General features: G+C 33.4%; 1 protein-coding gene across 1 annotated transcript; it reads right to left on the bottom strand.

Annotated features, from left to right (window-relative positions):
* Positions 1-7,427: 7,427 nt before the first annotated feature.
* Positions 7,428-32,435, bottom strand: LOC132740576 (chromobox protein homolog 8-like). The gene is made up of 5 exons (XM_060728501.1): positions 32,278-32,435; positions 30,582-30,625; positions 20,379-20,444; positions 14,329-14,389; positions 7,428-11,370 (listed from the first exon to the last, which is right to left on the bottom strand). Exons 1-5 carry the CDS (start codon positions 32,329-32,331, stop codon positions 10,468-10,470), a joined length of 1,128 nt encoding a protein of 375 aa, XP_060584484.1. The 5' UTR covers positions 32,332-32,435; the 3' UTR covers positions 7,428-10,467.
* Positions 32,436-52,355: the final 19,920 nt, after the last annotated feature.

Genomic DNA, 52,355 nt, shown 5'->3' with positions numbered 1-52,355 from the left:
TCTGTTCTTGGTTGTGACTTGTGTTCTTCTGTTATCGGTCCTAGTCGCAGTTCTCATTTTGACAGTTCTTCTGTAATCGGTCCTGGTAACAGTTCTTTTGTTGGCAGATGTTCTGTTATCGGTCCTCGTTTTTCTGTTATCGGTCGTCGTCTTCGTTGTTCTGTTATCGTCTTCGTTCGTGTCCGTTCTTCTGTTATCAGTCTTCGTCTCCGTTGCTTTGTTGTCAGATCTTCTGTTATAGTTCTTCTGTTATCGGTCCTTGTCTCTGTTCGTTTATTGTCAGTTTTTCTTTTATCGGTGCCTGTTGGCTTGTCTTCTCATTTTGACAGTTCTTCTGTAAGAGGTCCAGACTAGGACCGATAACAGAAGAACACAAGTCACGACCAAGAACAGAAGAACTGACAGCAGAGAAACTGTCTTTCTGTTATCGGTCGTCGTCTTCGTTGTTCTGTTATCGTCTCCGTTCGTGTCCGTTTTTCTGTTATCAGTCTTCGTCTCCGTTGCTTTGTTGTCAGATCTACTGTTATAGTTCTTCTGTTATCGGTCCTTGTCTCTGTTCGTTTATTGTCAGTTTTTTTATCGGTGCCTGTCTCTGTTGGCTTGTCTTCTGTTATCAGTCCTCGTCTTTGTTCTCTTGTTTCAGTTCTTGTCTTCGTTCACTCTTCTGTTATCGGTGCCTGTCTCTGTTCGTTTGTTGTCAGTTCTTCTGTTATCGGTACTCGTCTCTGTCCGATTGTTGTTAGTTCGTCTGTTATCGGTCCCTGTCTGTGTTGTTCTGTTATCGGTCTGTTGTTCTGTTATCGGTCCCTGTCTCTGTTCTTCTGTTATCGGTCCCCGTCTCTGTACGCTTGTTGTCAGTTCTTGTCTCCGTTCTCTCTTCTGTTATCGGTCGTCGTCTTCGGCCTTGTACTTTCGGTACTTGTTTCCTGTTCTGTTAAGGTCTTCTCTTGTATCTATGTTGCCGTCCTGCTGTGCCGATGTCCTGGTTTTGTTAGTCTTGTAGTCATTTTATTCGTTCAGTGGAGTAGCGGGGGATCGAACTCACGACCCCTTGATTTGTAGGCAGACAGTGTTACCACTGCACCATAGCGCCCGCTCTGAATAATAACCATTTTTGAAAGTCCTTTATACATTAAATACTATTTCAATGGCTAACAAAGGGCGTATTACAATTATATTTTAACACCTCTACTATGTAGCCAACCCACGTGACTTTTATTTATGGTCAAAGAAAATATTACTCGATTTAAGTAATATTTTTATAGATAACTTTGCTGTTACTTTAAGATATCCTTGAAATTTATTGGAGGGTACCCTGAATGATGTGATAATCTTCTTGTAGAATTTTCTCAAAACCGAGACTGAATTCCAAAATTTTGGAGAGCTGCCATGGTATAGCAAGCACATGTAGCAATCTCCTGGTTTCAGACATTTTATGACTTGATTAAAATATGGTGTTGTTATTGTTGTTGTTGTTGTTTTTAACTTTAACGTTAAATTTCAAATTAATCGTCACTTATTTTTAAACAAGATGGTAAACATTTGTTGTTTTCTGTATTTTTGTTAAGAATGTGATAAAGTATACACTTCAAAGTTTAAGATGACTTTTTAATATTATCGATTATCCATCGTTTACCTTAATGCCGTTATAATTGAATCTAAAAATAAATTATGCAGATATTATTTTCGGCAGAAAACAACAAATATAAACATAACAACACACAAAAAACTAACTTGCAGCATACATGTGTAATGTTCACAACGTGCTGAAAAACAGCTCTTTATTAATTTCAACATTTCAGCAAGTGACACATTTTATAAAAGAATGGGACAGAAATGTTGTTGTAACCATTTAAAAAGTAGGATTTGTAAATTTGTAAGTTGGATATTTTTACCTAGTTTGCTCAACACTCAATTAAGACATTATATATATATACCATAATAAGTGCAAAATATATGAAAACAAAATGAACAACTGAAGAAAAAATCATAGCTACAAATTATATTGAAAATTACGGAACACCTGAAGTGACATTTTCCAGAATTTCTCCCGGAATTGAATTCGTTTTTACGAGATAAAAATTCCCAATTAGAAATATTATTTCGTTTTATCGAAATATAAAATCTTGATTCGTTATAACGAAATATTATTTCGTAATTACGAGATATTAATTCGTTATTACGAAATATTATTTCGTAATTACGAAATATTAATTTGTTATTACGAAATATTTATTCTTTGGTAATATTTATAAAGAAGGATTTGAAACTAAGTTTATTGTTAAATATAAGTCAAGTAAACAAAACATAAAAAGAGTTTTTTTTTCAATCTTAGTCTTATACCTTAACGCGCTAGTAAAACAGTACTGTATTTAACTGTTAATTGAGCCATTAGGCTTATAATCGTTATATTTGGTGGCCAATCTCATTAAAATCTGATCATATTGAATTTGATCATTTGATTTTGACAAAAATAATTCATTGCATCATATTGTGTCATAGTTTTAATGACCTATTTTAGTATTTTTAAGCGGCCATTTTAAATTGACCTTTTGAAGGTCAAGGTCAATTTTATTTTCTTGGTATCCACCCTCATCGTCTTCAGCATACAGTATATTAGGTTAAAACACTCAAGATATTACTTGTGCTACAAAATGCCTCTAGCATTCATATTTTCTTAAAATCAGTCCTGTCTATAATTACATGTACACGTTTTATCTCACTGAATCCAATATAAATAAAAAAAAACATTAAATTTTAGATTTCCCCTTTACGAATGCTGCATAGATACTCATCCGCAAGAATTTTGCAATTTTAGCAGAGCTAACCAAGGGACAGCACTCCTACGGTATTAAGCATGTAATCATTAAATGTAGCATTCTACTAAAAAAAGGTTACGTCCCTTTACACGTGCAAATCTAGTTCAAATTTTAGTACATTTGTTCCATTTGTAAATGAATAACATGAAAGAATGAAAATGCGTAAAATATTGAGGGTGCCAAATATTTACGTAGGAATTTAAAGAACGCTTTGCGAATGGCCAATTATAATTGAATGAACAGAAATAATGGCTATAGGCCAAATGTAGTATTCGTAATTAGGTAATCTTCACAATTTCCGAAATTACAATACGCCTACAAATATTTACATATCTTTCGTGTTCATGAAACGGAAAAATACGTTTGAATATGAAACATTATTGCAATAAAAACACATTAATTCCTTTAGACAAAACAAGCTTTCCTTTGTAGAGTTGAAACTGAGCAGTTAAAGGTTCTGTTAATGCCTCAGAAATTTATATTTTCCCCTACTTTAAAAAGGACAAACATATGTTTTATATTGTTCTAAATAGTAGTTTTAGAGCGTGTTTTGATACTTAGCACGTGAAGGAAGTAGCCCTCGATTTAAAATATAATCTTGTAAGTAGTATAAAATAATACAGCACAATGACTGTACTTACTGAAAAAAATAGCAATAGATGATTCAAATAAAAGCCCATTTGGTTATGAAATTGTTGTTGTTGTTGTTATTGTTTTATCTATAAATCGGGACACCAAAATGAAAGATAAAAGGCTTAAGGGAAATGAAAAATAAATGCATATCTGGGGCTTAATAGGCCTTTAAATAACAGACGGACGGACGGCTTGGTGAAATTGGTTAGAAATTAAATACTGTCCGTTCTTTCAGAAGTGGACAATAACATTGTGATAGATTTGAGATTGATTTATTAAGTTAAATATTGACAGGGCATAAAATAATAACGGGTTTCTCTTTTAATTGAAATAGACAATACGAAGACAACACATCTCTGTTGACTTTCAGTGTATATACATGTATTTATGTATATATTTATGAAATGGACAAAAAAACAACAACAACACAAAAAACACACCAAAAAAGATAAAGAAATGAAAAGGAAATACAAAAAAAAAAGAAAAACAACAACCAAATACAGCTTCAACAACAGTAACCCAGTCATGCAGATCACTTTGTCGGTTTCCGTTTTGCGACTGTTTCAAGGTCTTCTTAAAACAGGAAGCAAAATAACTGAAAATAATACTGAAGCGAAATTCGAAAATACATATGGACAAAATATATTAATGATAACTCTGACACGTTATAATCCACGAAATTTCCATTTGTTCTAGTTAGATTAATTTTATTTGCATTTTTACACGAACACTAATGAACACGTGACTCGTGTTTACGTGTGAAACTGGTTTCAGCAACACGTCATTTACAGCAAAGCAAAATTTTCCGATAAAATTCGGTAACTTGAAGTTTGACTCATACTCGTTCGAAACTTAATCTAAATTTTGAATATGTATTCATTATTACATGCTTCATAAATGTATACGTTTGCACTTACTTTGTTAAGACATTAAAAAGATAGAGCAGGTTATAAATTTGTAACACTTTACATAGCTGCGACAGAAAAAAACTGTTTTGAGGCAATTTTTTACTGAAATCTCGTACATATACATCATCTTGCATAATTGGACTGTTATTAAGTTTTCAAACTTTGTGCAGTTGTTTGTTTACAGTCTATATATACAACATGTAATGACCGTTCTCTAAGAAACACCACAGACACTTGTGGGGTCAGACCATATGCCCCGGCTTGAATCGCCCCTGTAAACGGCCAATAAAACTTGGGGTATCTGTCTTAATCATTAAAATTATTTTGTAAACCGTTCCTTTAAAAAAAACATGTATCGTTTAGTCTCAAAAACTACATGGGATACTTTTTTATTCTTGTGGAAATTGTTAAATAAAAACAATATTAATAATTATGACAGGTGCCCCATTTGTGTAAAACGATAAAGGATTTTTATTGACTGTTTATAGGGGCGGTTAAAGCCGGAGATATGGCCTGACCTCCAAGTCACTGGCGTATCCACATGGTCAAGCCCATGCACATGTGCACAATACAGTGTAAGTCAAACAAAAATAATATAAAGTGGGCATATTACCCAGTGGATGTTTTGTGGAAATACAAGTTATGTGGCTATAAGTTCGAGCCATCCCCCACTCTACACTGACTAATTTTCTGTTGGGTTTCCTGCTTATTGTTGTTTTGTATGTTGGTGTTTTTCTTTTTTCCTCGGGAGAAAGGAGCGTTTGTCTCATATACAATGTACACTAGTCTTGCCAGTGCGTTACATCTTAAATACCAATGAACAAGTTGTTTCTCAAGTAATCATTATAATGTTCTAAAGGACTGAACAAAAAAATAATAAACATTTATAAGTTTAGTCTATATATCATGTTTTTAGATGATGGAGTAAGTGGTCACACTGATTATGAAAAGGCAAAAATATCTAGTAATTTTGTGCGAAGTTCTAAATATGCTAATGTGATGTAGTGTTAGTACTTAATATCTGTATTATAATGCAATTGAAAATGCACTGGATGATACGTATACTCTTTATGCACTTCGTTGTCAACTATAATTTGAGTCGTGTCACGACAAAACCAACATAATGGGTTTGCGACCAGCATGGATCCAGATCAGCCTGCGCATCCGCGCAGTCTGATCAGGATCCATGCTGTTTGCTTACCAACCCTATAACAAGTAGAGAAACTGATAGCGAACAGCATGGATCCTGATCAGATTGCGCGGATGCACAGGCTGGTCTGGATCCATGCTGGTCGCAAACGCACTATGTTGGTTTTGTCGTGACACGGCCCATTTCTAATTGCATTTTAATGCTGTACGCCTCCAGATTCATGCTAATTTTCACGATTTTTTAATGTATAAAGTAAAATATTGTGAAGTGAATAAAGAAAATAATTTTCACATTGCAAACAGCACATACAACTAATGTTATTTACCAAGACAAAAAGGGGGGGGGGGCAAAATATGCAAAAATAGCCAATACTGCGTTAATAACGCAGTGTAAATAAGGTGAAAATACAGTAAAATCAGACATAAAACGCAAATAACATGGACATTTTCTAAAGTCATTTTAAAAAACAGTGGATATTCTAAGACTGTTTTGATCTGGCACCTAAGTCTTGTTTTCTATCCACAGATCAGGGTCACACGTACCACTTCCGTGTTCCGTGTGTTCTCGCCGAGCAAAGTTCAATATTGCAAGAACCTTACAGAAGTCAAAGTATAAGGGGCAAGTTCCGTGGTAATTTTGTTTTAAACAGTTTCTCATATTTTAAGTATGTCATCAACCATAAAGTATTGTCATATCAGAGATGAAGTTCTATATCTCTGCACATATGATGATGTCGCTACTACATAACGAATATATATTACTAAATGTATACAGAAAGCATACTTTTTGCAAAATATGCACATGTACGCTGTAAAATACGAAAAACATGTACTTTGTTTGATCGCTATTGATCGTTCTCTGTTGCTATTATATTGTTGTTGTTTTATTTTGTTTTGTTTTTTGTTTAGCCGAACGCACATGTATATAGACAAATATGTATTCAAATACATAAAAGATGTACTGTCTGTTGTTGATCTTGTCTGCTGGCCGTTTTTTGTTATTCCAGTGTTGTTTTTTTTTCTTTATTTGAAGAATCTATATGTATATACACAGGTAAGTATTTAATGTAATAAAATTTATTAAAAAAAACAGATATTACATGTACATGTTTATTATTGTTTAGTTTTTGCCAGAATATATATAAACAAGAGTATGTAATAAATAAAATTGTACTGAATAATGACCGTTTAAATATATTCCGGTAAGTACACATCCATGTATGTAGTAACTAGCTACGTAAAAGATATATTATCGACCGGTTTTTGTTGTTGTTGTTTTTAGATACGCGGAAATAGATAAATCGGTTGTTGTTTTTTTTTTGTTTCCTAAACGAATAATAAAAACAAAACAAAACAATTTTTTATTCTTCAGTAATCGATATTATAAAAGTTATGACGTCGATTGCCATGCATATAAATATTTACAAATAACTAGCCAAGAGAGATGTTTTCGGATATATATACGCTTAACTGGGCTGAACACAAGTTATAGCCCCATAAAATATCAAATATCAGTGAAGACTTATTTCAACCGAGTGGTTTTATAACAGTTCATTACTTTAACTGTGTTCTAAAAAAGAGCAAAGCATCTATAAATAATTCAGGAATAGCTTTTTACAATACGTTTTAAACATTAAATTCTGCATGGAAGAAAATGGTGTGTTTTTTCTGTTTTTTTTTCTCAGTTTCGCTTCAGCGATATTCATAATTATTGACCTATCACGGTTGTTGACGTTTCCGCACCTAGACAGTCCTCCCAAAGCGTCGTACCCCATACCATTTCCCCCACTTTACCCCCCATACCATTTTCCCCACTTTCTCCCCTCCGTCCGTAATATCACATCGTGCTTGTACCGTTCCCCAAACGGCAGACGGACGCAAATTAAGAGAACGGAAAGATGAAAGACAAAATACAAAACTCTTTTATTCGATTTATTAACCACAATTACAAAAAGATGTCACATAAAACCCTGAAGGACAGTTTGTAACACTCACGTCAACATTAATAGTTTTTCTTCGAAATGAGTTATTTATACCTTAACCTATTTTGTAGATGTATGTTATTGTATATAACGTTTTACCACATACTTAATGTTATCATGTTTTATCTATATAACTAACAAGGTTATACTGGTCCGTTGGTCATACATGTATAACAATAAGTAATAACACACTTTCTTAGGGTGAAGTGGTCCTTTCAAAACAAATAAACATCATTAAAAATGTTACTATACAAAAATTGTTTTTTTCGTTATTTTCAAATGTAAGACAATTAAACCTAAACTTTTAACCCTCTTAATTTCTTAAATCGACTTGTCCAGCTTCCATATTTGGAACTGCCCATTATCAGTTTTGGGGATATTGTCAGCAAACAGTAAACTGCACGCAAGTGCAGGCTGGTCTTACCCTACACTGGTGGCAAAGGCTAGTTACTTCCGGTTTAAACAGGGTAAAAATTTAATTTACTCGCGATTATAATATGCCCATTTAAGCGATCTCTAATAAGTATTCTATTACCCCTCCCCGCCACATCATGTCATGTGTGTTGATATTTACTTGCAGATAAGAAAAACAATTATCTTTTTGTTTTAATTGAAATAAGGAAAAAAAATCAAATAGTGAAGAATTTTACCGCAAGTCTGCAAGAGGCAACAGATCCAGTGCAGACGAAGATCATCCGACACGTGTCGTCTGATTAAGGTCTGCACTGTTCGTTATTCAGTTACAACTCATTTTGAAATTTCCCCCTATTACTGATTAATGGTTTTGTCCAGATTGGAGGACAGACAAGTCCATTTTTTTTTAGATATTTAGTGTAGATAGGGTTTAAACAAATTCATATGCCTATTTTATTAAAAATTTGACCGGATTTATAATTTTTCTGTATTTCTAAACCGTGACTAACGGAGAAATGCATTTTTACACTTTTTATTCTAATATCACATGCAACTTTTACGAAATTCATAAAGCGCCTTAGATGTGCTAAAATCACGTTATTTGTTCAACTAGCAATCGTTTGACCACTTTTCTCATGTGTTTCTAATATTATCAAAAATTTATAAACATAAATTTGAAAACATCTTACAATACAAATGAACATATTTAGGTTTTACACCAAAATCAGCCTTTTCTTATAGGTATACACAAAATTATAAACATACTAGATTTATGTTCTTCCAATTAAAAATCATAAAAAAACATAAAAAAATACAATGCAGTAAAACTTTTATTTGTTTCTGGACTGAATTACTTAAGTAATAAATAACAAGAGGGCCATGATGGCCCTGAGGTCGCTCACCTGTATATAGGCCCCCCAACCCCCACCCCCAACGTTGCAGGGCCAATTTAACCCAAGGGCTTTTATTTGCACAAACTTGGTAGACACCCATAAGAAGATGTTTCATGCTAAACATCTAAGCTCTAGCTCATTGGGCTTTTTAAAAGAAGATTTTTTTAAAGTTTTTACTATACACATATAGTTAAAAACAATGACACCCCTGGGGCCGGGCCAGTTTTGACCCCAGGGCTTTTATTTGAACAAACTTTGTAGACACTTACTAGAAGATGTTTCATGCTTAATATCTAAATTCTAGCTATTTGGGTTTTTTCAAAGAAGATTTTAAGTTTTTGCTATACACATATAAAGAAAATCAATGACCCCCGGGGTGGGGCCAATTTTGACCCCAGGTCTTTTATTTGAACAAACTTTGTAGACACTCACTAAAAGATGTTTCATGCTTAATATCTTAACTCTAGCTATTTGGGTTTTTTCAAAGAAGATTTTTTAAGTTTTTGCTATACACATATAAGGAAAATCAATGACCCCCGGGGCGGTGCCAATTTTGACCCCAGGGCTTTTATTTGAACAAACTTGGTAGACACCTATTAGAACATGTTTGATGCTAAATATCTTAGCCATAGCTCTTTGAGTTCTTTAAAAGAAGATTTTTTAAGTTTTTACTATATGCATGTAGGGAAAATCAATGACCCCCTGGGGCGGGGCCAATTTTGACCCCAGGGCTTTTATTTGAACAAACTTGGTAGACACTCACTAGAAGATGTTTCATGCCAAATATCTAAGCTCTAGCTCTTATGGTTTTTTAAAAGAAGATATTTAAAGTTTTTTCTTTCGGTTGCCATGGCAACCAGAGTTCTGCATGGAATTAAATTCTTTGAACGATTTTTAAAGGTGACCACCAAAGGAACATTCCTGTGAAGTTTGGATGAAATTGGTTTAGTGGTTTATGAGGAGATGTCATTTAAAGTAAAAGTTTACGGACGGATGACGGACGGACGCCGGACGAAAAGCGATCACAAAAGCTCACCCTGTCACTTTGTGACAGGTGAGCTAAAAATACAATGCAGTAAAACTTTTATTTGTTTCTGGACTGAATTACTTAAGTAATAAATAAAAATGAAGATTTGAGAAAAACAAATGTTATGCTTTTTAAAATGTCAAAATAAAGTTTCATAAATACGTTGAAGTTATTGAAATTATCTTATATAAATCTGGACATGCAACACAATGCGAGAAAAGAGGTACATTTTTTATCAGAATATAGATACACTTTTTATTAAAACCAAAGGATTCTGAAAATATCATAACATATAAAATATGTGTTGTTTTTTGTACTTTATGAACAAAGAATAACAAATGGAAACAAAGTTTTGAAGTATAAAAATTAGAAAATATTTTACATGTAATTCCCTATTACACAATAAGCCATCGAACTCAGATATTTCAATTATGCCATTATAAACAATATGCATAAATATGTGTTTGACCCTTATTGAAAATCCAGTCAAAAGTTAGTATCTTAAACGAAGGGCCATGACCTCTTTATAAGATCTGCAGGTAGAAAAATTCAGGACCATTCTCCGTTACATGTGTGATAATATGCAAAATTGGCTCTAGTTCAACTTCTAAAATCACGAGCCGCAGAAATTATTGTATTTTTTTACGTCTGGTATCTAAAGAAGCCTTTCATTTTATCACTTTCATGGATAATCACAGTGAGGTTATCTAATGTTACTTCCGTAACGTACACGTGCTCGCGCGCTTTGTCAGTGTTTACTTCCGGTGTAACGTTTTCGTAAGATTGGTCCATTTCCGGTTGTTGCGTCAGGTTGTATTTTTCAGGATCAGGGTATGCGTGTTCGTTTGTTAGTGTGGGCATGTTTTCGTCTTCCTCCTTTATAGGAGAGAAGGTTTCCTCGAAGTAAGAGTTTTCTAAAGAGGGACACCCGGCTGGCTCCTGCCAGTCATGATCGATTACCAGAGGGGGGACTTCAAGTTCATCAATTGCGGGTATCGTAGATTCACTAGCGTTACTAGACATTTCACAATAACTATCCAGGCGTTTCCGGTTCTCGGGATTATTTTGTGTCACAGTCATTGTTGACTGAAGCGCTTTTTCACTATCAATATGCACAATCCCCTTTAAACTCTCGTTGTCCGAGCTACTCCAGTCGTACCCCCATTCTGTATTCTCAAAATCACCGGTGCGAAACATGTACTTCGCTCGCATTTTTGGGTGGCAGCTTTTCCCGCCATTTTCGTACAATGGGCTCAGTTGTTCTTGTCTCGGACTATGCAGGGTGACCTCATTTTCTTTATTATCGATAATATCCAACTCGATTTTCCGTTTCTTTTGTCCCGTGCGTTTATCCGCCTCGTTTTCAAACAAAGTATCTCGTTCCTCGCTCGTGGCATCTGCTTGCCACACGCCGCCAAATTTTGACAATGAAATCGGAGACACTTTGGTTTTATGTTTGCTTAAAAGATCATGGGGTGGCGTCCTGGGCTCGTGTTCACTGTCAGAATCGTAGAATGGGAGCGGAAGGGACCTAGACTCTGTGATCTGAAAAATCATAGAGAAAAAAATAAATAAATATAACCATTAATAAATAATATTCTTTATTCGAATCGATGAAGGGATTATAAATTCATAACCTATATTTTTTTTACTTCAAGCATTTTAATGACACCAAAGTGTGTAATTTATAACGAACATTTATTACACGGCTGTCATAATTTTCAAATTTGAAGGCCGGTATAAACTGATCACATGTACATGTCAACATGTAATATATATTGACGAGTATAACACATAAAATAGATGGCGACTTATTTTGCGGTCACAGAAATTTAAATATTTAACTTCCTTTTATAACTCGTCCTCTAAATTCAAACCTACATAACTTCCTTAAATGTGAAACCGTTAAAATATTCATTCAAATTTCAAATTCAAAAAATGAAAGCGATATCAAAACGGAATGCATCACGGAAGTTAACTTCGTTTATTGTTTGAAAAAAAAATAGTGTTTAAAAACCAATAAAGTCTCTTGACGGTGTTTTATCTCATTTAATTCGATAACGTAAATATACTTGCACTAAATTTGGCAAATTCTTCCTGTTTGATTTAGATATAAATATGATAATTGACTTGCCCATTTTTTAAACAAACTTGACCCAATTTCATTACTGTTTAACCCTTACCACCTTTAATACGATAATGGAAGTGCCCATTTGTCAAAATGGAGAAAACTATACTTTTTAGGGAAATTTTCAAACGATATTGAATAGTGAACAGTGCAGACCATGCTTAGACGACACTAGGCGCATGGATAGGATCAGTTGCCTATAGCAGACGACAAAATACTTAATTTGAAATTGACCTTTTCGTACTTAGTCCTGAATTAGTATACCGCGTATTATTATTTAATGGAAAAGCTCTAGGAAATACTAAGTTCGTTATTTTATCGTCTGTATCTACGAATTTACTTTCACATTACAATTGCATATTTGTAATAGAAAAGAAAGAATGTGAGTCTGTTTAAACGGGAACTCTCGGAAAGACACTGGCTAACAACATTAGATCTGAACATCATTCATGATTATAATATACCGTTGCAACGCTTTTCATTTTTAGGTCATTCTACATGAACAATAAAAGTAATCGTTCTGGCAAAACAGATTGAGGAAATGATCTGAAAATTTGCTCATAAGTTATTAGTACTGACCTACATCAAATAGTACACATATCTAGGACTAATAATTTCAGCCCCGTCATCTTTAAAAAGTGGAGTCACTTTAAGAAATTCACATATACATTTTAATGACCTTGAAGGGGCACTGTCACGTGTTCGTAAAAATTTAAGAGATCCAATCCCTTTAGCCTTCAGGCAACGGCAAATTTTCAACGTAGTCATGTATTAATTAATGTACATAGATATTTGTACATTTCCTGTGTGTTTTTCATTTATTTCAAATTGAGCGCAGAAAGCTACTGCGTGACGAAATGCATTGCTGGAGAAGTATTAATGCTTTTAAATTATAAATGCGTGGTGAAATGCATGACATAGTTTATTTACGTATGTAGTAATAAAAATGAAATACTTACATACATTTTACATAAGTATGCTACAGTTATGAATTAACACTGAGATAACTTCAGTTAAACAAACTATGACTCAAGTAAATATGAGCATCTTTATTTATTTATTTACTTATTTTATTTGTTCATTCCCTTCTTTAAGATGATCATAACATTATTATGTTCTTTTAATTTATCTTATTACTTTCCTTGAATCATCTAAGATTGATCACGTATATCTTAGCTTCGCATTCGGTCTAAGTTAACCGAAATGACGAGACAGGAGATCAAATTCTCATACTGAATCTTCCCCTCAAAGATTTTACAACCTAACCACGCCTAACATAGTAATACACACATGTACATAACATGTGAACAGATGATATTCAAACATTACGATGCGCATGCGCTGGTCTATTCATTTATTATATATTAAGTTATTAACTTTAATTGCACAAAAAATTGACAATAATAGATATATTTCGGTAGTACTAAATCACCGAATGTTGACAAAATTGAAGCAAAGGTCGGACATGTGGTAATAAATTGAATTAAATGAAAGATTAATAGCCATATTGAACCCATTTACACCATATATAGATCTAATTCGAGACATCACAACGTTTAATAATGGATAAAAAAACAAACAAAACAAAGAATTTGTAACATCTGTCATTCAACGCAAAGTGCAGTGAACTGCAATTTTTATAATAAAAAAACTAAGAAAAATCAATGATAAATGAATATATGCTGTCACTATTTTTGACAACACGTGATCAGCCAATACATAGCAACATAACGAATTGATGAACAGCTGTTTATGGCAGACGAATATTTTACGAAAATATAAGTTTTTGTATCATGTTTTTTTGAGAAAAGAAAAATTCAAGTGCCATTAAAATGTAGATGGCGGATTCGTTCTTCATTTTTCGAGTCCAAAAATTAGATATCACATTTATAGCTCCATTTTCATTTGCAGAGTCCAAAATGTCTATATCAAATCCATATCATACTTGATTAATGAAATATAACACGCCGCTGTCTTTATTTTAATGTATTTTCCCTTCGAAAGTATTTGTGTGAAATAAAGAGGTCATTATACACTGTTGAGCACAATACTTATTGTATTGGACTTGTACACAACTGTAAACCCATTTAAGATTCGGCAAGCGCGTCGTCCAATATAGGTTTCTGTTCTCTCCCAATACAATTCATTATTGTACTCAACAATGTATAATAACCTCATGATATAAAACAAGTATTATATGAAGAATATATTATTCCTTATATCACGTGATATTAAGATAACCCCAGAAAACGCTGAAAAATCGGCAAATATCTCCATCCTTACATGTGAGCTTGCATTCTATTTTAATATGTTTAAATATTTGGGACAATGTTATGAAAACTATGAAAGTATAAATCCTAGTCTCGAGTAGTTACCTCACTTCGCCTCCTTTTCTTCTTCCGGCAGGCCGCCCTCACCCTACGTGGATCATAGCCCCTGAAATACAAGAAAAAGACAAGAAAATTAACAACATATATATATTTCTAGTAAAATATGAGCAGAGATACTGTCCGAACATAGAGCTTCATACATTTTCTGAACAGTAACATTGAATGTAATTTCCCGAGGCGCATTTTCATAATTGTGGGTTGCGCCCACAACAATATTTATTCTATATAATTAGCGTGGTAACTGGCATTCGCGGCACTGAAATGAATTCACGTGTAAGTTTTATTTTCGGGAATCATAACATAATGGGATTATTCAATTTAGGATTAACTAGCTAGCTAAAAGGTGAACGATTATACGCAACGCCCTTTTATCAGGTATATGTACTTTTGTATATGATTTCTATCGCGGTTCAAGAAGTTAGTTACGTGCTTTTTTCGAAAGACATTCACCTCTTCGATTTGTTTCTGCCACAGAAAATGCCTGCCATATAATCCTTCCAATAATGTTATGAAATCTATATTGAGAAATAGAAGAAAGTCAGAACATAGCAGACGAGAATGATTACGTCCGATAAAAGTCGTCTGAGGTTTCATGTGGCATCTAAAGCACCACTGACAAAGTGGAAAATATATAAAAATTGAATATCATTGAGAATTATAAAAAATGATGAATATTAAAAGGAAAAACGCGTCCTCTTGAAATTTCGACCTTGATCGAGATAGAAGGCAAGTGAAAATAACCCCAACTGTTAAATTGGAAAAAAAGAAACGCTCAAAGCACTTCCGGAACAATCGTGCAATTGTCATGTACTCTTAACATCTGGTATGATTCATTCGACAATGATGCTTAATAAAATAACCGCATCATCACGCGCGGCGCAATAATTCCGCGGAAAGTTACTCTTAAATTATGCTACAATTATTGTTTATAGAATAAGGTAAATTGAGGCATCTTTAATAGTCACGAATGATGCTTAGACGTTTAATTGCTCACCTATAATTATTTAAAGCAAAAAACAAATCTGAAGTAAAAACACTGAAGATGACTTGTTAACAACACTTAAGTTAACAGATGAAATATACAGAAATAAAAATCCAGTTAAAGCTGCATGCCTCCAGATGAGCAAAAAACATTTTAAGAAAATCAAACTTAAGAAAAATGTACTAAGATTTTAAGAAAAGTAAAAGACTCAAGTAAAACTTAACATGTTTTGTGCGATTAATGACTGATTTTGCACTATTAATCACAATATTTCTACTAAGTGACTGATACAGTTAGGGCTACTTTTTGCATATTTTGTCTCCTTCTGGTAATTTGCGTGGATTGTAAGCGTTGTTTGCAATGTCGATACATGTATTACTTTCGTTGTTCACTTCAAAATATTTTACTTTTGAATAATTTTTCAAAATTTTCCGGAAAATTAGCATTGATTCGATGGCATGCTGCTTTAACAACAATTAATTTAGATTTTCAGATCTCTTCTCTGTTAAATTAGGATCAATTTCAATAGGGCGAACTGTAGATCATGTTTTATTGGAAAAACAAAACACTAAGTAAACAGTTCTAGAAGAACTGTAACAGCAAGGCTCTGCTTCGCCTTGCATCGATATGATATTGAAGAGCCAATAGATGGCCTTGAAGCCTGGTTTCCATTGATAGAAAAACACGGTTAATATTTGTGGTAAACATGTTGATTCACTATGGAGTTCACAGAGGGGTAATAGGAAGATAAATTGTAACATTATATCTAAGAAACTTGGAGAAAAATCTAAGTCTTCGAAATATAAGAGGCCTGACATTTTCAGTATTTTATTTATATCCGTTGAGAATAGTTGTTGTTGTTGTTCTACCCCTGTGACTAGTGCAGACCAAATTCAGTCGGTACATTCGTGCCGACGTATCGTGGTCTGCATTGTTCGTTATTGAGTCCGTACATTTTTTTTCATTAAAAATATATAATATGAGCCGCGTCACAACAAAACCAACATAATGGGTTTGCGACCAGCCTGGATCCAGACCAGCCTGCGCAGCCGCGCAGTCTGATCAGGATCCATGCTGTTCGCTATCAGTTTCTCTACTTGTAATAGAGTTGGTAAGCGAACAGCATGGATCCTGATCAGACTGCGCGGACGGCAGGCTGGTCTGGATCCATGCTGGTTGCAAACCCACAATGTTGGTTTTGTCATGAAGCGGCTCATATGTTTTTTTCCAAAGTGAAATGTGGACAAGACAATTTATCAACTCAAGGGAGTTTAGTGTTTTATAAATTTCTCGGTGTATGCAAACAGGTTGAAATATTGTTCTAGAAAAAAGAACACGTTCTAAAAAAGCTTTGTTTAAAGTACATTGTATATGCCAACAATTTAAAGTACTATTTTGATGTTAGGTTTGATTTCTTTCTCTAGTGTATCTTGAAGCGTTGTAGAAACAAATCTAAATTAAAGTAACCTAAAATTCACTTGTAAGCGTTAAAATTAAAAAAGTGCATGTGTGTGCGTGCGTATGTGTGAGTGAATACCTATATTAAATCTTTCAAACTTTAAAGAAACTTTAACGTGGAAGCGTTATAATGTTTTCAATCAAGAAAACACATACATCAAGTAACGTTAAAAAAAGTAAGATCTTAAGACAACAAAAAATTTTATTAACAAAAGAAATCTAAGCTAATAACCTAAGATCATATTATTTTTTTTAATTATCAAAGTCTGTTATTTTCTCTATAGCCTGAGATATTAGTATTATTATAATTATTATACATGATACATGTATTAAGCGCAGTATCTTATTTCATAGGACTTATGTAACTAAGGTTGCACAGATGATATTTATAAATATTTTGTCAAGCATTCAAGTAGGCGACGAGTTTACATATATAATACATGATACATTTAATATACCGATAATGTGTATTCACGATGATTCAGCAAAAAAAAATATACATATGAAGGGGAATAAAAGAACCAAGAAGTGAAGAAATAAAATTGAAAATGAATAATAAAACAAAATATTAAAACAACCATCATGACAAAAAAAAACATTTAAATACAAAATGTGTCTACTGATTGTGCTGTCATAGTTTAATGCTTCTAATTATCACTTGTAAAAAAAAACAAAGCAAAATTTTGATATAAATACGAGAGGGTCCTAAACTACAGATGTTATGAATCCAAATATAAATAAAAGCTTCATGCCTCCAGATTAGTAAAACAATTTCAAGAAAATCAACTTTGAAGAAAAAATGTACTTAGATGTAAAGAAAAGTAAAATTATTCATAATTCAAGTGGTGAAAAAACATGTTATATGCAATGAATGACTGATTTTCAAGTATACATGTATATCACCATATTTCTACTGCGTGACTAACGCAATATAGGCTATTGCATAGTTTGGCTTTTACTTTGTAATTTACGTGGATCGAAAGAGCCGTTTACTTTCCTTGTAAACTTGACAATAATGACGCTTTTTAATACAACTTCACAATTTTCATGAAAATAAGTAATCCAGCTTTAAGAATCGTGATAATTTATGATAGTTACGGAAAAAAAAAAGTACCCTTTTCAGAGCTTACAGAAAAGCTATTGCGATACAATTATATTTCCCTATAGTACATTTATAGACGTACGTGTTTATTACAGCAAATGCTAAAATATCTCAATAAATCACTCCCAAGAAGGTCGTTACTGCTTCATAACTATTTGTCTGATCCACGTAAGCATTTACTTAAAGGTCACCTATAATAATTTTTTGAGAAAGTAGTTTTTTAATACATGAGCCGCGTCATGACAAAACCAACATAATGCGTTTGCGACCAGCATGGATCCAGACCAGCCTGTGCATCTGCGCAGTCTGATCAGGATCCATGCTGTTCGCTATCAGTTTCTTTACTTGTAATAGGGTTTGTAAGCGATCAGCATGGATCCTGATCAGACTGCGCGGATGCGCAGGCCGGTCTGGATCCATGCTGGTCGCAAACCCATTATGTTGGTTTTGTCGTGACGCGGCTCATTTTTTTAATATAGCACATTTATGTGAACATGTTAATAATACGTCTGTCTATATACGTTTACGAGTACATTTATATATAGCCTAATTAACATGTACTTTTTATCGTGAATATATAACGTGTTTTTTTTTTATAAATAGCATTAATATAACTAGAACCTAATAAAAATCACCGAAATATCAACAAAAAAAATCAATACCAGAGAAAATAATTATCACAATTAGAAATATACAAAAATAAACAAATTATCGTTTCTTAAATCAATATGATATTTATGTTTTGTACAGACTGTCGGCAAGGCTTTTCACTTAGTCACATACATTACTCACTTTTATTCACTGGCATTATTTAAGCACTGGCCTATATTAGTCAGTGAGGTCTGAATCATGTCTGACTGTCGGCGAATCAGATCGAAACGGTGATCAATTAGATTCACTTTTCAGAAGTATTCAGACAATTAAAGACAAGAACTATGTGTCACTTTCTACATGATACATTGAGATTGTTTTCAATAGGTAGGTTTCTATGTTTAAGAGCAATTGATTAAGCATGTGCAAGGCAATTGAGTATATAAGGCTGAAAGTTGCAACTTCTCGGCCCTTTCCGTAAAATTTCGAATAAGAACAATCGGTTAGGTATTCCTAATGAAGATTTAAATCCCCACTATACGGAAAACCTCGGTTTTTAACATCCGTTAGTAATTGTAGTTGGAGTGACAGGGGATCGAACTCACGACACTTGGATTTAAAGTGTTACCACTAAACCACTGCGCTCGTCGGGAGTATGTATGTCTGTCTGTCTACCGGTATTTTTGTCATAGACCGACGGGCAGTCACAAGCCATGAGCGTCTAATAATTCTGAGCAAGTGCTTACATTTAAGTTATGAAAATGAAAAATGTAGCATAATTATTTTTCCCGCCTCGTGCATGCACTACAAGGTACTCGCATACTAAAGTTTGCATATACTAACACATACACGGGAGTAAAACCCTTTTAATTCTGCCATTGTTTTATAATATAATTTTATGTATTGAACGAAAAGCGAGACGTGTCGCGGTTATATACCAATTTAATATTCAACTATTCATATATGTACATGTTATTCTAAATTAGGTATACATAAGAATTTAAACGCTACAACGGATATTGAGTAATCTACCGATAAAAGCAGAAAGAAGCAGACGAATGCAGCGCGTGCTGAGCAGAAGATAATCAGCTATCGCATTCAAAGACAGTTCTAGAAACGTATATATTAAATATATATAATTGATTATACAGAATAAGCCAGCTTGTGACATATTATTTTTTATGGACGCTGTAACCCTTTGAATATCGGCGGTTTCCAACTTTCTGAATTAAGCGTGTCAAATAAGAAAACTAGGTTTCTTCGACGCTGAGAATTTAATTTAGAACACGGACTTTCAGAAATATTGACACTACCTACTCATTATGGCATTGACTTTCAGGGATTAATTTTAACTTTAATTTTCCTCTAGAATACATGCAAAGGCGGTTAAATGATTTCTGCTGTTGCTCAAAGTTAAGTAATTTGTCACAGAAATAAAAGAAACATATTTTCCAGGCTACTGTCAACAATAGAAAACAGACGTAAAACAGCTCAGGTATAAAAGAACGGCAAATTACTTGACTGTATTATCATTGCGAGCGCAGCAGACCAGTGATAACTCTGTTTGGCTATAATTCCAGAGGTCGTAAGTTTGACCCCCCCACGCTTCCTCAATTAAACTTAGGAATAAGTTTCGGAATGAAACTCACTTTTAATAGTTCTTCATATATATTATAAACTTTTTTATACTCTAAAAAAGTAAGATTACTACAAAGTTGTTTTTTCCGAGGGAGACGCTCACACGTGCTTCCGGTGATATACACAGATGTACATGTACATACATGTATTATCATCGCGCGCACAAAAGGCGGTTGGTTATCTGTCTCAACATCAACTGAGTAGTACTTTCGACCTTGTTATACTTATCAAGCAAACTAAATCAGTGAATAGAAATGCACTTACTCCTCGTCAAACTGTTTTATCAAGGACGCATCAAGTATGTTTTCTCTAGGTTCCCAAGTGCAGTGTCTGAAAAAATATAAACCATCAATAATTAACACGCATATCCTGTTGTATTATATCTAGAATGTAAAACATAAAACGATTTTCTTTTTACATTTAATTAATATGCGTTATACTCGTACATGTAACAAATAAACAAACAGTAATCTGATATAATTAAAGCATTTCAATAAAGTTTTTTTTTTCCTTTAGTAAAAGATTGTACTACTGTATACTATACGTATAACAATAAACAATTAGCATTCAGTTTGATTTTGGCATGTAATTTATAGGCGATAATAAACTCGATTTCTTTCACAGTAAATAAACACCCTGTTGCATTATTTCTAGCATGTAAACATAAACGACAGTCTTTTATAGTAAACACGCATTCTGTTGAATTATTGCATTATTTCTTGCAGAAATGTAAACATCAACGACTTTATTAACACTAGTAGATAACAAGTGTTATTACAGTATAATGTTGCATTGTCTGTAACATTATGATGCATTCATTATCTAGGGCATAACGGCATAATGTTGCATTATATATAGCATGAAGTTGCATTATCTATAGCATAATGTTGCATTATCTATAGCATAATGTTGCATTATCTAAAGCATAATGTTGCATTATCTATAGCATAATGTTGCATTATCTATAGCATAATGTTGCATTATCTAAAGCATAATGTTGCATTATCTATAGCATAATGTTGCATTATCTATAGCATGAAGTTGCATTATCTAAAGCATAATGTTGCATTATCTATAGCATAAAGTTGCATTATCTATAGCATAATTTTGCATTATCTTTTGCAACGTATGCAAGCATAAGCCAATTTTCTTGTTTCATCTCTGTTTACACGTAAACATAAACACTGTGGAAATATAAACGACTTCTTTAAAAAATTACGTGCATAAAGTATCATTATTATCATTAAATGTTAAAGAAAATGATTAAAACAGTATATATACGTGAAACATGCTTTATTGGTTTACGCACGAACGCATTAGCGATAACTCATTAGGTATTTACGTGGATAAAGTTGACTTGTTTAATAGTGTACGTGCAATATTTCATACCTTGGAACATACCATAATAAACATGTAAGACAAACGCAAAAGAAAATTAAGCAAAAGTAGTTAATTTCAACTTATGTGGCAACTGCGACAAGAGTTTATTTAAATGCCAAAGGGGAGAAATAATAATACAAAAACATAATACATGTAACACCAAAACAATAACCGGATTAAAATGAATTTCACAGTTCTTTTAGAATGAAAATGCATGTATACATATTAATTCCCATTTTATATTTTATCCTTATTAAAACCCTATAAAATGTTAAAGGTCTCTGTTATGAATATAAAAATATATTCGCTTAATGAGAATGGCTGAAAATCTTCTTTTTGCAAGTACGTTAACGTTGTTGTTGTTGGGGTTTAAGTCATAGCGACGCTGCACGAAATTGTCACGTGGCCATACGGTACCCCAGGTCCCCATCCGTGCATTATTTTAGACATGAGTAGAACCACCGACGTTCCGTCAGCTACCTGGATAGCTTCCAAACACTGAAATAATTTAAAATCCATGGAACAGGAAAAATGCTAAACGGCCATGCAACGTATGTTAAAACAGCACATGCGAGTTTCGCGACAACTATAGTGGAATTAGCTATAGGACACATTAGAGTGCTCTAGCCGTACTACAATACACCTGTTTACCTTTTAAGGGTTGTTTACAAGTCAGCGGTACGTAAATAGTAATCTTGCTGGTCTAAGGTTTCAACCCGGACCCGTTATCTAATACGATCACGGTGTTTTCAATAACAAGTTACAAACGTGTAACAAAAGGGTATTCATATATAATAAAGATACGGTCCGCATTGACCTAAACTAACATTACCAAATTAACAAAAAATATGAACAGACTCGTCCCTAGGGATCCATATTGTTTACCCGTAAACATATTAAGATTAAAATCGGCCTACTAATCCGAATAATCATTAACTCAAACACGGATATAACGATTTGTGGTGGAATTCTTTCAAAATAATCAATTTTATTACCCGCCTTTTAAAATGTTACGGATCAAACAAAGACAATGCAGCCGCCAACCCTCTCGCTTCACTTTATTTTTATTCCCGCGCGTTTGAGAATTGGGTATTTTCGATAAGTTCACGTGCATAAGAAAGTTCGTAATGTTTCAACGACCCCCCCCCCCCCCCCCCGATGTTTTATATAACAACTTCTTGCTTGAAAACGATGTAGCCTATTTTCAACCATATTTAATATATTACAAAACATGTCCTCAGAAATAATTTCACGATTTGACCTTATATAAATAACAACCACAATAGATCTCAATTAATTATGAAATACAGTATGCACATATATACATAAAAATATATGTACCTTTGTCTGACAGATATAAGACACTTTATCAATATTGCGAGAAAGTTTATCGCTTATTCGAAAAAAAAAACCTAGATTCGTGTGATACCGGTAGTTGTTTACCATTACGTGTTACCGCGAGTAAAAGTTGAAGGCGAGTTGAAAGGTCTACTAAAGTCCGTAATTTCCTCGATCATGCCGAGCGTCCGTGTCATGTACAAAATAGAAACCGTTGTGCGTAGCAATCGACAAATTCATATGTAACAAGATTCGTAAACAACACTGTTTTTCCTTAACAATTCATAACATGCGTAAAAAAGACGAAGAAAAACAAGGGAGGGGAAATATAAATTGTATAAAATCTATTTTAAGATAGTCATGCACAGCTTAAGTGTAAAAGCTGACCAGTGTTAAGAGGTTGTAACCACCTTTAAATAATTAATTTTGGGTTGGGTTTTACGTCGCACCAAAACTGTAAAGGTCATATGGTGACTTTTCAGGTCTTTTACTGGTGGAGGGAGACCTCAGGTGCACTTCTGTGCATTACTTCAGGCTCGAACTTCTACCTGAGTAGAACCACCGACGTTCCGTAAGCTAGCTAGATAGCTTTCTCACATGGCAGAATCCGAAGACGCTTGCGCGTGTCGAACCCGTGAGAGGCAAGTTGTTTGATCAAACGGGCACGGACTCCCCAATAATGAAGTAGTATGTCCTTTTAATTGCGCCGAATCCTTGCTTCTTTTATCTTTTTCTCGTTTATCTTCATTCAAAATAAAGTAGGCATTCGCACGATTGGACACTAAAAGCGCGTGCTAGAAAAACGCGTCTAGAAAAAAACTATCAATTTTATAGTAAACTTGAAAATTAATTATCGACGTTTGTCACTAAATGGTCTCAAATAAAGAAAGAAAAAGCCTTGTTTCCATACGTCTCTTTGTTTTCCAAACAAAGTCGTTGTCCCACACAATTTGGCGCCAAAATATTTACTACCAAAAGAGAAAGAAGCAATGACTGACATATGGACTACAGGAATGTAATATTCCACGGCATTTCTGCGATTGTCCTGATCCTCATATTTAACGAGTTATTAAATTTGCATCCATTCGCGACATCTGGTTTTTTAATTGGATATTTAATGTGGAAATCGATTTGAAGCACGGGCACGCAACATGTTACAGCAGTGTGAGCTCGCGAAAGCGTTTGAAAAGGTCGCGAGTTATCTACCGGCAAATCTGTTACTAAACAATTTATACTCATGTATATTTAAATTAAGGAATTAAAAACAAATTTATATCCTTTTTTTTCATATTTTCATTTCGTTGAGACCAGATGCCAGACAGTGCGAGAGACGATTCGATTTTTTTTTATTAAGTTTCGATGTCAAAGCGCTTTTAAATTATCAATATTTTTGTTCCATGACGCAGTTTATTGTTTTGCGAATTCATGAAGGTTGCGCGATTGTGTGAAAGTATCATATCACAGTATGTTCGACAAAAAACGAACTCAGGTAATAAATATTTCTGATAGTTAATTAGCATTTTCACCTTACGCATACATTACGTAATCGTTTTTAATTCAGCTCAAACACGCGTAAGCCGCGCATTAATTAATTCGTATTACTTAATTAATGGTCTTACGTAACATTGTTATCGGGAGCGCAATAAATCGCTTAAACTCGGTAATCAGTGGCGTTTTATGACTGTTAAAAAAATGATTAATATAATGTAAATCATTGCGTAATTTCATTTTAAATTATATTTCACTTAAAAAAATGTGTCATCGGCACAGTGTTGTACCAATTTTGAAATGGCATAATTATTTAAACACTCGTGTTTCACCGACGCACGTTTTCAAGTAAATCGTACGATGTATCTGTAGAGTATAAGTATTGTAAAATGCAGATTTTTGAATAGTTAATTTGTATTGATCACGGACAGATAGCGTGCCCTCCCATCCCACGTACATGTATAAAAATGCAGCACATATTTAAGCTATGATAAGCTTTTTAAATAATATCTTGTCACGTTTTCGTGTAGAAAATCATTGGCGCACAAACGAATTTTGCACTTTTTATAGAAAATACGCGAGTTAATTTCCATGCCCTTTTTTGTCTAAAATATTTTGTGCGAATGCATGATTGTGTACTTAAATTCGTTTAACGTAATGTTATCAGACTGATAAAGAAGTGAAGGTCCATTAATTATCTAAACTACATCCGTGAAACTATAATTTGAAGATGTTGATAATGTACACGTTAACGTAACTTGAAATTCAAAAGATCTGGTAAAAATAATACCAGCATTGTTAAAAATGAGATAAATACATAAGTATAATTACACAACAAAAAAAGACCGCTCGTATAATTATACAGTACTTGTTCAAATATTCGAAATATTGCAATTACTTATTTACTTATATATCACATAATCATGTGTATTCAAGGAAGGAACGAAGACAATTTTGCTTCGTTTTTTTTAGAGAATGAAAAGTCATCAAGTGCTAACAATTATTATGCTTCAAAACGTCATGGTTATTAACACTTGACCTGCAGCAACCGGAAGTATTTATAGCCTTTGTCACCCAGTATAATGCAAAGCCAGTCTGTACCTCCATTCAGCCTGACCAGGTTCATTACTAATAGCTGATCAAGTATATATTTGAGCCGCGTCATGACAAAACCAATATAGTGCATCCGCGCAGTCTGATCAGGACCCATTTTGTTCGCTTACAAACCCTATTACAACTGATAGCGAACAGCATGGATCCTGACCAGACTGTGCGGATGCGCATCTGGTCTGGATCCATGCTGTACGCAAACCCATTATGTTGGTTTTGTCGTGACGCGGCTCATATCATCTTGATATCCAATGGTAAGTTCCAAGGTAAAGTCCGAATTTAAGAAACTAAGCAGGTTCATTGTTTACCCGTAGCCATTGGGAGCCGAGTACACAAAAATACGAAAAAGTTTTTCCAGCAAATATCATATACATTTTGTATTCCATATAGAATCTGAGACCGACATAATTATGTTTCAAGTAATCGTCTTTTCTTCTGATGTAACTTGACCAAGTAACTTCACCTTAATCACACGATATTCTAACTTTTTTTGTACTTTTTAAATTAAAGTTCACAAAAACTAAGGAAAGATCGTGGATCGATACAAATTTCGCAGTAAAAGATCTTAATCTATGTCCACTTTCTTCTGATAATATACACTCTATTATAGAAACAGGTCACATCTTAAGTTGTTTCACGTTTTTTTCCACGAGAAAAAACACTCAAGAAATTTCCTGACGTATATTTCGCAGAGACACAACTTTAAAGGCCCAGTAAGCCTAGAAAATGTAGATATTTTCATATTTTTAAGTTTTATATTTTTACTTTTCTGTTTGCGGTTTTAAAAAAGTTACTCATTGGCACTTAAAATCTTCTATCACGTTTGGGCAATTAGTATGTTAGTCAAAATACCACTTCTTTTTCTTAAATTATTTCACATTCAGCGCTATAATTCGTCAGGTTATAGGCATCTTTCATATTCTAAATCCATTATTACAACACATGTATCGTACTTCTTGGAGAAAGTAAAGTTCATATCTAAAACACTTTGTGTGCCTTTAATATATACCACGCATCATATAAATCATTATGTTGATAAAAGCGCTTAATCAATTTGAAAGAAAAGAAAAAAATTGAGTTTGTTGTTATTCTTTAAAGTTAACTTTTTTAATTAACGCAAAGTATACATGCATATTACTAAAAATTATTAAGGCACACTAGATGGAATGCCTTAACCCTCTTAAACATGTCACGCGGCGAAATAAAAAGGGAGTTTCCACGGAACAGTTTTGGTCTGAAAATGACTATTGTATCTAAACTTCATTGTCTTCAAAATTTGGTCTGAAAACGACTATTGTATCTAAAATTCATTGTCTTCAAAATTCTTCTTTATTATAATTTTATCACTCGTCACTTAAAACTTTCGTACGTTGAACATTTCTATTATCAGTTTCCGCTGAGATCATTCTACTTTGTTCATCTGTTATTTTACCCATAATTGATTTTAGATACCAGATAACGTGCACTAGAAACAACTTGCACTTTAGAAAACAACCACAATTTGAGGAATCCCGTATCATGGCATATTAATTAAATCTAGAAGTGTTCAAGTTTACGACAGCATTTTTTATATTCTTTTCACATTTCCAACATCATAACATTAACAATTCGTACTCTGTAATCTGTACTTAAGTGTTGTTTTACTGAATTCCAACTTCGCCTCTTTTATAAACGGTGGGGAAGTGTATACTGTAACAATGACACACTTTGTATATTAATTTGTCTTTAAAAGTGGTCATGTGACCAAGTGACGTACGTAGATGTCGTCTCAAATAATGGAATCGTTACAATGTAAATTATCGCTTTTTCTATTTGTTTCTATTTATAGACTTCTAGATCTTATGATCGTACGATATTTTGATTGATATTAAACAATAACATAATATATGTAAGAACTTTCTAGGATACTGTTTCCTTTCGTTCGATTATAATACTTAATATTTCCCACATTTTAAAATTGATATTAGTCACTTCCATGAAGATATATCGTTGACTCATGCAAACTTTTCCTGTATAGACTGATCTGCTAATTAATGAATGACGGTTCAAGAATCTATCTATAAATTTAGCTTGTAGACTATATCTTTATTTATTGAATAACAAAGACAGACAAGATTGCCGATATCATTTGCTTTTCTAAAATATAGCGAAAGACTCTTCTAGATTCTACAGCAGACGAATGCCTGTGATTTTCTTGTCAATACAATAAACGTAATGGATCTACTTTCTGTGACAAAATTAAAACGCGCAGCGGTCATTTCGCAAATAACGTAAATTGTTGTTGTTTTTTTAAGATAATAATAAATATTAATTAACAAATACCGTTCATTATTAATAACTGATAAAAATGACATATACTTTGTATAGTTTTTTTAAAAAAGCACAATTATTGATACAAGTTAAGCTCTGACAACTTGCCAAATGCGGTAATGTCTTCTTTCCGTTTTTAAAATAACCCTTAAACACCCCCGCGTAGTAGCAAAATTCTTAATCATAAAAATTACAAATCCGTTTTTAGAACTTCTCCCAAACGACTACACACATAGTTCTATCAAAAGAACAATAAATCATGATCAAATACCGAAACAAGAAGACAGACAAAAGGTGGCAAAACGGGAGTGGCGCAATACTACCGAAACCTCCCATCGCCCACATCCTCAGTTGTATTGTTATTTCAGAATAAAATTCACGATTTTTGACATTTTGGATAATACACCCGATACATAACAAACTAGAGGATGCTTTTGTAAAAAAGCGCATGTCTCCCCCACTGCTGAGAATAACTGTGAATGGAAACAGGAATGGAAATGGAGATAAGATAATGTAAATACCCGGTAGTCACTTCAATGAAGGCTGTCTATGGATGGTTTCTATTGTTAAGGTTGTATGAGAAGATGCTTCCTAAACTGTTTGTTTTTAACCAGGTATTCAATTTTGAAAATCCTGGTTATTCAATCAGCGTATGGCAGGCGGGCGTCAAACGAAATTGCACTTGATGGTCATATCATATATAGTTTCACAAATGAAATTAAATGAAATTGTGTCTGCTCCATAATTCTTCAAACCTTTAAAGGATTTTGATGATACTTGAAACAAACGTTCATATTGTCAGATTTTTTTACACTATTGAAAGACAACTCAAATTACAATGTATGTAAAATCATGATAACTGTAGTGTGTTGGGATGACTCCACTCGTTTTCACAATGAAGCCTCTCTGGTAGATACTTGAAACAAAAATTCACCACATCCAGAGATCATCAGCTCTATAAGACCAATCATCCTATGAAGTTTGAGGGCTGTAGGTCAAAAGGAACTCTAGTTATCATCCGGAAACGAGAAATTGACCAACGGTCACTGTGACTTTGACCTTTGAACTACTGACCCCAAAAACAATAGGGATCATCTGCTCAATAAGACCATTCATCCTATGAAGTTTGAGAGCTGTAGGTCAAAAGGAACTCTAGTTATCGTCCGGAAACGAAGAATGGACGGACGGACTGACGGACGGACGGACTGACGGACGGACAGGGCAAAAACAATATGTCTCCCCCCAGTTTGAGGGTTGTAGGTCAAAAGGAACTCAAGTTATCATCCGGAAATGAGAAATTGACCAACGGTCACTGTGACCTTGACCTTTGACCTACTGACCCCAAAAACAATAGGGATCATCTGCTCTATAAGACCAATCATCCTATGAAGTTTGAGGGCTGTAGGTCAAAAGGAACTCTAGTTATCATCCGGAAACGAGAAATTGACCAACGGTCACTGTGACCTTGACCTTTGAACTACTGACCCCAAAAACAATAGGGATCATCTGCTCTATAAGACCAATCATCCTATGAAGTTTGAGGGCTGTAGGTCAAAAGGAACTCTAGTTATCATCCGGAAACGAGAAATTGACCAACGGTCACTGTGACCTTGACCTTTGAACTACTGACCCCAAAAACAATAGGGATCATCTGCTCAATAAGACCAATCATCCTATGAAGTTTGAGGTCTGTAGGTCTAAAGGAACTCTAGTTATCATCCGGAAACGAGAAATTGACCAACGGTCAGTGTGACCTTGACCTTTGACCTACTGACCCCAAAAACAATAGGGATCATCAGCTCTATAAGACCAATCATCCTATGAAGTTTGAGGGCTGTAGGTCAAAAGGAACTCTAGTTATCATCCGGAAACGAGAAATTGACCAACGGTCACTGTGACCTTGACCTTTGACCTACTGACCCCAAAAACAATAGGGATCATCTGCTCAATAAGACCATTCATCCTATGAAGTTTGAGAGCTGTAGGTCAAAAGGAACTCTAGTTATCGTCCGGAAACGAAGAATGGACGGACGGACTGACGGACTGACGGACGGACTGACGGACGGACAGGGCAAAAACAATATGTCTCCCCCCGAGGTGGGGGAGACATAATAATTAACATTTGACCAGGTATTGACATTATCTTAAGTATGATGTCATAGTTTAATCCCATAGATAAATGTCATATTCGCAAGTATATGTAGTGTAAATGTCATATTTCTCGCAATATCGAACGTGTACTATATATAGGAACAGAATTAAAGACACCTTTTCTTGAATCAATACATCAGCAAAAAGATGATAATTATTATAATAGTTCATGTTCAGTCTCGAATGCGGATATAAGAAATAAGATATATTCATAATCTTATATTTAGCACTTATTCATCCGCCAATTTCCATATTGTCGGAATTTTAAAACATTTTTTTTAACTTAGAATTGTTACCTTCACATTTCTTAAAACCATAACGATAAGCATTTCGTATACAAATAATATCTTAATTTGACATCTGGCTACGAGGACCAACGCCCATCCCATACGAGCGCTATAACTACAACTGCGTGGCGATCCATTGGCTCGGAGGTATGGTCATTATGGTCACCGGCTTGGAATCACTTGACCCCTTAGCCGTCTGTAGGTTTGAATCCTGACTTAGGCTTTGGAATCATTTCAGGGAGGAAACTATGCATCGAGTTTACCGGAAGTTTATACCTCTACGCAGGTACCCGCTCGTGCCTGAAAAAATGCGCAGAGGGGCACAAGAGTGCTATATGACCAGGTGATATAAAACTGAAGAAAGAGATACCGTTGTGGAAAAAGAAATGTTTGATATTTTTACCGTGTTGGATATCCCTTCCATTTCACCAAGTATTCAAGATTTCCCTGAAAAAAAGAAAGAAATACAATTAATTCTTAAAGGTCAAGGACATAGTGATATCTATGCTCCAACACAATATGTTACATGTATGCTATAAAAGTTAACGGTCAATAAAATTATGTTAGTCATCCACTACAAAATCATACATGTATTTTCTGTACCATTCCTTTATAAAGTCCTCATGTTTTCTACGTAAGATTTAGTAGATCTACCTTATACGACAATGAAACCGCGTGTATATTCACCTTTTTGCATGGTACATGTATAAAATAGTTATTATCCTAACTTAATTACTTATATATGGTATGGGGAGAGAGACGGGTGCTTGATGGGTGCACATAAGTGCGTGACAGTGCTTACCGAATATTATACTGAATGCAAGCATGTCATTCTGAATATAAAAGTACAAATATACATCGTTTAAACCTGTATTTTACATGTAAATATATAAACCACGCCAACGCCACGTTTTCTTACTTCTTTTTTTCTCTCAATTAAACCGAAACGAAAAACGAAACCTTTACGCTCAGTGCATGTTCTAGCGAGTTCTATCTCATCTTATTTCAGCGTGGTTTAAAGTTAACACTGATACCGGAATCGAAACAAAACACTTAAATTCGTTATCTATTAAATCTAGTCATCTTCACCTATTGTGTGAGTGTACGAATAAGTACACGTGTGGTAGTGTAACAGTTCAAATGCAACGCTAGGTTATATAAATTACATGGCGGAAATTATTGATCAGTAAAACACATTTAAGCAATTATACTGTATACAAGGTTTAATATTTGTATGTAAAACCGCACAGCTGCATAGACAAGAACATACATATCCGGGAGGAAAATTTATGGTTTTATAAATACGAATATTAAACCGACACTGTAACTGACTCTGATTTTCACTTTTACAAAAGATGACATCATTTTTCTTGTGCAGGTCGAAATCGCAGAATGATGCTATCATCTATCTATAAGCATCGGGGTGTCTTTTAACAATTGTTATAATTATAAATCTTAGAAAAAATCCATTAACAACAGACATTTTAATGTATGGTCTTAATAAGTTTGAATCTTTTTTATTTAACTGTATAAGTTCATTTTTAAATACGATTGATAGATCTACGTGATTTTACTCCTACGAATGCCATGTATTCTACTTCTAAAATAAGACAACACTTAATAAATGAAATATGGCAAAATAGAAACCGCACGAAACTGATTATACAGTGACATTGTATGTATATTGCACTTTCTCTAAGCTTACGTAACCGTATGTTAAGTTTCCGGCTTTCCGCCTCTGATAAATTAACGCGTAAAATCACATTTATCAGCAATGCATGCATGTATACCATTTACATGATGTGGTGAAATATACATTTAATGTCTGAAGATATATGTGCAAATTATTCCTACATCGCTTTGCGTGATACAACAATATCATGGAAATGTTTTTTCGTTAAGAAGCAAAACAACCCTGCACTTTTATTGAACCTTATCCTTCATGAATACAGCAGTATCACTGTTCAAAGCTTAATGGCGAATGTCGCCATACCGGCATTTTATTAACGCTAATATCTGAAAATTTACAAATTGTCAGCCGCTGAAATTAAGTCAAATGTTAGATATTTGGTTAATGAAAAGAATAAAACAATTTTTACCTTTCTACGTCGCTTCTTTTTTATGTAATCTGCGATAAAAACACGATCCGCCATCGTAGCAGCTTCGATATAATAACACTAAACTATATCGACCAGCCGATGATTTTATGACGCAGTAAATGAAACACAGCTTGTAAACAAACTACTGCGCATGCGCCATGACGTCAGGTGTAAATATTTAATGCTTCGTGGTTTCTATTTTATATCGTTATGAAAAACAGTAATGTAGTCACTTTATCGGAACAAATTAACCATATATTTCATGTCTATTTATAGTTTTTCCCCTCATTTATATAGGCTAAATTTAGAAATTTTATCACGCTTTAAAATTACAAAATCCGGTAGCGTCGTTGAATCATGTACCCGTTTCAAAATAACGCTAATTGATTAGATCAACGTTAGACATTTTTTATTCGATTTTAAATATCGTTTAATCGTCTCTTAATGTCGCAAAGAAACAGTTAAAACTGCTTGGTAACGCAGCAAAGGTATAAATATACATGTATATATAAGCCGATCATGTCAGAATACCATGGTAATCCGTGTATTGGACGCTATTTTAAGCGACGTGGTTTTCCAAAGTATTTTCTCCCATATTTATGCGGATTTAAGTGTAAATTCCCGGTGCGTTTTTTTTTTTTTTTTTTTTTTTCAGGAAGCATTACTAATAGTAATAGATCTATATTGTTCCAAGGTTCAACAGAAAGCATTCCGGTTTCAGTGTGTTGACCAATCAATGAACGTTAATATATAAAAATAATTGTAATAAAAGATAATTGTTAATCATATGCATATTGGCAGAAATTTCTAAATAAGACATCCTTTTATTTGTTAAAATTTTATGGCATATTAATTTTTATGGACCAATAAACGCCGTTTTTGAAATATAGGCTAATAATCTCATACGTTGATATATTAATTCCTAATATGTTCACATAACAATATGAAATTATAGTATTTAAAGATAACTGTTGTAATATATTAATCAAGTGACGCAACATGAATATGGCGTCTTTTGAATATTGCGTCACTTTCTGTATTTATTTCAATTTTATTTTTTTAAAAAAACGTATCTTAACTACGGAAGCCGAGTAGTTCTTTAATGAAAAAGGAGGTTCTGTTGTGTTAAAAATTGGTTAAAAAAAGACTTATGAATTAGAAATTTTGTCTTAGAAATTAAAAGTCAGTTTGTAACAGGGCACATTTTATTCATATTTAAAGATGTGTAACACAAGCAGCAGCTGAATGAACGATACATTAAATCATGATTAAGTTAAGAGAAATATGGTTCTACCTAGAACAAAGGTCTATTCTAAACATTATTCGCAGTGTTGAACTTATTTAACTATGTTTGAGTAATATTAACATATTTAAGTAATAATTTACATCCAATATCTGGAAAAAAAGCGATCTATCCAGCAAAAATACGTGAAAAATGCAGACTCGGTTTGAATGAGTATGTATTATGAGGAATAATGAAAAAGTGTAACATCTATCACGCTCCCTAGCACCGGCTTGTGTTAATATAATTGTCGTCAATTGCGATTTTGCTTTTTTTCACGCAGTCTTTATTTTTTATTTATGTAAAATGGTTGAAGAACCTAAAAACATTCAAAACAACGTGAATAAAATAATACAGAAAAAGAGAGCCAGACTTCCATCGCATAGGAGAACTATAATCATATTTTAATCACAAACACGAGCCAAGGACTGCGCCCAAGACGGATTAAACCATATATAAAGTAACATCATCTGTCTGTAATGTAGAAAAATCTCCATTGACGACGACGAAGAAACTTGAGACACGAGCAGGGTACCTACATAACAAATATCAAGATAAAAGACTTGTAAGAAGTCATTCGATTAACCAGCCCACTAGAAATCTAACCTATATGACATACAGTATGATAGAAATACTTTAAAAAAAAAAGAAGAATATTTCACTTTTTGTATTGTATGTTAATATATAGCTCCTAGATTAATGTTTGTTCTAGCCCCAGCCCACCCAACCCTCTCACCCCTGTACCAACCCCCTTCAAACTTCAGATACAATGCACGCCTACATCTCCGTGTCATCTAGACACTCGCGCAATAATTGTGTCAAGGCATTCCCCGGAACCTCTTCTTATACCACATGAGATTTTACATCTCTTCATATACAGTCAACTACAATTTCAATATCATCTTCATCGCCAAGGTTCCATACAAGTTCACTCCCTACTGTTTCTGAAAGTTAGCAACAATTTGGGTGTATGATATCCAGGCCTTACTTTTTAGCAGATGAGGTGTAACCGGACCACTGGATCTTAATATCAGATGGTCCTTGTCAAAATCAGGTGGTCTCGGACCAAAGGACCACCGCTTGTGTCGAGGCCTGAATTTTGATTAACATAATTATAAGATTGCTCAGCCTTTCAGTTCCGTTTGTTTGAGCATGTACTAAATTGGTAATGCTTGGCAATTTATTATAGCACAATTTAACATCATCCCATTTTTTAACAGGTGATCATTCTCTGTTTAATTACGCATGCGGTTATTAGAGATTTATATTGCAGAGGGATAAGAAGCTCAAAAAAAAAATAAAAATTTCCAATCCAGACCCACAGTCTCTTGCGCGAAATTCATTGGCCCTTGGAGTTGATCAATTTCCGCTATCTTGTTTCACGTTACCGGATGTGTTTACATTTAAATCCATTACTTAGAATAATATACTTAATCTTTTTTTGCTATTTTTACATTTCTGCAACATTATTTATATATATTTTTTCTTTTTATTTTTTATATAATTCTTTTGATAACCTAAAAAAAAAATTTATATCATGGAGGCGTATCGGTAAATTTGTAAATTTTCTTATATTAAACATAGTCTCGGAAAATCTCGCAAATTAAATGAGAACTTGCTGGATACGGTGGATGCTAACATGAAATCGTTGTGAACATCGGTTTCAACTTCACAAAGTTCGCCAGCTATAAATGTTCGTTAAGTTGGCAGCCTATGAAATAATAAAATACTAGAAGTCTTCATCTAAATTTTCAAATTTTACAAATTTAATCACAAGAAATATGTTATCCTTCATACAAAACTTCAATTTTCTTTGCAATTTTGTTTAGACTTGCTTTGGGTTAAGTTTTCAACTCTTCTACATGTGATTCAAGATTCATTTTTATTTGTCACTTTAATAATCAAATTTTGTTTATTATATGTAATATAATAAGATAAAATACACATCTGCGGTGCAGGTTTTAAAGTTTATGACAGATATATGCATGTTCATAGATCATTTACTTTCTTTTTCATTCCTTTCATTCTTTGCCGTTGAATGTGCTTTAAAAGAAGTACCCTTTCGATGTTTGTGTAGACGTTTTCGGAAACTATAACTTTAAGAAAAAAAGATGTTTATGTTGATAAACAATCAAAAAACATACAAATACATTGAAACATTTGTGCTAGTTTAATTATTTATAAGGGCATTATCGCATTCCTTTGATGTAAATTGTGTGTGTGGGTGGGTGGGGTGTTATGGCATGGTTTTAAAAGTCAAACAAATTGCTTTAATAGTTAGTACTATTGGACTCGAGTTGAAAAAAAACGAATCAATGGATAAATTATCCTTAAAATATAACTAATATCGTTAACACAAGCATTGATAAAGCGCGTGCATTTAACCTTATTTGCATAATCATTCTAACCAAATAAGGAAGTATCCGGCGATTGGCTGGTTTAATTAAAGCAGATATCGTGGAATGAAGTACAATCCTGCCGCCTGAAAAGCTAAAAATAGATCATGAATCGAAACTTCTTACTTTATAAGCTTATATTGAATGATTGTCTTTCTTCATTTACCAACTATTCAAACTTAAGTGCTATCAATTTTGATCGGAAGCCGATAATGTGAAAAAGCAAACTGCATTGGCGCGATTGTTTTCGTTGAAATATATATTCTATCTTCCGGTGTGCACTTTATACTTCCGTTGACTAAACTAAAAACATTTTAGTTATGTATACGTTTTGAAAGTATATTCGAACTACATGCGAACAAATAACAATTCTTTCTACTAAATACTATACTAATTACTATACTATTCTAACAGTTTGTAAGTTAAACTTTTATTATTCTGACAGAAATAAGAAATTTAACCACTTTATATTGAATGTGTTTTTTTACATAAATATGTGATTGGAAATGACTTAATATAATAAAGAAATAAAAGAAGATTGAATTGTCTTATTTATATTAAGAATAATGGCAATAATTAAATACAAGTAAGCTGGTATGCGATATTCTTGAAAAATACCGATGTAGTTATCCATATCCTAGTGTCAATAAGAAAGAAAGACTGTGAAAATAAATATTCGTTTATATATACACATTATATTATATATATTCGGCGAAAGACTGACAGCTATGGTGTTTTTGGTTTGGTTTTGGTATCACATAGACGGATACAATGACGGCGACTAGTTCCAAAATTCACCGGAAGCCAAGATAAACTCATACAGCTTACGGCCGAAAAAATATCAGAAATGCAGGACAAGTATAACACTTTTATTTAGGTCATATTGTCACCTTTGACATTGGATTCAAACCTATTGATACTTAAAATCCAAAATCAGTAAAGACAATCGAAGTTTGATTTTTGAGACCACTAACACCTCTAAAATTACTATAAATTAAGGGGAGTGGTGGACTAGTGGTTAAGGTGTCTGTTTCTCAACCCAGGAGTCTTGGATCCGAGCCCTAATCGGGTCACGACCATGTTTCTTAATATGACACCAGTATTGGCTGATTCCAGGAATCGAAAGTTATAAATATAAGTTGCAAGAACTTGTTTCGCAAACGAGATTAGAAAAATATGTTTAAACCAAACCGAAAAAGAAAAATGCAGGTATCACGCAGTTTCAGTATTGTTATTTTTTACGAGGACTGTGTATCTTGTTAGAGGACTTTATCCTGTTTGTTGTGTGGGAAGATACTTCCCACACAACAAACAGGATAAAGTCCCCCCACAGCGTGATTTTCATCGGTGTAAGAATAACTAAAGGCTCGAGGTAATTTTTGCTGAAGTTTATGTTTTGTAAAAACAAATATTCTTATCTTAAAATGACGTATACTTCTAAAGAAACGGGATGTTTGTTTTCGCTAAAGTTTGCGGCTGTTCTATTTCAATGTAGGTCTATAGGTTTCAGGTGTTTTCTTTTTTAATTTTTGACAAACCATTTGACCATTTATCTTTTAACTTTATTTATTTAGAAGTCTCTTAATTGAGTCTTTTTATAACTTTATCATTTACTTATGTATTAATCCAATGTACCCGCCCCTAATCCCCGAGGAATGTCGGTGATAGCGGGGGTGGGGATATATTATCTTCCGTCAGTTTATAGTTTATACCATGCCAGATAAATCGGTTGGTTAACGTACAAAAGGCTCAAATGTATCCGAGATGTGGGCTCGTAGATATAAAAAATACCGCCTTATGAATTAGTAATTAGTTTTTATTCTTTTCTTTTTTATCTTTTGTTTCATAATCACGTATAAGAATATTATTTACCTTTTAACGTGGCTCATGTTATGTTGTTTATTAAATATTTAATGTATACACTGCGCATGCTCAGTCATTGTTGAAAGAAATGTGTCTCACGCTTCACCTGCTGAATATTTTAAAATTGACTTGTCCATAATCCAGTTTTAAAGCTGTCAATTACTAATTTTTGAAGATATCAAGATGAAAATATAAGTTAGTCGGCCAATAGTACCGAGCTCGAGCCTGGTCAGACGGTACGGGTTTTAAGGCTGGCTCGGCTTTATACTGATCTTGTTCTTGTTCCAGTAGGTAAGGGTTAAATAATATAAGCAGTACGTATTTTATACATTTGATTTCATTCGGCTACCCTTTTACTGTATGCCGCACAGCCATTTATGCTTAGCACATTCTATTCAAAACTAAAATTAATTTCATAAACTAAAAATGACCATAATTACTCAGAAAATAGAAGAACGTAATTACTTTGCAAAACTAATGAACAAATTATATCGTTACAGACGAATTTAAAGGCCAATTTATATGCCCCAGAATGCTTTTCTCTTTTAGTTCTATTTCTCAAAGATTTTACTTCTGGCGTCCCTTGAAAGTTTCCGGAAAAGTTACTCATTCGCCAATCCCTGAATCATTTTTTGCTTCTGTTGCTGTTTGGCAATTAGTACAATTATAGTGATTTAGTATTTTGTATGATAGTCCAAAGAGTACTTTGTTATTATTTTACTACTTTAATGACAGACAAATTTTACATTTAGCACTATTTGTTTTCAGGTAATAAGCATCTAACATGCTCTAAAATAGTTATTTCATGTTACGACACTCATGTTTGCCCTTTCTAATAAATAAAATTTTTACTCGATTCTTGGGCATAATGTGCCTTTAAAATGAATTAACCAGAACAAAGTTGCTTGACCTGGTGCCGTTGGTCTTGTGGTTAAGGTGTCCGCCTTTGAATCGGGAGGTCGAATGTTCGAGTCCGACGGAGAGCGTTAATCAAAAATGAATGTTTCTCGTGGGACTCATTCCGAAATGGCCGCTTCGTGAGCCGCGAGGTAGTTAAAGTGAATGTTTAATACCGATTTCTATCCGCCTGGGGCCTGGCATAGTGGTAGGAGTTTGGAGGTACAAAGTATGCAAGCAAAAGGTGTCTCATAAGTCAGAAATGGCTGGCCCATTCAGTAGGGGTGACACTGTAATAAAAACAAGACCTTTAGTGAAAATGGGCTGTATCTCACTAAGGACTATATTCAAGAGAATAAGACACGAGTGAAAATATAAGGAAATATCACATCGAAGTGAGATACGTTCAATATTCTTTTTTGTTTAAAAAAAGAAGAAGAAAGTTTGCCTTCTATACTTTGAATTCCACTTGTCTTTATAATTATTACAATTCATTAAAAAAAAGCCAAAATTCTATATTTCACTCTCAAATGCAGTCAGTTTAATACCATTTTTTTTCGTATACTACTGATATAAAAAATATCTCACTTAAAAGCATAAGATAATAATTATAATATAAACAATAATTGAGTTGCACTGAACGCTCCCCTCTCCTCGGAAACCAGTTCACAGACACTTATTGAACTGTTAGATATAAAAGGAGTATTTGCTAGACTTGTTTGTCTATTTTGTGGTATAGAATACCAACTTGATAATTTTTAAGGAAGGTTTGAACATTATATATAAAAATGTTGATAATTAAAGTGTCATGAAATTCAGTAAATACATCTTCAGGTAAATATGGCAAAATTTCAAGAAAAACAAGGTAGAAAAAGGAAAAAAAAAACAACAACAAAACAACAAAAAGCAAATAAATAAATAAAACAAAGAAAAAAAAAACAGTTACTACAACTTCAAACAAGAAAAGAATTTCATAAGTGTAACTGAATTAAACCACCATTGAAACGTCGCCAGTTTTTAATCATTTGAGCCGCGTCACGACGAAACCAACATAGTGCGCTTGCGACCAGCATGGATCCAGACCAGCCTGGGCATCCGCGCAGTCTGATCAGGGTCCATGCTGTTCGCTTACAAACCCTATAACAAGTAGAGAAACTGATAGCGAACAGCATGGATCCTGATCAGACTGCGCGGATGCGCAGGCTGGTCTGGATCCATGCTGATCGCAAACGCACTATGTTGGTTTTGTCGTGACGCGGCTCTTTTATGTTTTCACGCTTTATATATGTGATCTACAAATGAATATGATGTTTGTTGTTGTTATTGTTATTATTTCTATATCTGATGCACCTATCCTATTAATGACCTGTGACCGAACAACATTTCGTGTTATATACAAAAATATTTAGCTCAAAAATAAAAAAAACGCTGACAATAAATTTTCCAAACATATACATTGTTGTTAACTTCTTTCTAAACACATTTGTCTGTTTATTGTGATTATGTATATATTACAATAATAGAAATAAATTATGGTGATAATACAGCAAAATCAGTCACAATTCCCACATAACATATACATTATAACCTTGAATTCCTTTTTTTTTAATCTTCTTCTTCTTTTTTTGTACATTTTACTCAAGTTTGATTTTCTTGAAATATTTTGGCTCATCTTGAGACATGCAACTTGAATCATCCGCTACTTACAGAAACGGATTCGCCTTTTCCACTAATATACACCCAGTATACACCCAGGTCAGTCTGCAATTACTTGCATTTTCTGACCAGGCGGTAGCTCAACCTCTCTATTTTGAATTAATCTTGAACATGTTGAATGAATGTGTGGTAAACTCAAACCAATCTGTATTCATCATATATACAAATTTAGGTTAAGAGTAATATATAATATAAATAAACATGTTTTTTTATATCTAATGTACTCTTATGAAGATTTAGTATTTCAAGGAATTTAATATATAATTATATAGGTCAGGTTATAAATTACCGTCACTTGTTCATTTTTAAGTGTTAGTTACCAAGAAAAGTACTAATAAAATTCTTGGAAAACTTGAGAAAAGACCTATTATGTTCAAACCGCACATAAACGTACAAATATCAGATAACAAAATTAAATTATCGTCGTACAAATGAATACGAACATACATGCACATTCTTTCGAAGAAATGATCCGGATCAAGTAAATTTTTCCTGTTTACATACAAAGTTAAGTAACATATAAGTGAAAAATGGTGGGGTTAAGAAACTCTAGTTAAATACTTGGTCAAGCAAGAATGGATGCCTCTATCAATTATGATCAATACGTAGATATGTTAGTGGTTAAATTATGCTTGCACAAACAAATTAAGAAAAAATACGAAAGGATACCGAAAGAAATAAACAAAACAAAACAACAACAACAACAGCAACAACAACAACAAACAGAAATTAAAACAAAAACATCAAACACGAGATTAATCTCAGTTTTATACATGCACCAATCTTTGTTTTTAATCTTCAAAAACGATATTTCTAAGTCTTTGGAAATGTGATACATTTGATGACGTCATAATTCTCAAGAAAATCTTCAAATATTGAAAATTTTAATCTTTTACATTCTTTGTCAATTTAAATTTGAATATCTTATTGATAAACTTAAGTTATTATGTTATTTATATATGATAACTCAAATAAGTATTGTATTACGTTTTCGTTCCTTTCTGAATACTAGATATTTTGATATATTTTTGCCTTTATTTAATGAGTTTTTTTTTTTAAATTCAAATTTAACCAGCACGAATCGCATCAAAGTCATTTTGTTTTGATTTTTCCCCGAATATTTTAAAGCTGCACGCCTTCAGATGAGCAAAAAATATTTCGATACAATCAAGCCCGGGAAAACTGTACTAAGATTTTAGGAAAAGTATAAAGATTGAAAATTCTAGTAATAATTTACATGTTATATGCGATTAATGACAGATTTTCAGTATTTATAACTATATTTCTACTGCGTTACTAACGAACGCGGTAAGGGCTTTTTTGCATATTTTGACCTCTTTATGGTAATTCTTTTGGTAACTTCACAATATTATACTGTCAAATACAATTTCAATTTCATGAAAGTTAGCATGAATCTGGAGGCGTGCTGCTTAAAAGACTATAGTTGTTGAAAACGCCAAAAATATATCTAAATTTTATTGAAATACATATATAATTCATATGCAAAAACATTTATTACTTTCGTAATGTATATAGTAAAGATATAGTTCAGGAATATTTTGCATATTCAAGCGTTGAATGGGTTGTAAACATGATATATTCCTCATGCTCTTGATGTACCATTTAAGGTATAAGATGAAATAAATGTATAAATATACACGTGACATGTGTCATGCTTATTGTGAGTAATATCTATTTTTGTCCCAATACTTTGCCCAATATCTTATAGAAAATTTGTTCCTTGGACGGACGTATTTTAGGGTGGGTGGTTGAGCAATATATCCCAATATGTTTGATTCAGGCAATATAATATCGCAGTATGTTTAAAATATCGCAATATATTGAAGCTGTACATTTTTCAATAAATAAAACCATATAATTTTATTAAAGAAACTTATATTAACTTCACTACAAATGGAATTTATGTACAAATGCTTAAACTTCTTCCTTTAAAATGCCACTTTTAACAACACCTTTTAAAATAATTTATAAAAGGGCCTCTTACATACAATATACCACTAATTGGGGTATATTTATTGAACAATAAACTTTTAAATCGTGGTTCTATAGTTCTAACCCTTGATTTTCAAGAATGTTAGATACTAGTAGTTCACAATATATCACAATATATTGCAATATGTCTGTAAATGTCGCCCTATATCGCAATATGATTTTCTTTGCATTACCCCTCCCTAATTTTAGGTATAGGTTCTACCTGTTTACTGTGAACTTTTAGGTTTGTTATAATCAATACTCTAAATAGTCAAAAAAAAACTGAGCATTTTACTTTTAAAGGCCCATAATACCTCACAAATGCTTTTATTTTTTTATTTCTCAAAAGCTTTATATTTTTGGTGTACTTTTATACTTTCCAAAATATTACTCCTTGGCCAATTACATGTACAACAATCTTTTTCATCCGTTGCCTTTTGGCATGAAATTAGTACAGAAATAGTGATTTAGTATTTTTTTGGAGGTCAAAATACTACTTTGTTTACATAATGCTTCTTTTATGACAAATCATTCTGCATTTATCGCTACTTTTTTCAAGTTAAAAGCCCCCTAACATGCCCCTAAAACTTTTTTTTGAAGGGTTTAAAAAAAAAAGGGTTTTCCCCTTTTCTTAAAAATAAATTTTTGAAAAAACATAGTGAAACCTTTAAAATATAAACCTCCCCCAACCCCCAAAGTCATAAATTCAAAAAGGGAAAAATAAAGACATTAAACCTTGTTATTAGTCAGAAACAAGTTGTTTTAATACTAGATATAAAGAAATAAACAAATTGAAAAAGGGGGCAGTATATTAACAGTACAATGTACTTAAAATTTCAACACACGAAAACAAAAGCTAATAAAACATGTACTATAGAATAAAAAAACAACAACAAAACAACACAAAAACAAACTGTAATGGCAAGCATCCAACTTTGGGGCCTGAATAAAGTCAAACCTCTATATGTTGAGGCTTATAGAGATACCCAGGCAAAGTAAGAACAGAAATATTAAAAAATGTAACTTAAATTTACACTATAATGACATTTTTAAAAGTCCCAGCATGAATTTCCCTGTATGAATTTCTATATATTTTGGGGGTTTGAAAGCGTTAAATATAATCTTATATATGAGCCGCGTCAACGACAAAAACCAAAACATAGTGCGTTTGCGCCCAGCATGGATCCAGACCAGCCTGCGCATCCGCGCAGTCTGATCAGGATCCATGCTGTTCGCTTACAGACCCTATAACAAGTAGAGAAACTGATAAGCGAACAGCATGGGCCCTGATCAGACTGCGCGGATGCGCGGGCTGCTCTGGATCCATGCTGGTCGCAAACGCACTATTTTGGTTTTGTCGTGACGCGGCTCAATTAAATTGAACGAAATTTAGACGCCGACAGAATCTCTGAGTAGTCTGTGTCTTGAACAAACCCTGTAAGTTACAATAATAGATATTGTGGAAATTGTATTATTGAAACAAGTCTAAGTCATTCATTTGACATGTTCCTAAACGTTTCCAGAGTTCACTGTAACTACGATTGTGAAATCTTAACCTGACCAAAACGTGGGGTTCAATTTAGGGAAACCGCCCATTTTATTCTTCAATGGGTGGAAATTTTTTCCTGGAAACTGCCTCACGGTTGTATTTATTTTTGAGGACAATTCACAGAATAATGAATGAAAATTTAAAAACGAAAAATGAAAATTTTTTACCAGTGTCTCCCTTGCAAGAATGATATAGGGCATACCTCTGTTTCGAATAGATTCTAACGAGTTTTCTTTCAAAAATGTTTAAAGTGGATTTGTCTACAATGATAACAGAAATGTACATATCTATATTAAAAATTATTAATATATAACTTTTATTGATGAATGTTGACATGTAGTAGGAACATTTAAATACAAATATTAATTTGATTTAAACATATTTTTTGTTGCTCTTTTTGTACACAATTTGGTATAGCAGTATAACAATATAATATTATTACCATAAATTTATAAGGGTTGAACCCTACTATTTCCTTAACAACATCAGCAGACGGGTTTTTCCCTGAAATATGGAATTATTTGAGGTAATAATAAGACAGATAATTAATATGGGATCATGTATCCCACACTTACCAACAACATCTATAAATAATTAGTTCGTGATCTATTGTCACGTATGATACTGGATTACTATCCGCGCAGTCCTGATCAGGATCCAAACTGTTCGCTATCATTTCTTCTACTTGTTAATAGGGTTGGTAAGCGACCAAGCATTTGGAATCCTGATCAGACTGCGCGGATGCGCAGGCTGGGTATGGATCCATGCTGCTCGCAAAACCATTATGTTTGGTTTTGTCAATGGCGGGCTCATTTATAGACAATTCACGTTTAATCAAATGCATGCAGCAATGCCGCAATGTGGCAATCAATTTATAAAAAATATCCCACATACTTTTTTGTCTTTTTTACCAACATTGATTTAATTTAGACAATTTTGAGATCATGCTATCTGAATTTTTTTTACGAATCTGTAAAATTTAGCAAGTAATGCTGATACGTTATTGTTGTTTGGTTTGAGATAATGTGTAATATAAATTGTCTCAACCGTCTTTCGAAAAATGCGCAGATATGTCCATGTGTTACTATGAAATGCCTCTAATAATTTATCATGTAAATAAAGTACAACATGTACACGAAAATGAGCTAAAACTAATTAAAAAAAAATTGATAAAAACTATTTTATTTCTTAGTCTCAATATTATTCATTTGATTTTCGATTCTTTTAATCAAGTGTGTGACTTCTTTAAAATGGGATTGGTCTGCAATGGGCACAAGGTTTTTTTGGATAATTGGATAAAAACAAAAAGAAATGTATCATTTGCATGGATATTGTCATAAAAAAATTTCCTTGAATTAACTCTTTTTTAAATAAAACTTCTAATTGATTTTAGTATGAAACCATTTTAAAGATGATGAAATGATAATCATTTGTTCTTTAAAACAATTTTTATCTTGCCATTATGGGAAATACGGTAAAATATTTTAACCCGTTTTGATGTATAAACACTTTTGGCAACAACAAATCATTTTTTTTTTTTTTTGCGATACTAAAATATTTTCAGCATTTAATTAAATTTATTGTATTTAGGAGAATTCTTCCATTTTAGACCAATTTAACTTTAAAAACACTCGGGTCCCAAATTAAAACTAAAAAAACGATATGATTTGAAGAAACATGGCTTGGACCCTAGTAGTCCTAACTAGCGATCTCTGCTTTGAAACACATACAACCCTTATACTATAAATAAGTTTTACTTAACTTCTCACTTCCCCTCTCGGAGCGTGCCTCGTCCGCTGAGAAGGCAAGGACAATCGGCAAAAAAGAGTGCAAGAGACATTTTGGAATGGCCTGCCTAAAAAACATTTTAGAACTTTGTACTGCACACCAGCTGTTTGATGTCCTCACTAATTCCGAGTGGGTGGACCTACAAAGAAAAGGCTTTGGAGTCGATTGAGAATGGTGTGGCTAGGATGCGTAAGCCCCTAAGCCACGGATGGACGGCTTCAGTTTGGCAGGCCATTTACTTGGCACCAACAAGCCCTTGGTAAGGGGCTACCCCTTCATATTTTCCTGAATTTACTGTAACTATTAAGGTTCTCATTGACCGGCCCGTAACAGTGACATACTTTTGGCCCCAAAATTCATATATCTGCGGCTAAAAAACTCCGGTAGAAATTGCATGAATGTAAATTATCAACCCGTTTTGTGCTTCAAATTAACTCTTTTAAAGGGAATGACTGGTGGCAAATGTCCGGGGTCCGTACTCGACCAAGCGGAAAGCCTGGAATTTTATGGTTACCCTTACGGACCCGGATGGACCCTCATTAAAGCATAGACTTACACACACTCTCTTTCTTACTTTAAAAAACTAAAGTTGCCGGTAATTTTACAAAAGAAACAAAATCCCCGCGGCATTTGGGTAAACAAATTAGGTAATTTGTAAAGATATTTTAAAATTTAGATACTTAAAAATTTAATTTAGAGGTGTTATATGTTTTACTTTATAATTTTATATACATGAAAACCAAAGGCAATATAGTGTTGTTGTTTTTTTCCTTTATCTCTCATTCAACGAAAAGGATTTCATGTGTTTTTCCTCTGGTAATCTGAAATATGCTTATGACGTAAATTCATTACATGAATGACGTAAATATAAAGTTTCCCGACGAATTTTGATAATGATAAAAAATTACATAAAGAAAATATAAGGTATTTTTCTCCCTGTTTTCTTCGGTTCGAATAATAAAACACAATGAAAAAATCAAATAATTACAAATAAATTTTTAAACACTTCAAAAAAATCAATTTTTTAACCTAATACAAATTATAAATGTTTTTCCCATTTTAAATATTAAATAAAAAAAAAATGATAAATCCATCTTTTAATTTAAGCTTTTATGATTTTTATAATTAGTTAAATTGAAAAGGTATTAGAATCAATTTTTAGATGCTTATCTCTTGAAGAAAATGTCTATGGAAATTATGAAAGTATTTGTTAAAAAGTAGTAAAAATGTAAAAGAAAGTAGTAATTCTGTTTTTTTAAAAAAACGCCCAATTTAGGAATGTAGTGTTCATTAAATTTAATAGGATTACCTCTGCTAAAATGTCCTCCACGTGACCAATCTAACATTGAACGTACAATTTTATTAATTTCGTGATTTTTCTAAATTAAATTGCCCCGACCGTTTTACATTCCTGAAAACCCCAGTATCCCATCAAGTAATGTTGGGGCATTTTATCAATAATTTACCCTATTTAAATTGGGCCCTTTTTTTGTTTGGAAGGGTAAAACCCTTTTTTCGGGAACTGGAAAAATTAAAAAGGGGAAGTAAATAAAAAATGGAAACCCTTTTAAAAATTGGGTTTTTTTTTTATTTTTGTTTTTGTACCAAAGCAGATCTAAAATGTCACGTGGGATAGCATGTGATACATCCAAAAGTAAACAAAAACTTGATCTGCAAAAAAAATTTAGGGTTTATTCGCGTTAAATACAATTTTATAAAATCAAAATAAAAAAGAGCCTTTCATGACAAAAAACATAATGGGGTTTTCGACCCCGCATGGATCCAGACCAAACCCTGGCCTGCCGCGCAAAATCTTTATCAGGATCCATTTCTGTTCGCTTATCAAACCCCAAATTTCAAGTAGAGAAACTGAAAAGCGAACATTAAAAAACAAATAAAATTGTTTTAACTTACATTTTTGTCAATTTTTAGAACTTCGACCCTATTTTTTCTTTAAAAAGGACTTTTCGGTGGGGTTTTTAAATTTTTTTTCAAAAAATCTTACCCTTAAATTTTAAATGTTCATTTGGGGTTTAAAATCCCCTTAAACATAAAAACCCCCGAGCAAGAAAAACGAAAGTCCAAACCATTTTTTAAAAAATTCAGACCTTTAAAAGCTATATTTACTATTTAGGTGCAAAAAACAATGCAAAAATGACTCAAAATTTTTTGGTCACTAAAGTAAAAATGTTTTATAGGGAATTCCAAAATAGTTAAAAATAAAGAAGCGGGCGTTTGTGGTGCGGGGTAACATGCTGCACAAATTAGGGGTTCAAAGTTCGTTTTCCCCCGCTACTCCAACTAAAATTTTATAATAACAATTTCTTTCGTACTCCCTGCACTCAAATACACTACTCACACCACAGACTGAACAAATGAACATAACACAGAACACTACTCACAGAACTGACCTGACAAACACAGTAACAACTACTCACAGACTGACCTGACAAACAACCAGACACTACTCACAGACTAAACCTAACATAACAAAGTACAACTACTCACACACTGACCTAACAGACACAGGAACACTACTCACACACTGACCTGACATACACAGGGACACTACTCCACAGACTAACCTAAGCACATGACACTAACTTCACAGACTGGACCTGAAACACATAAGAACACATAGCCACAGACTGACCTGACAGACACAGGAGACTACTCACAGAACTGACCTTGATACATACAGAAACACTAACTCACAGAACTGACTGTCATACAACACGACAGGCCAATACTCACAGCCCGACCTGATATACACATGACATTCTCACAGACTGACCTTACTCATAGGACACTACTCACAGATTTAACCTGACTGACATCACACAGGAACACTACTTCACCAGACTGACCTGATTTACACACAAGGACAACTTTTCCACAAGACTGACCTACTCATAGGGCACTACTGACAGACTGAACCTGAACATACACAGGAGACTACTCACAGACTGACCTGATACACACAGGACACTTCCACAGACTAACTGACCACACACAGGACACTACTTCCTACAGACTGACCTGGCATAAACAACAAGGACACTACTCTGACTCACAGACTGACCTGATAACACAGGACACTACTCACGAGACTGAACCTGGCATAACACAAGGACACTACTCACAGACTGACCTGATACCACCAGGACCACTTCCAAAGACTGACCTGGCATACACAGGAAACACTACTCACACACAACTGAACCTGATAAAACAAAAAAAACCCAAACAGGGGGAAAAAAAAACCCCAACTAAAAAAAAAAAAAAGACACACTTCGCGCGCACACAACAGAGAACACTTCTCAAACATTGACCTGCGGCGTTTGAATTGCCACACTTTACCCCCCCACCACCCCCCAATTACGATCGGGAATTTGACATTTAATATTATATATTATAATCTTTCGTTATAGTTTCATATGATGTTTTGATTGAACAGTTATTAAAAATTAAAAATATAATCTTATTATATCTATATGCGCAATACAAAAAAATATATACATTCATTTCGAACAAACTGCCGTTAAGTCGGGTATTTTTCACAAACACCCAGGGGTCAGGTCGCTGTCGACTTAAACTTGCGGTAACTTCGAAATTACATATCTTCTTATAACTTAAATTGATTGTAATGACAGCTTTATTTCCTTTAAGAGAAATCAATTCCCTACCATTTGGTACCAAGATTTTAAAAATTTGTGAAAAAAAAAAATTGTTGGAGTTATGGAGTTCATATTAAGATGAGTGCTGAAAAAAGAGCGGCGAGTTGCATACCTTTACTAAATATATATATGTATCTTTTTGTTTCGTGTGTGTGGAATGAAGGTAATTGAATTAAAAATTTAAACCAATTATTAAAACATGTTTTAAATGAAAAATACTGCAGCTTACAAGGTTTTGAGAGGTAAATGTTGGGGTGGGCGAGGGAAACTGTTAGTGACCAAAATCAAGCGCCAAAAACACCTGTGGCAAGAAACTAATCTTTAGTCCTTTGTACCAATATATCTTCTTTCCCAAAAATTCAAAATATGCATGCTTTCAACAAACATTAGGGCATCAATTTTTAAATCCCTCTTATCCATTTTTTGAAAATTGTCAAATAGTAAATAAGAGAAATTTTCGGTAAAAATTTTCGACCGCCATTTAAAGCTTCGTCTCTTTTTTAAATACAAATCATGATAATATGCTTACTTTACAATTTTCATGGGTTAAAAAAGCGCAGATTAAGATAACCGCTCCCAGGTGAGACTTAACATTGACGTACAATTTAATGAATTTCATGATTATTTTTTTAAATTACCTGCCCGTTTGACATTTCTGACCCCAGTATCTCATTTATTAATGTAGTCCGATATCAACAGTGACGTCCTTTGAACGTCATAATTATGTAGGAATGATGTTTTGTTTTGTAACTTGAAAATATGAAGAAAATAAAATATGGATCTTTTATTGTATTATGTTTTTGTTTTAATGTTGTTTTTTTTTTTAAATAATTTATTTTTTGCCCCACACAGATCATAATATGTCACGTGGTATAGTCATGTGATCTACTTGATCTGAATTGTAAAATAATTCCACGAATGCATAAACGGATATCAGATGATTCACGATTAAATTAACTAAATGGCAAACAGATCCTGGTGAAAACAAGATACTATCTATACCCCATATCTACAAACTGCTGAACAAAAAGAGCTATAGGTTTTAGGAAAGCGGCGCCTTGAAAATTTGAATTATTTAAGTACTTACAAAAGGGTAAAACGGCCTGAAACATAATTTCGATTGGCGAATATGTACGAGGGCTGTTCAATATTTATGAGATTTACAGAAAAATTTCTGCCGTCGAATGTCAATGAGAACTGAAAATCCTTCATTGCCTTTTTCAAGCTTGATAAAAATAGAATCGGATTTGTAATTACGCGGTCTCTGAATCGACCCTCGGGCAAGACTAATTTCTTCATGACTATTACGTATGATATAGTCATTTGTATCTAACCATGGATTAAAAAATCATGGCAGTGTTTTTTTTTAAATTATTTTTTAAGGACCAAATTAACTTACAGCCTCTAGACACAGGCGTTCGGCACATTTGTCTTGCCAATAATGGTCAAATTAATATCATAAAATAATCTCCCTTTTATTATCAAGAACAACTTACTATGCAGAACCCATTTACTGTATGTGCAGCCGTATAGTAATTTTGTTTTTGTTGATCAAGGGGAGATTATTTTATAATAATTTTGACTATTATTGGCAAGACAAATGAGCGGAACGCCTGTGCTTCCAGAATGTACTTGGAGTACTCTCGGATTCAAATCAGACAAATTCAGTAAAAATTAATAGATTTCAATAAATTTCTACAATATATTCCATACATGAGCATCTGATATTTGAAGAACATACGAGAATGCGTTCCACTTTAATTTACAGAAGGAAATATTGTTACCTTCCGAATGTAAAACCTACCTTGCGACAGATTTATCGTTTCGAAGGGTTTCCGTTTAGTTTTATGTTTTCTCAAAAGTACTCAAAAATAATAAAATTGTTCACGATATAAAATAAAGGCGGAAAACATTACAATTTAATATCTACATAAAAGGAAGTCATGTAGACATAACGAGGCTTCTGGGACACTTTTATTTTTAAAAAGCAATGCAATATCACAACTGTTTTATTTTTAGCCGCTCGTGCCTGTACTATTGCAGGATTTGCGATTTGGCAACATGTCAAATTTAGCCGGAAGTGCTAGAACATCTCGGTACGTAGGCAATTTTAAACTTAAAGTAACATTACGATATATATTTTTTTAAATTTCTTGTTTGTTTGTTTGTTTGTTTCATTTTACGCCTTTTACCAACAGTATTTCAGTCATATAGGCGAGTAGTTTCCTAATCATCGTTCCTAGAGTTACGCCAGTACTAGACTACCTTCCTCCGCGCTAAACTACCAAAGCATCTCCCGGGGATCGAACCCACGCCAGAGAGGTAACTGGATTAGAAGTCATCGACTCTAAGAAAGGGTCAAACATGTGTTAAATAATGCTTTGATAATGGATTCAGAGCATGATAGATGTTAATCAACAGACAAAAGTAGCCCTAAACAAGCAAATGTAAACATAGTAGTATCTTGACTTCCATACAAAATACTAAATCACTATAATTATGCCAACTGCAAAAGCGTATGGCCAATGAATAGCTTTTTTGGACCAAAAGCGATAAGAAATAAGTTATTAGAAGTCTGCGACTGCAACCACCTAAGCAAAGCTCTGACCTAGTAAAAAAAAAGATGAAAAAAGACACAATTGCAATGTATGGCATGCACTTATTGCTCTTGCTTTATTTTAGCTTTACAGTTATGACAATGTTGCTTTATTCACATGTGTAAGTTTTTTTTTTGTCGATAGTCGGTTATATTTCTTCAGCGACGTTCTGTAAGTGCAGACACGTAACAAATGATGATTATATTAAACTGATTTGGGTTGGCGAATTGTAAATAGTTTCAGCTCCATTTATAGTTTGTATTTGAGTATCTTATTGTAGCATTTTGCACGACAAAGTCACCTACAAAAATCACGACTCTA

The sequence above is a fragment of the Ruditapes philippinarum genome, unplaced genomic scaffold, assembly GCF_026571515.1.
Source record: "Ruditapes philippinarum isolate M1 unplaced genomic scaffold, ASM2657151v2 ctg4830_1_1_1_1, whole genome shotgun sequence".
NCBI lineage: Eukaryota > Metazoa > Mollusca > Bivalvia > Venerida > Veneridae > Ruditapes > Ruditapes philippinarum.
The sequence above is the reverse complement of the archived record's forward strand: the minus strand, read 5'-3'. Positions and strand labels throughout refer to the sequence as shown.

Coding starts and splice junctions, on each gene's coding strand:
- LOC132740576 (XM_060728501.1), bottom strand. CDS start 32,331: ATGGCGGATCGTGTTTTTATCGCAGATTACATAAAAAAGAAGCGACGT. Junction 14,390..20,378: donor ATAAAACAGTTTGACGAGGA/GTAAGTGCATTT, acceptor CTTGTATTTCAG/GGGCTATGATCCACGTAGGG. Junction 11,371..14,328: donor AGAAAAGGAGGCGAAGTGAG/GTAACTACTCGA, acceptor ATGATTTTTCAG/ATCACAGAGTCTAGGTCCCT.